The sequence below is a fragment of the Cupressus sempervirens genome, chromosome 9 (assembly GCF_028749045.1).
Source record: "Cupressus sempervirens isolate cs-2001-9-10 chromosome 9, ASM2874904v1, whole genome shotgun sequence".
Taxonomy (NCBI): domain Eukaryota; kingdom Viridiplantae; phylum Streptophyta; class Pinopsida; order Cupressales; family Cupressaceae; genus Cupressus; species Cupressus sempervirens.
In genome coordinates, this window is record NC_143126.1 from 661,016,643 (window position 1) to 661,088,731 (window position 72,089).

The following is a 72,089-nucleotide window of genomic DNA, read 5'->3' on the forward strand; positions in this document are numbered from 1 at the left end:
GATAAGTAGGTATGGCTAATAGAATGACTTTGATTTGTGTTGCTCTCCCGGCCTTCGTTAGCCATTTCCCTTTCTAGGCTTCTATTTGGTTGTCTATTTTCCCAATGTTTGTTCCTATCCTTGACTATTTTTATTTCCTTTTTCCAAATATATTCCCAGAAATTTAAATGGAAAGGTGCCCTTTTTGAATACTAGTTTATTGCATATATATTCTTCTCTATCTATTGTTGTGTTTAAGAACAAAAAAATTAGATTTTTTTGCATTGATTTTTTGACCTAAGGTTTTCATATAATTGCTTAGAATTTTTTTGAAATAGTATGTCTATTTCTTAGTGCTTGCTCCAACTAGTATCATATCATCAGTGAATTGTTGATGTATGGTGTTATCCACATTTTTGGTGACCTTTATCCTTTTAATTTTATTTTGAAGTTGTGTTGTTTTAATTGCTCTTCCAAAGGATTCTACCACGATGATGAAAAGAAAGAGGGAGATAGGGTCGCCTTGTCAAAGCCCCCAAGATATACTCAAAAATCCTTCTAGAGTTCCATTAACAAGGAGTGTGATTTTTGGGGTAGAGATGCATTAAAAAATGATGTTTAGCCATTGTTTTGAGAATCTGAAAGCTTCAAGTGTTTTACATAGGAATCTCTAGTCTACTTTATCATAAGCTTTTTGTATAGCTAGTTTTAATAACATGCATGCTTTTTTATTTTTTGATGTTGAATGTATTGTTTCTTGAATGATAAAATGCCATCTAGAATAGATCTCCTAGGTACAAATCATATTTTTTCTTTTGATATTAATTTAGGGAGAAATTTTTTGAGACGGTTGGCTAAAGCTTTTGAGAGAATTTCATAGATAGCATTGCATAGTGAAATAGGTCTAAAATCTCCTGGTTCTTTAGTCCTATTTTTCTTGGGGATAAGAGTAAGGAAGGTGTGATTGATTTTCGCTAAAATACTTCCTCTGTTCCTAGATGCTTCTATTGCTTTCGATAAGTCTACACCTATTATTTCCCAACAATTTTGGAAGAAGAATGCTTGGAATCCATTAGGTCTTGGTGATTTGTCTATGTTAATATTAAAGAGAGTCATTTTGATTTCTTGCAATGTGAATGGTTTATTGAGGGATTTATTATCGTCTATTGAAATAACCTTGGGTATTGTTTTCAACATTTCTTTTTGTTCTATTCTGTTAGAAGTGTCATAATTATTAAGGATATCTTTAAAATACTCTACAAAAATTCCTACTATTTTATCTGGATTATCCATTGATTCCCTTGTATATTTTTTATTTTTGTTATATTATTACATGCTCTATGATGTAGGGTGCTATTGTGAAAGAATTTCGTGTTGCGATCTCCTTCTGCCAACCATTTCTCCCTGGATTTTTGCTTCCAGTACACATCTTCTTTAGCTAAAATTTCTTATCGTTTTAGTAGATACTCTTTTTCTAGTTTATAAGTTTCATTATTCATTCTTTTTTTGATAACTTCTTTGTTTAATTTTTCCAGTTTCTCTTCTATGTCTAACTTTTCTTTAAATATGTTTTTAAATTGTGCTTTATTCTATTTCAATATATTTTCTTTTATGTTTTTTAGTTTGGATACAAAGCAAAACATTTTTGAACCCTAGACTTGCTCTTCTTGCCACCAATTTTTTATATTATTCATAAAGTTTTTGTCTATAAACCACATTTTTTCACATTTAAATGAATTTCTACTAGGCTTGTATTGTTCCTTGATTTCAATTTTAACCAGAAAGTGATGTGATCCTGCCATTGGTAGAATTTCTACAATGATTTCTCTTTCCAGATTACTTAGCTCTCCTTTAAAGAAAAATCAATCCAATCTTCCTGTTATGTAGCTAAAGTCTTTTCTTCTATTATTCCATGTGTACACTCCATTTTTTGTTGGAATATCTATGAGAGAATTTTTTTTTGTCCATTCTTTGAAATCTTCTATAGCTCTAGATATTGTTCGGATCCCACCGTATTTTTCATCTCTTTTTAATATTGCATTTAAAATCTCCTCCAATAATAATATTCTCATTCTATAGTGTGTTAAGAAATATGTTGATCTCATTCCATATTGCTAATTTGTTAGCTGCTTGTGTAGGCCCATAGACATTTATTACTATTATCTGGAGATTAGTTTTTGTGCTGGAAACTCTACTTCCCATCCAATTAGAATTAGAGGTTCTACTTTCTAGATTTAATTTTCTTGTATTCCATATTATTCTCAATCCTCCTAAGGCTCTCTGTGATGATTTAAATTCTAATTTCCAAGTTCCTAGTTTTTGTCCTAACTTTTAGTCTTCTTCTTTGTTTAATTTTGTTTCTTGAATTAATAGGATCTTTGTGTCAAATAGTGTTAGATTATGCTTCAATAAACATTTCTTTCTAGGGGCATTTAGGCCCCTAGCATTCCATGTGGTGATTCTCATTGATCCTTGGGAAGGTTTTTCCCCTTCCCACCTTGTAGAATTTCTATTATCTTAGTTTGTTCCTTTATTTGTCTTGCTACCTCCCTAAGCTCTTTTAATGATTTTCGTCCTCATTTTTTTTTCCCCCACAATTGGGTGTCTTTAACCCTTCCTGATTAACGTATATACCCAATTTTTCCAAATTTAGTTAATTTTTTACTCTTTCTGATTCTTCTATTTCCTGGTCATCCTCTACTAAAACTTCTTTAATTAGTTGGTTGTTCATTTGATAATCTTCTGGTTCTAGATTTTTGCCTTATTCCTCCATTCTTTCTTTCTCTGTACCTTCTTCCCTGTTGGAGCTTTCCATCATAGTTCCAAAATCTTCCCATATCGAGTATTCTTCTCTCTGATTTTCCTGTACTTCTCCTTGCATGCTTATTTGTTTAATGATCTATTCTATTTATGAGGATATTTTTTCTATATCTACTGGTGTCAATATCTCTATCTCTCCTCTGTCTTCAACCCTTCTTATTTCTTCCTTGTCCTGATCAAACATATCCTTTCCATTGCTCGGTGTCTGCCAAAATTTGTAACTCTTCTTTTTTGCTTTTTTCCTAATGGTGACATTACTCCATTGGGCTGATTTTGTTAGCGGGATATTAGGGCTCTAATTATTCTTCACCAATGTTTGATTTTGTTCTTGATTCATTTCTTCCTCTAGTTCCATTTCTATGCAGGTCCCTATTTCTATCTAATTGTTGCAATTTTTTCCTTCTTGTTCCATTTTTGTCTCTTCTTCTAATGATTTGAACTTTGTATTACCTCTTTTTTCTGATTCCTTCTTTGAATTTGACTTCAAAACAACCTTACCTTTATGTTTTGTATGATTGGCTTTTGTTACGATAAATTGGTCTTTCAGATCATTCTGTAGGAGTAGTATCTCATGGGAAAGCATATTTAATTTTTTAACATTGATCTCTATCTCTTCTATTGTATCCTTCTCCATTATGCAATCTTTATAGTTTCTGTATTTTTGTAAAGAATGTTGATAATCTATATTTGTCATCCATCTATATTCTGCCTCTTCTTTTCTTCCTGAATTTTCCTCTTTGAGCCTCTTGAACTATCTTTGTTTTCTCCATGTCTTGATTTCATTTCTTTTTAGATGTTATTTCTCCCTATTTTCTTCCCTTTTCCTGCTTTCCCTTAGTATTTTCTTTAAGTTATTCTTGATGTTTATGCTTATACAGTCTATCACTATAATTTTATTTATTTCTCCTGTATATCCAATAAAGATTAATTTATATATTGATTAATTTGTTATAACTTTCCTATTTATAGATTTGTTTTGTTCTGTTTTTACTAAGAATCTTATCTTACTTGTTTTGGATTTATTAACTTCAAATCCTACTAGAGTTCCTAGAGATTGTCCTATTCTTCTTATGATGTGGATATCATTTAATTTTGATGGTATGTTCGCACATTCCATCCATTTAATTGCCTATTTTTGTTTATTATAGTTTTCATTGAAATTGGGTTGCCATGCTAAAAAAATTATATGATGCCCTTTGTAAAAACAATTTGAGAATTCTAATAGTTCATTTCTAAATTTAATATCTTGACATTGCAGAAACCAATATTGATTTGCACAAGGAGTTATGTTACTTACCTTTGGTCCACTGATTTTCGCCATATTCTGTTCCAGATTGTTTCTATATTTTGCTGGACCATTCCAATATGCATGAATGCCTATCTCAGAGCATTCTTGTCATTTTGCTTCACTGTATTTGTTGCTAATGATTATAGTGTCGATGTTGTCTACTTTGGCTGAGTTGCTTTGATTGGGGTTTGTGCCTTCACTTTGTTTATTTAATACATATTGCTTTTTCTGATGTGGAGGAATATATACAGGTGGTGAGGATGTCTTTGTTCCCTTATGAGTTTGTTTTTCTATATGGTTTTTCAATATAAATACATATGATTCATGCTTTTTTGTTGGGACCCATGATTGAGATGGAGAAAATCCTAAAGGTATGTTGTTGGGTTTAGAGATCTGGGTGGGTTGAGATATTTTCTTTTTGTATTTTCTTTGCATCGACGAAGACTTTTTATCTTCTCTGCTAGTGTATTTGGTTTTTTTGAAAAAGACCTCTTGATTCTTTAGTCGCTGATCTAGACCTTCAATCCTGGTGTATGGTTTTGGAATCTGCTTTTTGCCATATTGCTTATACTTCTTTCCAATCTTCCATCCGTTTTCATTATTGCTATTCCAATTTCTATGAATGACAACATTTCATTTTACATGAAGCTTGATTAGGGTTTCAAAGCCTTCTAACTTTTCTGGTTGTTTGCAAATTTGTTGTTCTTCCTACATTGTGGAGAGTACTTCGAATTGGTTTTTAAAATGAAGAGTGCTTCCCTCGTCGTCTGATATTGGTTCGCTTTGTGGTTTGAGGCAGGCTCGCGTTTAGGAGCAATCGTGTTTCCTGCTTTCTTCAAATTTTTCGTCATGTTCATCATTTTGGCTAAGCAGAGTAGTAAATAGATTAACATCATTATATTTTATAGAAATGAAAAATATATTTTTATATTAGTCTTTTAATGAAATAGTTAAAAATTATTTCAAACTTGATTATCTAGTCCAATAAACTATTATTTTTATTTAAGTATTATAAAAAGGTGATTGATTATTTATTGTAATTTTGAAATCTAAATTTTATTCAAATTGTGGTAAGTAGTTCAATGAAGATAGTTCTTAATTTTAAGCTATGAGATAAATAATGCTTTAAAATATAGATTTAGAAATGTAGATGTCGTAATTTAATTTTCAATTCACACTGTTATATTTTATAATTATTTAAATAGAATAACATTGTTAAATTTTATAATCATTTAAATAGGTACGAAATAACAAATAGTGGAATGGTTGGAGAACTGAAAAATATATTTTAATATTCAGTTTTTGAATGAATTATTTAAAAAATGTTTAAAAATTGATTATTCAGTCACATAATATATATATATTTTTATTAAAGTATTATTTTATTTTAAGTGTGATAATTTTTTATTCAAATTGTAGTAAGCTTAATCTATGCGATAATTAATTTTTAAAATATTTATTTAGAAATGTAGATGTTGTTAATATAATTAATTTTTCATAACGATTAAAATTCTTTATTTGTTTGTATGTTCCTATAACACAAAATTAAATCACCTAATTATATAATTTGTAAAATATATAAAATTAATAAATATATAAAAGTAATTGGTAAAAATTAATTAGTAACTGGACAATGTGAATAATTGATTATAGTTAGAATAATTAATATATTTATAATTAAAATATTCATTATAACTATTTTATAATATTCAATTACACATAATTTAATTATATTAAATTTATTAATCAAACTTTAAAATAAACTAAATTATTAATTATTAAGTTAAGTGTAAATGATAATTTTTTTTATAATACTAGAAAATTATATATATTTTAAAATTATTTATTTTAAATTATAAAAATAGTATAAAAAAGTTGTTTTTTAATAATTTTAATGTATATGTTGGTTTATTTACATAAAAATCTCATCTTAATATTAAAATATTGAATTTGAAAATCTCAACAATAAAGTTTTATATTAATTGATTGATAATATCAAATCAATTAATGACTTATAATATTTCTATACTTTTCTTCAGTGAGAAGTAGTGGAATCTATATTTCTATAGATTTCACTAAAAACATTTCTATAATATTTTTAGTGAAATCTGTTTATAAGATCTCAAATCAATTATCCAATAAGAGTGAAGATAAATCAATTTCATCATTTTATTATTTAAAATTTGTACATGTTACTTAAGAAAATATTTCAAAACTTTTGAAAACTAAAAACTAATAAGTTTTAATTGGTTGAAATCGATTTTATTAATAACTAGTTAAAGCAAACCGATTACAACAGTATCAAATATAATAATGTCATTGGTGTGATCCTAATTAAGAGGTGACATGAATCTTGTATATTGGTTATGCCACCAATTGACATATAACTAAATGCATTTTCACGTATAACATTATGTTCTCATGTTGTTGCTTAGTGTTTTCTACTTAAAATTAAGCAGTTACATGTTCTCATGTGACATTAAAATTGTTCAAAAAAAGGATAATAGAAAATATTCTCCTTTTTAAGTAGAGCAACTATTTTTCAACAAATGAAGTAAGTTGGGGAAAAATGTGGAGACAACCATTGCTTATTAGAAAAATTGTCGTGTGTCTCTATAAAATTATTTCCTCCCTTTTTAACCATCAACATAATTAGCCTAAAATTTTATTTTTTAAAATCAATGAAAATCCCTAAGCACTAAAATGAGCAACTGCATGAGGCCCCTACCCAAGTTCACAAATTTCTCCTATAAAAATTGACTAGCCATTGCTAGCTAAAATAAGCTAAGCAGTGACATGAGATAATACTATAAGCATCCAACTTCATCAATATGAAAAATCAAAATGAATATGTGTTTGAAGAAGCATGCCATTGTTTCTTACTTGAAGATGAAGATAGATGGCAAATATTAGTTGGTACAATATTTTATATTAATTCTATTTAATATATATTTATTTTGTGCAAACACAAATGACTTTGAATTTCAGTACTGTTATAATCAAATTTTGAATTTTGTGAATTATACACGTGCATCTTTTGTGACTTTTACACCTACCATTGCCAAACCATTGCACTTTTTTGATACAAGTACCAATATTGAAATCTTGAATTTAAAAGAATATCTCTAAAAATATTTTAGACAAATTTGTCATAAACATTTTTTACTACAATACCTATCTTTATTATAAAGGCAATATACTAACATTAAAATATACTAATTTCCCTTATATTAATCCAATTAATCAAATTAAGATTTTATGAATGCACTAATAACATTTTCAAATTAAAAAAATTAAATTCAAGCATCAAATATTGGAAGACCTTTAATTGGAAAAACAATGACAGTTGATGGTCCATGGTTTGCGTGTATCCACTACACGCCAAATGTAACCACACGGACCCCACAAAAATTAACTAAATTAAAACCAACCCAACACTTCTCTACAACTCCATCATAACTGAATAACTAATAATTATTTTTTTATACGTAAAATTAATTATTTTTAAGCCAGCAATAATATTACGGCAAAATCGCTGTACGTATTCGTATTATACGAAAAAAAATCAAAGAAGCACACGGAATTTAAATGCCGGGAAAACATTAGGAGGGTCATGTGACATGCAAATCCGACCATTGCAAGCCCACGTAGAGATAAATTACACGAAGAAAAGGCCATTCTGGTCTCTTCCATTCATTTTAAAATACGTCATTTGCAGAGGGTTTCAATTTCATGGATCCATTGAACATCGGCAAAGGCCGACCTTGTGCCTTCTGAGCCGTCCCTTGTTTCTTTCGGTTTGGAAAGTTTGCAGTTTATGCCATTTTTCCTTGTCCAAAACGACCCAGGAAATCTGTCAGACGGAAAATTTGTCCAGCTTTGATAAAATGTAAGAATCCGTGAAAATTAGTCTGATTTGGTGAGTTTGTAGTTAGAAATTTTTGTTGGATTGGTCGGATTTTGCGCCTTGGCGTCTTTGTTGTGTGGTTGATCTTAAATCTTTGGTGTCTTATTTGTGCGGTCGATTTTTAAGCTTTGGAAAACCTTTTTTATTCTTGTCTCTGTTTGTCATGGTGTTCTTTGATGCGGGTTTGTATATATATAGTTCTGTGTGAATGTGAGTCATACGTTTTATGTGCATGTTAGGATTCATTTATTTCACGTGTATACGTCACTGGATCTAGTGGTGCAAAGAGCTTTGCAGGGGATGGCTTAGAGTCGATTCATGCATTGTCCTAGTATGTAGTAATTTGTTGCCCCTATCATGAAATGTTATTTTTATGCGTTAGATTGTTTTTTGAGTTATTTGGCTTTGCGGTTTGGAATGATTGATCAGATAGAATGGAATGATTTAAGAAGGTATTGGGGACAATTTTCTTTTATATTGATCACCTAGCTGCCGATTTTGGTAATACTCTGTTCGTTTTCCAGGATATGTGGTTTTTAAAATTTTGTTGAAGGAGTACAATATAGGGTTTGCTTGGTTGATTATTTTTTTCCAGACCAATAATATCGGGTTTCGTGTTTGAAGGATTCTCGGACAGCCTGCAGAAGAAATAAGGAACTGTATTCTTTATGTATTTACGGTTGCGAATAGCATACTGCCTTGATTTTCTTCAGAAGCCATTGTAGTCCTGAATAGAATGTTATAGGCCTTAGATGTTTGAGGTTGCTGCACGGCGTGCCTATTTGTTGATATTCTTTTTTATGAAATGCTCTTGCATTTTTAGTTACCGACATGTGGAAGCAAACTTCTCGATCCTTCTTCTGGATAATTTTCTCTGTTTTTAAGAGTAGTTTGAATAATTTAAAACTATGGATATCAAGATGCTTACTCTACCTAAGAAATTTGCACTATTGGGGTTTTCTTGATTTTGTTTCTTTTGAACCATTAACTGATAAATACCTTGCTGATTGATTACTCTTTCTGGCTTGTCATTATGAAGAGTTAGATCAGGATCCTCTGCACCGTCCATTATCATGAACCACTTTTGTGCCTATTGGTGCTGGAATGCACTTAATTTTTGTGGAATATTTATAGGCAGGAAATTGGGTTTGGGAGTACTATATTCTATAAACAGAAGCAATGCCAGGGGATGCCGCAGCGGGGGAGATTCTGAAACAGTGGGTATACAGTGTGGTATGTAGCATTTGGGGAGAATTGCTGGATGCTGGTTAACGAAGAATTGTACGACTTCTTAAGCAATCTGTTTGTTTGATGCGGGCGAAAAAGCCTTACCTTAGATGGGTGTTTGTAATATTCCCTCAATGTTGTCATGAAGGAAGAGCTTCAGAGTTGATCGATTGATTTCTAAGATTGGTACCTAATAACAGCAGTTTCTTCTATTTTAATTTGAAGAGAAGAAAATTGAAATCCCTTTTGACTATTTCAATTCGAAGAAAAGAAAGTTGAAGTTCCTATCATAATAACCTATAGAAGAAGTGCTATAAATGCCCTAAGCAGCAATGGGTTTGCCTAGATTGTATGGTGATCAAACTTCTGAGGAGGCTGCAATGCTACCAAATAGCTCATCCGGAACTTCAGCACAATTCTCCAGGACAAGCAGCTCTATCTACGATGGATCACCTGAAAGCCAAAGTAATGATTTGGAGAAGGTCAAGATAATTGGTTTTGTATCAGCCAATGCTAGAGGTATGTCAAGCGCTGTAACTGGAGATTTAGAAATGAAAACCGGTTTTGAGTTCCCTAAATCCCTGAACACCCATAATCCATCAAGACTTGATCTGGATACTGCTTCAACCATTAATGCTAGGAGAAATGTAGTTGACGAAAAGCAGAGTTCACAAGGAATTACCAACCCAGCATCCAGAGTAGTAGGCTTTAAGTCTCCTAGTGATTTGCCTCCGAGCAATGTACAAACTGTGATGTCTGAAGGCTTCCAAAACCATTCACCATGCTACACATTTGAAGACAACTCTGATTTACCTTCACAGCACATCAGAAAAAGAACACTTTCCCCGCTTAGTGGCATGCTTTCATCTGGACACGGCGGGATTCTCAGTGGATATATTGAAAATGAAAGAAAAGCTTTGCTGGGGTTTTCTGAAAGTAATGGTAATGAAATAAAAGGGGAACACTACAATGCTGACAGGCATGATTTCAAGAAAGCAAATTGTGCTGATTGCTCACCAAGCATGCCATTGCCCATACCGAGCTCTCATAAATGGGAGCATTATCCAAGTGTAGATCGCAATTGCTCTATTATTACAACAGATGGTCCTTTGCTCGATGGTGTAAAGATCTCAACTCCAAATTGTCATTTTTTGGGTGATTTCCAGCAGCAACCCCACAATGTTTCAAAGAAAATTCCAGGCAGAGCAGTAGGTAGTAAATGTTCCAAATCCCCGCCTCTTCTTTCCTTGTCTCCTCTTGGGCCCAGATGGCATGATAGGATGAGATTAAACTACCCTGCGATGCTTGGAAATGGCGAAGCTGCAGATGCCAATTCTCCACCATCACGGAATCTAAATATTATACATGAAGAGTACCAGGCAGATAACACATCAGTTTTGGAGGATGAAATTGTAATTGCAAGAAAGTCATTTCAGGAATTTGGAATATTCTATAAGGACTTATCGCCCTTGACACCTCATGAGTATGCAGGTGATGGAACACTATGTGGTCGGGAATCCACCTCAGCACCTCAGACTGGGATTAAGACACATAGAAGCTTAAGTGGGCTGCCAACGAGAAGGTCTCTTGTTGGGTCATTTGAAGAATCTCTTCTCTCAGGCAGGTTTTCATCTGGAAAAGCTAATCAGGTTAGTTATTTAGTTTGTTTCGGAAGTTTGGGCTGTTTTCAACTTTGTTTTTCGATTTATGGATGGTAGTCCTAACCAATGTTCGCAATTGCCAACTGTGTAGTCTCAATTTTCTAGGTATAGATAGGAAGTGTGCTGATCTTTTTCCCTGTATTTTTTTTTTAGTAAAACCATTATGCATTCAATGTTTTTATTATTGCTAGACGATGTATCTGTTGTTTCTCTCATACTGCTTTATGTAAGAGGTTGCTACTTTCCTCAGTAGTGCTTGGATGATAGCTTTTTGTCTATTTCTTTGTTAGGCTTTGATTTCTTTGGGGGCATTGCCTTTGAGCTCTAGGTTACTATTTCTACAATCTGCCTAGCTCTATGTTGTGACTGGGGAAAGTTTTCTGTCAACTTTGTGGCTGACAGTTGAATCTTGTATGTATCTACCATAAACAGCAGAAATTAACATCATCTGCTTTTCATCTGTTGTTTTGCAGAAGATTGATGGATTTCTTGCAGTACTAAATGTTACTGGAGGGAACTTTTCTCCACCATCACGGAAGCTTCCATTCTCAGTTACTTGTATAGACGGAAATAGTTCCTTACTTTACTATGCATCTGTTGATCTGGCTGGAAATTTACCTCAAAACAAATCAAGAGGGGGCAGATCAAAGAAAAATGGCAACTATGAAGATTCTCGAGCTGCCAGGAGTCGTTTTCGGATTCCTGTCAAAGGTCGCATACAACTGGTATTGAGCTATCATTCAAACTCTTATTAAGTAGTAAGAAACTTTTTACAATGGTACTGATAAATAGTTCTCATATGAACAGATTTTACCTATTATATGCTCTGGCTGATTTAGGATTATTTTCATCATTGATTATTTTTCTCAGTAGGACCTGTCTCGTTTTTCTCTTTGGTTTGTTATATTATGGATTCAGGATCATTTTCATCATTGATTCCTTTCTCAAATAAAATAAGGCATTTATTTTTATTTGTACATATACTTCTTCTATCAATAGCCTTTTGATTTCTTTTTATCAATTTGAATTCTTCCATATCCTCTTCCAACATTTGAAATCCATCACAGGCATTTAATTATGAAATGCAAGTTGCAACATTAGAAACCTTATGATGTTTCTTCTAAAGAAATTGACTGAGCAGATATGCATTGGTATGACAGGCAGACTAGTGTTTGATGACCGAGGATGCCAACCAAAATTGGATAAGTCAATTTTACTAGTCAGTGTGCATGCCTTAGGAAGCAAGATTATCTCAAAAAACAAAGCTATAACTGCAGTTATCTTAGCTCTTTCAAACTCCAAATCCATGTATCATTGCATGAATTGAAATTCAACATCTGTGGCAAGTATTTTGGTTTATTGGAACAAACTAGGTGGTGATTAGGATCTTATGATGTCTGGATACCTTAACATTATGTGCAGGCTAGGAGATAGTATATTGTGACTGTACAGATGAAAATAACTGGAGATAAGCTAGCCAGTGGTGAACCATTTCTGAAATAATGCAATGTCTAGTTCCAATGACAAGGAGTTTTGGTTACAGAATATTTTCACTTCACTTAGCAAGTACTATTTTGATTTCTGAACCTAGTAGAGCTGGGTATAAGCAGATTGATGAGACACCAGTGCCTGCCAGTAATCTGATTCTGTATGCAATTGAAACTGTAAAAATAATGGTTATCCTTTTTGCATAAACTCTATGGTAGAGTTCATTTAAGTTTCCATGCTCAGCATTAAACCAACTGATGTGAGACAAGAAGTAAATACTAAACATTTACAACACTGTTACTGACCCCTGCATAGCACATACCAAATTCAATATATGTAGTTATCAATATGCAATAAACTGCTTTATATATTTATATATTATATAGTTTGCCTGGGAGTTCTATGTGCATAGCTTATATGTTATTTATCTTACGAAAGGTATGCAGGATTTTGTATTTATATATTTATCGTTATCCTATAAAATTTAAAGATTACATTCAAACACACCTAGTAAATCTTGCTTGAAACCTACAATTAATGGTCAATTGCATTAAAGAAGATCCAAATTGTATATTGAATTTTGTCAAGTAAGTATTAAAGTTTATAACTTGTTTATTTAATTTCCAAATGGGAATTAAAGGTGAGATTTATTTTAATGTTTTTGATAAAAATGGTAAACTGTGTACTATCTGCATGCAAATGTTACTTATCTAAAGCTTGTTGTGAGTTCATTTTGTATGCCATAAATTTGTTCTCTTGAATTGGGAGTACAGTCAAAGATTGAATCTGTGAACATATAGCATAAAGTGTTCACTCTATAAACAATGATATATGGAGGTGATTTGATATGCTTCCTCATCAATGCCTAAGGAAAATCCCTTTAGTGAGCCGAATATTTCAGCATCAACAATCACTAGCTTCCTTCCCTAATCTAGTTGGAAGAGTTAATCAACACAAGCATAATCTTAGAATTTAGTTCCGTGTGCAGCTATTTAATGCTAGAATGCATTACATAGTATATGGTGTTTCAATATTTGCTTCCATCCAGAATTCAAACCCTGTTAAAGGTTGATAAGAACAAGTAGACCCGCTGTGCAAATGCTTTGACAAAAGTGAAAGATGGAATTTCAGGATAACATATCCAATATGTATGAACTGACTGATTGTAACTAACTTGCCAAAATAGTTCTTGTGAAGTCCACTTAACATCTAAACAACATCTCTGCTTTGCTCAGCATCAAGGATTGCATCATAATCCAGAAATACCATACATCCCATGCATCTTTCCCAACAAGGAAAACATCTTTCCTTTATACCTTTTACTCAAAGAATTGATTAGATCGGCCTGTTAGATCTTCCCCAATGTACAATTAATTGCATAGGACCATGCTAAGGCATACACTCCTCCATAAGCATCCATACAACTATTACATTAAGTTTCCCACACATTACAATGAAAATATAACATTTGCCAATGACAATTCACACTCTACAACAACACGGTTACCAGTAAAATGTATCGCATGTTACACACCAGTGACCTTTTCAGAATAAGCCTAATGACTCACAAATCCGAACATGCACACATTAACAAGTCTTCTACCATCTTCCATGCTCGCCAACATTGATTCCTGCTCGCCATTAAGAGATAGCAAAAATTCTCCAACTGTCTCTATCATATTTTTCTGCACACTGGTTTGTTACCAGTCTTTACAGAACAATCTGTAACTAATCCTGAACATCATGTAAAGTACAACGAACATAGACATGATGTCTACATTCAGTCTTCTACACAAATGTAAGCTTGCATACTCAAATATTTCAATTACCGTCTGCACTGATATGTTCAGTTGCTTGCAATATACAAAATCCAAGTTTCTCATGAAACAAATAATATATGTTGACATCAGTGACAAAACCTACCATTAATACAACATCTCTGCAACACTCCCAAGTGCCAACAATATTCCCAATTCCTAACAAAAACAAAATGATATTCCAAGGAAACAATAACAATATCCTCAGGAAAATCTATAGTCTACTCAACTATATTATGGTCTATCTTATTTCATGACCTCCAAATTGCACCTGGAACCATGTAAACCTTAAATCTCCATTCTCACTGCTAGAAGACAGGTTACGCTGCTTTGAACAGCCACTTCTGTAGCAAACTTCAAGAATGCAATTCCCTGCATTGCCAGATGAAGATGCTGACCATTTTTACCACCAACAGCAGGGATGACAAAATGATTGCAATCAAAATTACCTTAAAAATTTGGTCATGTTCCACAGTCCAGTGAAAAACCAAACCCAAGAACAGTTAAAAAAAAGAGCCACAGTCACTCTCCAGTGAGGCTCTACTATGCCTTTAGAAACCATCCTAACCCCCTTGATTGGCTGTCCACTTTCCAGTAAAACCCCAACAGAAATTGCAGAGATACCTATATTCCCATTATAAGGATGACTAGTAAACAGCTCACCTAAAATTAAGTGAATAGTGTGCACCCTAACAAAGCATTCACCCTGAACATATTCTTTATCCTTTCATTTGATACCTCACTCAAGAAAGATGTCTCTTATTGACATAAAGATTCACATTTGTTTTATTACAATGAAGCATTAATTGTTTTTGTGAAAATTGAAAATTGTATCCTCTGAATGGCTCCATGTGCAAAGTTACTACCCATGATAACATGGCTGCCAAAGCCCTTGAGAGGACTTCAGAGACAGCTATCAATGCAGATTAAATATTATTTGTTACCATTGCATGAGTTGTCAGTTGATGGGAGGGGCTGGATATGCACTAGAGTTGGGTACTGAGGCAACTGCAACTGAAGCTAGTCCCAAATACATGTTCTTTAAAATGGTAAATACTAAAGTTAGCAAGTTCATCAGTATGCTTGTTCTCCTCTCAAATCATGTTTAACATAGAGTTTCTCAAGGGTCAAATTTATTCAATAATGGCTAGACTTGATTTAGAATTCTACGTAATTTCCAATTTGTGTCCCATTCTTCCTATGAGCACTGACGATAATTTGTGACTTGCCTTTGATTTTCACATCCAAGATTGTGAATTGTTTTGGAGACCTAGAAGAAGTGCTAAAGCCTTTGTGTTATTGTTTGTGCCATGCTCCAGACCTTTTAGACACAGCACCAACCAGGCAACCTTCATGATACCTTACAATATGGTCCCATTCTATAGATGCACAGATTACCCATAGAGCCACTGCCGAAATTCAATTTGTGTTGCTAATGGGTAGAGGATTCCATTTGATATCCTTTCTGCATATTTTAGGTGGGTTAATCTGTCCAATGCCTTAAATAGAGGGGAGTTTCAAACTTGAGAAACTTTTGATCCACTTATTATCCCAATCAAATGCCTCAACTCCCATTACTATTCATCAAATCTTCAATAGCTCTTTCCAACTTGATAATGAAGTTATCTTAAGGCTTATATTCTTGAAAAATCCTTTTACTGCTTTCATTCCATGTTTCCCAAATAACTATTGAAGGAGAAGCCTTGCAAATGTTGCAAAAGCTGATTTGCTATACGATGAAGGCCATGATATTGAAGTGATTAAAAACGTCCTCCTTTCTAGGACTTTGCCAGCTGAGTTTTTCCTTGTAATTAATAAGAGCATACTATCCATAGATTCATCACCAATTTTGTGTAAAACTCGTCTCAATGGGCCCGAGATTCCCTTTTTTGTAAGCTATCAGCTGTCAGAGTTTTTTTTATGAAATACTTCCCATGCAAAGGTATTGGTTATGGTAAGGCCATTCTTGTTCCAACAAAGATTAAATGGTCAATCTACTAACTTTTCTGGATCTTCTAAGAGCTCATTACTCAACATACCAGAATTTGAACACTCCATCTTAAGCAATCTGTTGTGGTAAATTAATGTTGTATTTAACAGAGGAGATGAAAGCTCCTTTTATAAATTCACAAAGACTATGTTTCTAAAAGAAACAATTGTGAACAAATAATGAAAATAGTAACTACGTAATAAACTAAGATGACCATAAAGTAACATTACAGTAGTCTAACTACCCTGCAGAAGGCTACATGTCTGGTGGTCATGAATTTTTCAGAACAATTTGATATGGTTGAGACCCTCCCTAGATTTGCCGAATGTCAATGTCCGAGAGTAGCCTAAATCCATCTAGAAAAAACTAGAGAAGGTCACCTCCTTCTTCAGAATGCTTTACAAAAATAGGCAATAGTTTGCCACTAATTTTGCCATTGAGATGAGTCACCCATTTAGTTTGCCACCGAGATGAGTCCACCACTAACCCTCCCAGAATCTGCAAAACTTCTAATTAGAAATCATCTCAAAAAGTCCAACTTGATGTTGGATAAGAAAGCTGCCCCCTCTTGTAGCTAGAGACATACTAAGAATTAACTACCACAGATTTGAGGAAAAATTGGCAGACCCTCCAAATTTTGTAGAAGAACATGATGCCCTAAAACAGAATGCAAAAAGTCGCAATTTTTTAGAAAAATATTACCAAATCCAAGATTACAAATCATTGTTGTTTTACGGAAAAAGTATAAAAGCCTGCAAAGGAATCCCACACAACTTTGCAAATTTTAGAACCATAAATTTTTTAAGGTAAAAAATGATGAAAACCTATCAAAGAAACCTTCATGCAACAAAAATGAGACGTGTGGTAAACAACATATGCGAGCAACTCGCAAAAAAAATGCAACCTTTGAAAATTAGAGACTTTTTCTCAAGACAGGAAATTGCGGGATCAAAACCCTGACCAGGTTCGTGATTTTTAGCATTCATAAAATACTTCCAATGAATTATATTATAACAAATTGAAAAACAAATATCTAAAAAAAATTCCAGATCAAAAGAGGCTTAGAATTCCTCAAAAAGAAATGCCAAATTTTATGAAATCCCACCCCATGGTGATATTATATTATGGTAAATGGATGTATTAAATTAAAGAAATTTAATCTCTTTATATAGATTCACAAAGATGATGTTTCTAAAAGAAACAATCGTGATCTAAAGATAAAAAAAGATACTACCTAATAAACTAAAGACTAACTAAGATGATCATTAAAGAAACATTGCAATATGCAAATACAATCTGTGTCTTCATTGGTGAAGACTTTCCATTTCACTTAAGTTACATGTAGAATCTTTTGAATATGCAAGTCTTGAAGACTAATCTAACTCCATTCGCTATATCCCTCCAAATCCACTTTTGTAATGTAGTCTCTGACCTGGTTTCTGAATTCCTTATTTTTGGTCATATTGGGTAGGTTTTTTTGAGCATCCAAGCTTGGAATAATCCCGAAAGTGAGTCTTCCATACATCCTCTGTATCCAAGTGTAATACATTATTTCTTTATTCAGGAAAGATTTTTATGGATTATAAAAATTTTGACTTTGAGAATACATTGGGAAATTGAATTGAGAGAAAGTTGTGGGTACATGTGTTTGTAAAAATGAAATCAAACCCTCGATTGTTCTGACAGAATCTGTGAATTGAACCAGCAAACATGAGCCTTAGCTGAAATCAGGATTGGTAACTTAGGCCTAGTGCTATATTTATCTCGTTTCACTTTACTTAGTATGTTTGTATAGCAAATATCATTTTATACTTTCTAATTACATATGCTTTGGTAGATGAACTGCTGTTCTACTTAACTAATGCTACAAATTCAACCAGGTGGATCTCACAAACATCTTTTGTTGTCTGACTCAACAACTTCAAGAACCATATGTCAACTGTATTTTAATAATTGGTACATACATGGACAAAATGTTCTAGATTTCTTTGCTATAGGATGCTTTCAAAATAAAATTGTTGTCAGCTTTACAAGAGTTCTGTTAATTATAATATTATAAAAAGGTGAGCTACAGATTAAGGGTATGCATTTGTTATGGTTATGGTTTGCTGGATAAGAATTATGGGTTGATTTTCTACTGCTGAAATGATGTTCTACTCCATTAAATGACAACTGCCAAATAAAATTTGATAAGCTCCAATAATTCATTATATCTATGCATTTCTTTGGGAATCCCAGTTTTGCAGTTTTTGTTGCTTTACACAAAAATATAATTGTAAAAAATTCATTTGGCTACGAATTACTTCCTTTAATGCCCATAAATATTGTTTTTTAAAATGTACTGTTCACACGTCCGATTTAAAGATTCAATTGAAATTATATTGATTTGTGCAGGTCCTAAGCAATCCTGAGATGACACCTGTACATACATTTATGTGTAACTATGATTTAAGTGACATGCCTCCTGGCACAAAGGTGTGTTTGACATTATGATTTTCATATTCATTACTGGTTGTGACATCTCCTTTCTATATCTACCTGATTTTTTTTTACTGCAGTAAAAATATATGGCCCAAAATGAGATGGAAAATAATGAATATGATTTATATTGTAGATTGCATTTGACATAATGAAATTGGGAGCTTGTCTAATTGAATACACTTTCGTTCAGTTAGATCAGAAAGAAATTAAAACATGTAAAGAATTCATTAAGATGCCAAACAAATTGTAGGGTTATTGTTTTCTTTTAGTAGAGCAAAGCATTTTTAGAGTTTAACTGGGACATCTCTGGTTAGATTAGTAGGGGCCAAGGGCCTGATAAGAAATCATGGTAAAATGAAAAATTTATTTGCTCTGCAATGGGTTTATGGTGTCATCATGTATGCTTTATTATGGGAAAATGCTGAATAGGCCAATTTAATGTTTTATTTTGCATGCTCTTTTGTTGTTTGATTTTGAAGATGATGAATTTATTTCTTAGAAATCTGTGTTATATTTTCTACATTTGAATGGCTGCTTTTAGATTCATTTTTTTTTCTTTGCCAAGCATCACGTGTTGAGAAGTTGATACTAATCGTACTGAAATTGATCTGGTTAGTATGTTTTATTTTTATTACAGTTGAAAGAAATTGAGAAATATAAGTGTTGAATTGTTTTACTTCACTTAGAGTCATAACCCAAATGCATTGAATCTATTATAGATCTAATGCAGCTTTTGATTTTATTAAGCAGAATCATTAATGTATTTTCCATATTGTGAAACAAGCAAGGAGCTGTCAAACTGAATCGTTATTTTTCTTAAGAGGGAGGAGGAAATTTCTGATACTTGTACTGCATAGTTAGGTCTGAATCCTTTTTCAACCAGACCGCACTCAATAGCAAGATTTTAAATCGTCAATGTTTACACTGATTTCTTTAGAGCTTTCCCTTTAGAATTCAGTAGTATTGTTTCATTCCTAATTTGTAAATGTGAATGTGGTATGTCCTCAAAATTATATTTGGGCTTAGTTTGCTACTATTTTTGGATCCTTGTCAAAATTTCTTGTAGAAGGCATTATTTTATACTTTCACGCTGACTATGTTTGTTGCAATCATAGTTTGCTTGCTTAGAATATAGACCAATTTTTTTGATGAACATAAATTTTATCCGAAGTGTTCTCTATTAGATTTGAATACAAATAAGTTATCAGATCACATCACAATTTGGATATGATAGCTAATTGATAATTTTTGAATTTAGGAGGATTGTTTTGAAAATCATCATCATAAATTGTTTTTGATAAGATGTGCTTTTAGCTCTACCTTGTGGCCACATCCCCTAAAGTCTGTCTCTTGAAAATAAGCAAATTTCAGACTCTATAAAGAAGAAGAGGTCCTCATTTCCATGGTCCAATCAATATAGGGATTAATCTCCAAATCAAGAAGCTGCTCATGAATTATTTGGGAAATTTCTTTTCTGAATCTAAAGGCTTAATTAGACAAAAACTAGGTCATTGAGGTGATGTTGAATTAATCTATTTTGCTTTATCATGTTAATGGCGTGAAGAAACTCCAATCAATGATATCCTAGATGGGACTAATAACTAATCTACTTGTATCCTTCGTAATATTTAATGGCTTCTTTGGCCCTATCCACATTTAATCTATTTTGCTTTATCATGTTAATGGCGTGAAGAAACTCCAATCAATGATATTTTATATGGGACTAGTGACTAATCTATTTGTATCCCTTTGTAATAGCTAATGGCTTCTTTGGCCCTATCCACAGCCTGAGAAATATATTGGCCTCATAATCATATTTCATTTGTTTTTCTTTTCATGTACTATGCACAAAGCCCTCAACAAAGGCTTTGACACGTATAAAACATAAACTAATTAAATTGACAGTCTTAAAACTAGAATTAAAATAAATGTTTTGAAAATAAAATAAAGAATTTAATTGGAAATTTGCAGTTACTTTAACAATCCTTATTGCTCTCTCAATAGAGGCATTGTAAAAAATTGTGTCTGTTCTCCTTCATCAACTTTAATTCAAAATGTTGAGTCTAGCCATGTTTGACTCACAAATATCTGCTCTAAAGACATCAATGAATTAGAAATGCTTTTGTATCACTTAGAAAGTGAGTTGCGAACCTTGTCACATAGTTGCATGATCTATCATCAAGTTGAGAACCTAAGGGTGATTATAAATATATTTTGTGATGTTTCTTGCATTTTCTATAACCGCTTCAGCTACTCAATTTGGTTTGTTCCCTCCAAACGAAGATTAAATGGGCTACACAAGTGATCAAAAGTATGATGGATGCTTCTCTTGAAACAATCTTCTAGATTTCACATCTGTTGTTGCATTGCTAGTGACAATTTGCACTAGCCACATCTTAAATAATCTCCTTCAACATCGAGTTCAAAGTTTCTGCATTCTTTATTTTTTGGAGGCATTAACTGACTTTAGGGAATTAGCTCATCATTTGAAGTCACCAAAACATTGATGGGCTTGTGGATTTTTTCCAACTCTCCACTCATCTGAAAGAATGGTGCGTACAAACATTCTTTGTTGCTTATTTTGATCTTCAATAATTGTCTTCACATTTGCAATTAGATCTTGGAGCAACCAACTTTAGGAAATTTGCTCATCAAGTTCGAATTTTCTGCATTCTTTATTTCATTGGAGGCATCAACAAACTTTATAAAATTAGCTTATAATTTGAAGCCGAACTTGTGGATTTTTTCAATTTTTCCACTGATTTGAAAGAATGACACATACAAATGTTCTTTGTTGCTTCTTTTGATCTTCAATAATCATCCTTGCATTTGCGATAGCTTCTTGAGCAACCTACCATTCAACCCTTTGGGAGAGGACGTTTTGTACATTATGTCGAACATTGGTATTCTTGGTTTTCTTATTATTACATATTGAGGGCATTATTGTATAGTTATTAAATAATTTTCTACTTGTGATCTTTTGACTTTTTGAAGGGTATCATTGGGGTCAAAAAAGGGTTTCCTATCATTCACCCTCTTCGGTGTTTACATTGATGAATCAAAGGAGTTTCTTGAGTAGCATGCAGTCATATGGATGATGATGTTGAGAAACAAGGTGAATAAGGCTTGCAATGTTAACTTTCTTATGTGATTACAAAATTGAAAATAAATATTTAATAAATAGATGATTACTCCATTCAACAAAAATGCTAAATCACTCCACCAAAAGAAGACGCTTGTTGTATGTGGACGAAGGGAAAGTATATTATGAATCTTCACAAGAGAAATTGCAACAATAATACACGTCTCATGTTAGAAAGTAGAGTCTACCAAGATAACTGGTGGGTGGTGAATCAGTTATCCAACTATTAAAACATTTATCAACTTTATTTATCTTAACTAGGGAAACACTTGATCAGAGGGAAAACCTTGGTGGGGATGGTACCCACAAAATGATGTACTAATATCAAAGTTCCTTGTTAGAGGATAGACTTTGTTAGGAGCCAATGAAATATATTTAGTACATATCAGTCCTTGTTAGGAGACTTTGAATCCCTGTTAGGAGATTCCCACCCTGTTAGGAGTTGTAGAAGGCAAATGAACCCACTGTTCAAACAACTTCAGGGGTAAGACCATTGAACTCATTGATCTCTGTATTATTCCTTGCAGAATAATAGAAATGTATAGCTGCTTCTCTGTCCTTTGACCACTTCGATACTAGATCGGCAACTTCGCATCCATAATCCCTTGGATCGCTTACTTGCATTTACTAAATACTTTGCATATCACACTTCAATTGCATACATCACAACAAGGAAAATATCCTTCCTTTTTCGATATCTTCAAAATAATTCCTTGAGTTGGCCTTGAGGCTTTCCCAATTAATTATAATAGGACCTTATTAAGATTTTATATCTTTTCGTAAATATAAATAATTGTCGGTTCATAGTCTTTACAACCTCTCAGAGGTGTGACCTTAGACCTTGTGCACTTGTTAACATTATCATCAGGCTGTCTATTGTCACTGTCTAACTGTGCTTATCATGATTTTGTCTCAGTAAAGAGATACAAATCAATCATAAGAAACCACTTATCAGGTACTTTGGCTGCTTACTGTCTTTTGTAAATCAGGCATATCTTTTGCATGTCTTTGACTCAATCTATGCACACATATCCACGTCATCAGGATATAGTGTAGAACACACCCTTAATTGTGCGTGACCTGATCATCAACACACAATACATACAACCTTGTTCTCTATCTGTTATTTTGCCAGTCTTCATAGAAACAATGCTATGTTGACATCAATGACAAACACACTCATGAATGCAACATGTCAATCATGCTAGCAATCTCCTAGGTGTTTTAGCATTGCTTAGGATACTCTCCCAAAGGAATATCATCAGCATTCATGCTAACATCTCCAACTAAATACTTGGAAACCACAAAGAAGCTATGACAAAACAACTATTCTTTGGCTCCAATTTATAGCCAAACGGGAGAAGAAAAAGTACAACCGTTGTCCCAAAACTAGGAGCTAAAATCACTTGCAAAAGTGCATGCCTTTGATAAAATATTAAAACTCTTCAGATGCCTCCTCTTTGGGTGCCAAACCAAATGCCACTTAGTCGTTAGACATTTCGAGTGCTCCATAAATCTTGGTGAATATTTAGATTTCCAAATGGACACCTTTTTTCTTCCCAAATTTTGGCACCCAACATTCTCAATATGGACATGTGCAAGAGTGTATTCTGTTTATTTTAATATATCTTTATCTTTATAAGCACTCCATATTCACCATTTGAAAATGCAATTACAAAGCCATAAAGTACAAATATTTAATATTTTCCATTGTGTCCAAGGGAACACTTTCAAGGAACATGGAGACGTGTGAATTGCTTGAGATTGATGTCATCTTATCCTAACATTCTCCCACTTGACTTTATACATTGCAAATACATTTAAGAGATGCATAAAATAAAGTCAAGTACAATGATAGCCTTCCTCCACCAAGAGATCTTTTTTGCGGTCACTAGCTTCATAAGATAATCTACAACATTATCTAAAGTGTCAACTTTCTCTATCAAGACCTTACCATTCTAAACCATCTCTTGCACAAAGTGACACTAAACATCAACATGCTTATTACTAGAATGATACGTGGGATAACATCTACATGCATAGTACTACAATGATACGTGGGATTTTTGGCCAAATATATTGCACTTGGACTCTCACATCCAATTCTCACAACCCTCAATCAAAGCCAATGCCAATACCGAGTCACTCATACCCTCTCCTTAGAGGCATGAGTAACAGCTATATACTTTGTTTTGGTGGTGTACAAAGCAATTGTGTGATGCTTCTTACCCATCCAATTCAGTGCTTCTCCAACCAAAGTGAATATATAGCTATATCATAATAATGTACTGTCCTTGTCTTCTCCTTTGCAATATCATAATCCTTTAGCTATCTCCAAACTCCTTGTTACCAATGTGCAACCAGACTTGTCAAATGCCACATGCATGTGCTAAGTTTTACCCAGGAAATCAATATAAATATAAACATAAACAGCAATAAGGAAGAGGTGAAATACATACAAGAGGCACTAGATTATCCTGGGAAAACCCTTCCAGATGAAGGGAAAAACCCAGCCACACAACCAAAAATATCACTTTTATTGATCATAAAATATTCAAGTGTACAATGCTTTTCGCTTGATACAATATATAAAGAAAGGAGAAACTCTTCAACACATAACTGAAGGTCTCTTCAATTTCCACAATTCTTCATATTTGCATATGCATGCCTCGATGCATGTCATAAGACACGTCTCTGTATTTAATATTATCTCAATTATAATCACAATTATTATCACAAATGTCCTCTTCAGCTGAGGTGTTCATAATGGAACAGAGCTAAAGATCTCTATTACAGCTACAACCTTCAACACATTGAACTCGGATACAAAAAGAAGGTTTCTTGCTAGTCTCAGTATATGCAAAATATTTTCAATGGTTTTTGGCCTTCCATCATTGAAACATGACTATAACTTTTCTTTCCAATAATTTTCTTTGTACTGTTGTCAGCAAGGAAAACATTTCTCCCATCATATGCTTCCTAGGAGGACAACCACTCCTTGTGAGGAGTTGCAAAGTAGGAGACACTTGAATCAATAAGCCAAGCATCATCACTAATGGTGTTAACAAAAATAATCAAAGCCTCAGGTCCTTCCTCTTTAGACGTTCCTCACACATTCTAGGCATCTTGGGAGCGAATTTTCATTGACTTTTTTCTCACCTATTTTGAAAGGAGTATGGCAATCAAGTTGTCCATTTTTTGATCTGTATTATCACTGCCAATTGCAACAATCAGATTTTACCAAGATAAGAGCAAACAAACAAGGTACATTTATCTTCATCCTCTAATTTAACATCTATTGCGAGCTGACTTATAATCAGATTAAAACCATTATAGATTTGTCCTCCATTTTTGAAGGATATAACCTCCTCTTGAGATGCAACGTACTGGATAATCTTTTAGATTGATAATCATCACCTGTCTTCTTCCAAAATTTGTATATGGAGTTTTCTTTGGAGACAAATAAGAGGATAGAGTCAACATGACAACCGAATAGTATGCCTTCTTCTCCAGTTTTTCAAGCATTTCAAGCATCATCTGTCATAATAGAGTTATCTGGTTTCTTTACATATGAAATTGGTATCCACTGATCTCTTTCTTCCATAAGATCTTCTATCTTCAGTTTCCACATCTCATAGCTAGTGTGATTGAATTTCTCAATAGCTTTGTAAGGAATAGAAGCCACAACTTTCAATGCTTTTCTCAAATGTGCAAAATCCAAACAACAAATGCTCCCACTGCAGCAAAAAAACCTTCAACACTTACATAGAAAGGTGAACCCCACTCAACAAAATTAGTAGCTTTGATATGAAATGTCAAGAAACAAGGTGAAGGAAGCTTTCAGTATTAAGTTTCTCACATGATTATAAATCTGAAAAGATTACCAAATTTGAAAAGAAATTATAAATAAATGTGATTGTACTACTCAACATAAATACAGAGTCACCATACCAAAAGAGGTACCAGATTCAAGTGAAGACCGTTTTGGGAAAGAACTCCACCAGAAAATGAGGGCAAGTATTTAGTAATTTTCAGAAGAAAGACTACTAATCCCACAACTACTTGGAATTTTCAACTAAACTATGACAAAAGAACCATGCCTTGTCTCTATTTTATCGCGAATTGGAAGAGGAAAAACCACCATCATCTTCTCAAAACAAGGTGTCAAAGTCACTTGCGAAAACCAGTGCCTTGGAGCATGAATAGTCAACAGACAATTGTCAATAACATAATAGAACTCTTAAAGTGACACCTCCTTGCGTACCAATGGCTGTTCAAATCTTTGTTAGTTTGTGATCAACAGCAAAACTAAGGTCACAATTTTACAACAACTTCAAACACTTTCTAGATTCCAATTCTTCTACAGGGGCCAACTGTGGAGATTGCAATGACCTGTACACATTTTGAGTCCATTTTCTGGTCCGTTCAACATCAAGCCTGCCTCCCAATCATGTCTTTGCAAATAATTTGTTGATTGTGCTTGATTGTGTTGCAATGCACAATTCATTGTCATTGTTCCTCAAAACATCCTCTAGGATGAGTTGTTGCCCACCTGTTATGTCTTCAGACTTTATCAGCTTACTTTTTGACCACAACGTGATTAATGGAAGATTTAGCTTATGGTTCTGAGTTATTCATACTTATCTCTTTTTAAGTTTCTTCTTTTGAGTGGAATGTTTGAATGAGCTGGCATTCTTAGATGTGAACATTGTTGGTACTCAGAGATTAGCATGCTCCTTTCATTCTATTAACATATAGACTATCTCCTTTCATGGATTCCTTAGATGCTACTTCTCAATTCCATCCTTTGAAGGAGACTCTGTTTAGGTAGTAGCTTGAAGCCTATACCTTTTCAAGAGCAAAAACTTTGTTTGTGTAGGAATTGGAAACATTATTTCTGTAAATCCTTTGCATATATTTCCCATTCAAGTCGATATAATGAGATTCAAAATGTATCTATTATGGTGTTATAGGATTGTAGCATCTCATTTATTTGTTTTTATATTAACTTTTTCTTGGATTCATAGATTTTCATTAAAGTTTTTCATGAGCTTGTAATAAGATCAGCCATTTTATTGATTCATTATTCATAACAATCGAGTTTTCTGATTTGTGGTGTCCTTTTTGCTCAAATAATTTCCCTGCTACAAATTCTCAGAAAATTATGTTGCTGTCGTGTACAAACTACAAAGTTTTAATTGCAGATTACTGTATAGAGGAGTTAATATTTTTTTCCATTTCCTCACCTTCAGTGGAATTTTTATTTATATTTTAATGCGGCTTAGGGGAGCCCTTCACAATTGCAGAAACTAGAATTTTACATATGAACCCGGGAATTGTTCTTTAACTTATTCCCAAGATAATAAATGGCAATACTATAGGTCATTAGCAGAATGCATAAACAAGGGACTCACGGAGTCTTGTAAAGTAGGAAAGAGGTAAAAAAGATGTCTGCAACTGATAGGGAAGGATGCCAAGTTTGCAAGTGATAGTTTGACAGGAGTGATCGGATACTGTTTTATGTTTTATGATGAGATTGACTTACAATTTACTGTTTTATTGACCATCAAAAATCAATACTGCTGTGGTAGTCATGCAAGTTTAGTTGTTTGAAAGCATATATATTTACTTTTAAGTAGATGCAGAAGGATGAGTTTTTTATTTGTTAGACTGAATAAATTGTTCTAGATATCAATGCAAAATCACTTATCAATGATAAATATAGCTCAGGCATGAAGTTCCTCATACAGTGGTATAAAAGGGTCTTGATTGGAGATTACTAGTAGATGCATGGATAGCTGTACCAAGTAAGGAGAGTTCAATCTTAGAACCCTTGTTGAGTGGCTTTTGTTAATTATCTGTCTTGTGAGAATAATGTCAAGTTAGGTATGACATCTTTCATATCCCCATTTGAAACACTAATTACACCATCATTAAAAAAATAGTTTTACTAATAAAAAGATAATTAAGTAATAAAAAGATTTGGCAATTTTTCAAAAATAGGAGACGGGCGGCAATTTTTTTTAATCATTTAAAGAGTGTAATACTAAATAGAAAAATAGTAATACTGTATAACTAAAAGACTAAAGTAAATAATAATAGTAATTTCACATTAATATAGAGTCAAATATTTCAAAACTGACATAATCACATTATTGCATCTCATTGTCTTATTTGTTTTCCGAATATTGCATATGATCATCATCATATCAGATTTTCAAAAAAGTATGGTTTGATGCTAAATTGCTGATATGCAAACGAAAATGGACAAATTTAGTACAGTAAACAAAAACTAGAAATCTATCTAGCACTAGTATGTTGACGGTACTATCATCTACTCCACAAGGTTGTGATCATCCATCTCAAGGTCTTTCAGCTATCATGCTCACAAAATCATTTAAATTGTCATTGGTCTTAATTTTTTCATTAAAAAACATTAAAATGAGGGCTAAAATGCATAAATAATTTAATATTATGTTTTACATTTATTTTTTATTAGGAGACTCCGAGGAGACTTCACTTTTTGGATTAGGAGACTTGGGAGACTTCGTCATGAAGTCTCCAACCTTTTTTGTGGTCTTTGGGGGGGGGAGACGGGTCTCTAGGCAACCATGAGTAATAATAATCAAGATATATAGATATTTAATAAATAATATATTAGATGAAAATATTTCATTTATAATATATGTATACAAATATAAAATGCAATATAGCGTGCAAAGTCTCTAGGAGTGAGGTGCAATGGGAAGCGTTGGACAATGGATGGATCAAGGTAAACTTTGATGGGGTATTGAAAGGTAACTCAAGGCCATGAGGTGTAGGGTGTGTGGCGCAAGATTTAGAGGGTAACATTCTAGCCATAGAGAAAGACAAATAATGAGGTAGAAGTCAAGCTGATTTTGGTAGCAGTAGAGATGGCCAGAAGATTGAAGGTCAAACAATTGCATTTGGAGGGGAACTTGCAAATCATAATTAATGTCGCTAGGGAAGGAAAGTCTCATGTATGGAAAATTGGTAAAGATAATATCTATACTTTGAAAAAAACTGGAGGTCTCTCATAACTTCAGAAGGCAATGTAGTGGTAGACTTCCTATCCAAGCTAGCAATCAACAAAGTAAACTAGGTGATGAATGTGGAGCAATAGCACCTAGGGAAAGGTGGAGTGATTCCTCGGAGACGGACACTGAAGATTATAAAACCATTGACAAAATGCTAACTAGGGAAGGGAGGACATGGTGGATAAAATCCTTGGTGACAAACACCAAGGTGGGGAATGCCAATAAACCAAAGCTGAGGAGAGTATATTTCTTGGCGACAAACATCAAGGTTGTGAGAAATCTCGGAGAAGTGGCACCTAAGGAAGAGAGGATATGGTAGACAAAATACCTTGAGGCGGATAACAAAGGTGGAAATGCCCATAAACCAATGATGAGTTGGATATAATCTCTGATGGTGGACACAATTAAGGATTGAGTACATGATGCAACATGCATTAATTGGTGAAGGACATTGAAAGTCGAAACAACTTAATACGCATGCCCATGAAGAAAGTGCTTGGAGGGTTGAAAAAATGGTGTTGCACACAAAACGAGAGGATGTTTACAATTCACTTTGCACTCTGATAAAGAAGGATAAGTGTGGATGAAATCCTTAGAGATAAATGTTGAAGTTCAGAAAAGCCCTAAGAGGAGGCACTTAGGAAAGGGAGGACATGGTGGATAAAATGCCCAAAAGATGGACACTAAAGACGGGAATGCCTAGAGGTGGACACCAAAGAGGTGACAAATCTTGGCTGCAAAAACAAAAGTTGACAAAGCACATAAAGGACAAGTAGCAAATGCAAGAGTAAATGGTTAAGGATGTTGATACAACTCAACACATAAGTGAAGTAAATTGGCTGGTCGCTCGAGAAAAAAATTGGTGTACGAATGGTAAGCGAATGATTTCAATTTTCATTACATTCAATTAGGGCAAAGGGAAGGAAAATGATGGTCTACTATCATGGAAGCCAACTTTAGCTTGCGATCACCCATGTAGTAGATTCTTTTCTGGGGCTAGGTTATTATGGAGTGACTCAAACATGTTTTTACTATAGATGATCCATGGTTCCTACTCATGTTGAGCGGTTTTTTGGGCTATAACTTTCTGTTGGTAGACTACAAATTGAGAGCCAACATGAACATTTCATCATTCTTCTGTGCATGGGGGTTGGAGTTTAATGCAAAGTTGAAGGTGTATCAAGTGGTAACCAAATGTGTCAGAGTTGAACAAAGGGTGGGACTCAAGACCTTCCTGCAAATAGCAAAATACGGGAGGTTTTTGAATTGTGGCAAGGGACTGGATATGGGTTTCAGGTCGCCTAATACATTTGCATCATTTCATCCTCTACAAGGCGAGGTCTTGTGTGATTATATAGAGAACTGGGAAAAAGTCATCTACTATGGGTAAAGCCGGGTAGAATTTGATGTCACTAGACTCAAATTCAAATTGGTGAACTATTGGAGAGCCTCAAACCATAATGTGTTTGATTAGAACCAAGGAGCCTGCAGGAGGAAAAGGAGCAGGGGTATAGGTAGGTGCCAAAGTGAGGACAACTCAGAGCTGAGCCAGAGTGAGGACAAAGGGGGTGACCGCACATGAGAACTTGGAGAGTGGCTGCAAAAGGTTAGTTCACAGGGGAATTGATGTGGGGGTGAATGTCATGAACTTTGGACTGTCAAATCCCCGCGTGTAGAAACTGGAGGTGGTGGTGTGTTTTTGGTGGTAATTTGTCGAGTAGGCTACACACATATAGCATAGTTTATTCCTTTGCTTGTAATGATAATGCTGATTAAGTGCACTGGAGGGTGCACTACATGTGTAAAATAGTGCTGATGTGGAGGTATGTGGAGGGATAGTTTTTTTTTAATGTGTTGAAAACATGATGTGGCATGTAAGGTATATGAATGACATGGGGAAGGGTATAATATATTCTAAAAATATGATGTAACTACTCTTAACAACATTATTAATATAATAACAAACTTTAACAATAAAAATAATGATGCAATATATAATAATAATATAATGTGTGTATATATATATAATATTATTATATATATGTTAAACAAATATATCAAATAGAACTGAGTGTATAAATCTAAAATATACTAAACATATATTATTTTAGTATAAAATTGAAATATATATCACTGTCGATATGAAATATAATCAAAATATTAATATAGTAATAAGGAGGCATTAATTGGTGTCATGGTATCTAACTAGGAGGAGGCATGTCCTTGAAAGGTTGACATTCCTTCTCCCCCGTCAGTATAAGTTTGAAGAGGAACAAACACAGAGAGGATAAGAATTAGCCTTCCTTCTTTGATCTGGTCAGTGGTTTGGAGGGTCATATACGGACAAGGGGGGTCTCAGAGCTGTTTTCATATTCAGTGCTTGGAGTATGAGACGGCAGTACTAGCCTAATAAATATGTGTAGGTTGAAGACAGTATCTTAGATGAAATTACCATAGAGTATAGCAGAAGCAACCCTTAAATCCAATCAGCAGCAAACTTATACACATCAGCAGTCCAGGCCCACATCCAGTGGTCAAAGATGGAGTATGCACTCTGCTATCAGGAAAGGGGAAAAAATGTATATACTCCAGAAACTAAGGAAGAGTAGTAGATGTTATATCGGATTTGCATATTGGAAGAGATAATATAAATATTGAAGGGATGTTAATACAAATATGCTGAATTATAAGACAGCTGTATAGATAGCAGCACTCAATTGCTGACGGCCAGCGATTATAATATAAAGGACCACCATTCAAAGGATGATCAAGTTCGCTTAAGATCAATCATCAACAACAGCGATTATGTACATAAACTAATCATTTGTATAAACTGATGGGGTTGTTTTATGAATAGGAACAAAGTTGAAAAGACATGTCTCTCCAATTATGCCCACTGCACAAGTATAAGTTGGAACAAATCTCATTCTAGGAAGGCAGGGAATAAGAGATTATAAAATTTATTTGGTATAGATCACCTCAAAGGAGACTGCAAGCTTTTTGGGAAGCAGTAATTGAGCAGGTTCAAAGGATGGGGATTGAGGAACCTGTCATATATATTAGGATACAAATTGCTGAAAATTGCAGAAAAGGCATTTTAAGTTATCTCTATCCATCTTACAGTTCTTGTTCTAATGGAATTTGTGATTCTAGGACAATTCCAAAAGGGGACATCACAACATCCTAAGCAGACGTTGTTGACAAGAGTTTTGAGACTTTGTATAACATGTTCATGATGATCTTTATTGACCATAAAAAACCAATTATGTTTTGGTAGTTGGAGGAAATATAGTTTTTGGAATACAGACCTTTTACTTTCGAGTTGATAGAGGACATGAGTTCTAAATTTATTATTTTCAACAAATTGTTCTATATATCAATGCAAGTTCACCTATTATAGATAAATATGGTACATCTTAAACTTTAGAAGTTTAGAAGGAGACGAAGGCTCTACCTAGTAAGGAGGAGAAAGTTCTAAGCACACTGTGCTATTCTCACATATCTAATAAGTCATTTGTTTCCCACAAACGTGTAATCCACTCACACAATAAACAACTAACAAAAGATGGCAACATGACTAAATGCCAAAAAAATTTCTGGGAATGATTTTGTAAATAATTTTGGACCATCATTATTTCGGACCATACTCCATGATCCATCATCAGGATGAAAGAGTGTATCAGAATGCAAAAAATATATTTGTTCTTTGTCTGATACATGTGGTAGATGACAACATGACATGGCGCATGCAAGTGGCCAAAGATGTATAAGCATATTAAAATGTGTCATGTAACCTTGAACAAAATGTTGAGGGCCCTTTTGAATTGGGGGAAGGGAAATTCTGAACAATATTTTAATGGTTTGTATGAGACCAGCCTTTATTTAATGTGTAGTCCCATGAAAACCTTTTGTGGGTGGCTGGTGCAAATATGCTAATGAGAGAGAGAATGGTCTTTATGAGCATCATATGCATGGGCTTCATTAACATTGTACAGTGCTTATTTGAATTGTTACAATTTGTACTACATTACTTGGAAGGTTGTTCTATCGACTGGGGGAAGCTGACTTGGAAGAAGAGTTTGATGGTGTGGGAGAGGGGATTAGGTGTTCTACCTAGGGGCCATTAGTTGGTTGCAAATTATCTTAGATGCCTATTTGAGGGCCATAGCAAATTGAGGAAAGCTGAGATTGGTACGAGAGATGCATCATATAGTTGAATGGTGCTAGGTGGATTGCTGAGAGATTTTGGAAAATTTAGGAGATAATAAATGATTCTTGATTTAATTCAAGAGTAATATTTTTCCTTGATATTGAACCATAGCCATAAAATTGTTTGGGCAAACCAAGAGTTTTTTGTTTTTTTGGAAAAAAGGGGGAGAAATCAGATTTAAAGAAATCATAATAATATCCAAGAAAAGGGACAAAAACATATTGTTTTTGAATTTTGATGGCATTTACATAGCATAGAAACATAGAGAGGAAATAAAATTGACAGTTTTGATATATACCATTTTTAATGAATAAAAACTTTCCTGGACCACAGGCATCATTTGCAAATTGCAAATGAAAGTAGTGAACCATATGGCTTTTCAATCCAATGTTTGCTATTGATTCGAGAGTTGTAATGCACATACAAATTGTAAAAATGCACCACTCATTAGATTTTGCAAACCAATGTGAAAATATACTAACACTGCAAATAAAATGGTAACTATGCCTTGAAAAAACTTGTATACTGCAAATCATGGGCTAAACCCTAAGTTCAAGTTTGCATTGCTCAGTCACTTAACTTTAAAGGCCAAGCCAGTCTTGGAAAGCAACTTAAAACATTAGAACCTTGACTTAAATAGCGATTTCTTAAAAATTAACATTAATTTAATTTTTGGAAAAATATAATCAAATTTGTTTTAGATAAGTTAAAAAAAACTATATAAATAATAAATTCAAAAAATAGTGTTAAATTTTATTACACTATAATATAAATAAGTTAAAAAAATTAAATTTTCTACACAGATATTATTTAATGTTTATTTATTAAATTTTATAGTTAAAAAAATAAAATTCAAAGAAGATCTCAAAAATTCAATATATTATAATAAAAAATGTAATTCAAATATTTGAAATATTGAATAAAAAACAAAAGTTAGAAGGCAAATTTTTATTGTTTAAAGTCAAAAGATAAAGATAATAGATTTCATTGAAATAATTATTTTGATTACTGATTCAAATTTTTATGAAAGTTCACCAGAACATGATATTGATGTATCCATTCTTTTAAAACCTAGTGACATGCCCTAGCAGTTCTATCCTTGCCTTTTGCAGGTAAAAAACTCATTGAAAACTGCATGAATACTCAGGCAACTCCTGTCCCAATTTTCTGCTTTTTCCCCAACTTGACAGATTTATACATTGATTGGGCCATTGAGTTGAGAGTGGGTAAAATGTGACAATATGGGTACAAATGCATAGTCAATCACATCATCATCTGTTTGCATTGTTATCTTGAGATCATATAGTTGGGGTTCCCACTCAGAAATATAGTAGAGAGATTATGATATGATGTGTACAGGCACAATAAGCATTAAATGACATTATATAGTATTTACTAACTGCAAAGTTTTTTTTTTCTTCAAAACATATAACTTGGTAAAAACCTTATGCAGAAACCCATCTTAGGGGCCTTAATACTAATGATGTGCACAAAACTACTAATGACAAAAAATGTAGGAACTCAAAAACTATGTCCCAACCCCCTCCTCAGGATGTAGATTCTCTCCAATCTACCACTTCAACTGAGAAATTTGTTTACTTGTCCAGAGGAATCAGCGAATTAGATGCTCATCTGGAAATATGTTTGTATGCTTCTTGGTTCCATTGATGTGTTACCACAGAAAGTGGTGATTTTGTGATCACTTGAGAACTCAATCCCTCTGTTTCATTGTGTTACCATTAGCCTGTGCAGCACCGAGCAGATATTTTGATAGGAAGCAACTCTTGATCCAATGGATAAACTCTATCCGCGATAGTGTCTTGATTCCTTGCACCCAGCTTATTAGAAAACTTCTTTTCACCTCCTCATCTCGAGGGGTGAGTAGCACAAGAAAACACCTTTGAACCCAGAACAAGAGCAGCATGAATACTAAAGATAAAGATAATAAAAAAGCTACACCTTAGCAAAAACCATACGTAGCCACTATACGAGCCCTAATGCAAACAACATGCAACAAACTAGTACCAGAAAGAACAAGCAGGAACCTGAAAAAACAGGCTGCTACTGCCAACAGATCTTACCTTTAACGAACATCGTGTGTCACCCTCCCAAGGATGAAGCACCTTCCCTTTGTACCACTTTTTAACTGAGAAATTTGGAGGCTTTCCGATAGAATTATGGCCATTCAGATGCAAGCCTCAAAATATTTTCGAATGCTTCTTGGTTACATAAATAGTGTTACAGAAAAAGTGGGGATTGTGTGTGATCACTTGACACCTCAAGCCTCCCATTATTGTGACCAGTAGCTCGTGCAACAGCTAGCAGATGTTATGGTAGAAAGCATGAAGTCACACCTCTTGCTCCAACAGACAAATCCTATCTGCCTTACACTTTTACACTCACCTGCAATAGGATTTTTATGCCTTCCTTTGATCCTTTTTGTATTTGACATCTTCACTGTTGAATGGGGAACTGACAGTCTTGCAGAATATGAGTTTCGATGAGCAAAATGAAAGATCATGATCTGATTTTCTATATGATAATCTTTTGCAGCTGAGTAAATTTTTCAATTGGGTTTGTTTCTGTTTTTTAACTACCAATCTTACTGAACATGTACATGGGATACAGCATAAATACTGGCTCTTTCCAGGATAGGTTGGTTATTTTTGGTCCTGGAAAATACCATTTAAGTTTTAATTAGGGGTATTTAAGTATGTTGGGTTTCGTGTCTGAAAATAAATGCTGGTTTGCTAACTTTGCTGGTTAGTTTTGGTCTTGGAAAATACCTTTTAATTAGGGGGTATTTAAGAATGTTGGGTATAGTGTCTGAAAATAAATGCTGGTTAGCTAACTAGTTATGTCTGTGTTCAAGAGTCAAGATTACATTTACTTATTGATCACATCCTGTAGGCTTTCATTAAATTACTATGTAAAGCTTGGTTTGCAGTGCAATGCAAGAATTGCTGTTTGGTTGGTCTTATTTTATTAGCTTCCTGCATCAAACAGCCTTGAAATAGAGAAAAAAGGTATTATACAAGGAGTTAGTTGAAGTGAAAGATGCTCAAGCATGCTTTGTCCAAACCAGTCAAGTAAAGACATACATCAGCTTGATTGGATAATAGCAAAACCTCTCCCTGTCAACTAGCGTACACCCCTATTCGATCCACATATCACCCCTAAAAAATCTGTGCATTTCAATCAGTTCTTTTTTTATTTTTGCAGCAAGAATTATTCAGCTTTGTGCACACAGAATCATGCTATTGATGGGTTTCTGGTGCAATTGAATGGAAGCAGACATTTATGCGGCATAAGGTCACCTTAGCTTCAAGTGGATTGACAGCAACCTCACATAGAGAGATTTCTCCAAGGAGTCGAGATATGGCAGCTAATTCCATGGCTACTTCATCAGCAATTGTACATGGTAGGAGTTTACAGTCCAGTGAGAGGGCAATTGATGCAAGTGTGAAGAAAGTTTGTAGCATCAGATCTGGAAATTTAAATGAGTCATTGAAAGATAAAACTTCTGAGGATAGGAATTGTACATATGCAGAAAATTCTGTGAATAATGATATTTATAAAGGGGCTGTTGAGTCTGTCAAAGTAAATTCAACTACACTAGCACCTAACAACATTATGGATAGAAATGCTACTACGAATTTCTCTGTGAGTGAAAAAGAAATTCCTGACGTTTTGAAACTTCAAGACCAGGGTTTCCACAAGGAGGATGACAGCCTGATGGATATTTGTGATAAACCTGGCAATAAATCTGTCCATAATTCTTTGAAGGTAAATGAAAACATGTCAGGTGGAGGTGTTCTTCGATATGCACTGCATCTCTTTTTTCTTTGTCCTCCACTCAAAAAGGGCTCAAATCCATCACTAAAATGCAACTCAGATTCTCTGCTACCCTCTGCAGTTTCAGACAATTTTATGCAAGTTGAAGATGAAAGGCGTTTCTACTTGTACAATGACTTGCGAGTTGTTTTCCCACAACGGCATTCAGATGCAGATGAGGGCAAGGTACGAAGCTTGTTATATTATATTTCTTGAGTCAAATTGAAGTTAATCTGTGACATTATGTTATATTTCTTGAATCAAATCATATTCAAATATGATTTGACATTATGTTCTATGAAGCATGCAGCAGCTTAGGGGGGAACAAGTAGAAACAGTGTTTGGCAAAATAATGCAGAGACTAAAACACATATTTTGGTGGCAAATAATACGGGGGATAAAAAAGGCATTATTAAAGAAATATAATGTGGAATCTATCAAAAATTCAATATGTAGGTTATGTCTGCTAGGCTGTGATCTGGTGGTAAGGTGGACCACTTAATCACCCAAATTGCGTGGTTGAAAACAGTTGGGTTAGTTAACAGTGATAATGCAGAGGTTGAAAGAATTACTCCGATCACAAATAAATATTAAAAGGCAGTATTAAGTTTGTTTTTTAAATCAAGCTGAAAAATTTATTTAAATTGTGGAAAATTATTAAAATTTCAATACAAATGTAGGCATAGAAATCAATTCTAGAAGATAGGAGGGATTAGTCCTTGTTGAAACTTGAAATAAGCGGCTGTTTCTATCATTTCAACTCCATAAAATTTCATTTTTTGATTTGCTTATAATGGATGTCATATCAATACAGCCCTTATATGGCTATTCTAATTATAGGTTTCAAATTGCAAAGGATGATTTTTAACTTGTGAAGTCATTTGTTTGTATGAGGCTGTTCTTTTTCTTCTTAAATGACATGAAAAATATAGGAAATCTTCAAATGCAGTTAGTCTGTTTCATGTTTCAGTTTCATTATAACAGGCATCCTCTATAAGATTCTCTTCAAATGATTGCTGAACATACGTTCCTGCCTAGTTCCAACTTGCACATGATATGTTCTAATCTGCTCAAGAATCACATCATGTGTTCTGCCTGACACCAAGACATATTACACAAAACTTAAAGCATCCTATGAAGATGGACATAAAACACAACATTGTTTATTCCGACTTAATGGAATAAAATCTTACCACCTAGCCTGCCACCAGACATAAGTGGACATTGCTCATAATCCATAATACGTGGGCATATTTGGTCTATCTGGACCTGGACAAATGCCATTTGTGGATGGGACACGCACTAGGAAAGTTTCTGCAATCTTTGAAGGCTGTGCTGCAGGGGCTTTTTAGTCCATGCTATTTTCTAGTATGTTGGTCCTTTTGTGATGATTGCCGAGGATGCATACTCTCTGTGTCAAGCTGTGATAGAGATCAGGGCATTGATGTCCATCAGCCCCCCTTCCTTTCTGCTATATTGTCTACGAGTGTGCCTTCTATATGATTATAATACAGAATTGTCTATTCTGACATGCTGCATGTCAGGTTCTTTTGCTTCCCTAGTATTTGTTTAAGCTGTCCTCTTAAGTCCTTTTGAACCAAGGATTCATATTTTTTTAAATCTTTTTCTTTAAATCAGGGATCATCATCTACTACATCTGGAAACTTCTCAACAGGAAGTCTGATATGCACATGTAGTGAGCACGAAAAATCTTTTTTGTGATAAGACTTAGGTAAATTGTTATCCGAACCTTAAGCTGGGACATCCATTAAATGAGTACAAACACCAGCCATATCATGTGTTAAAATTTAAAGCAATGTTGTCTTCCATAAGATTCCTTAACATGATGGAAACATTATATTAGCAATTCCATGCCTATGACCATATGTAAGCCATCTCTTTCAGCCTTTTAACCATTTAAACATACCACTACTGTCAGCATTTGCAACCAAGAATTCGTGACAGGCTTAAATCAGACGGGGTATACAATCAAAAGCACCTTTTGAGAAAATAATTTGACAGAAAATAAATGAAGTCTCTAATTATCATCAGCAAATAACCATTCCCCAGCTGTGGTCTTTTGCCTTAGTTATACATTCTGTTACCAATGCTCTAACCAAATTTATGTTTTATCATAAGCTCATCCGGAAGAGTCATATTGCCAGTGTATAAAACGGACTAAAATGAAATGTATAAGCATGCCAGTGGGTAAATTGTAATGCCAAGGTAGAACTGTGGAGAAATTTACATCATGAATAAGACTGGCATTTAAATGAGAATGATATGATTTTAATCAGTTTAGGGGAACAGTTAAATAGTTCACTCCCAATACATTAATCCCTAGGAAGGATTGGAATTGTGGATGCAAATAACTGATTGTATATGGATTAGGTAGATATGAAGGGTGTTTATTGTCATAATTTGTTTTTATACACTTCTTGTTATCCTGATGCATTGTATATTGTGTTTGTTGATCTGTGGCAGTTGCAAGTGGAGTGCCATTTTCCAGCAAATCCGAAGTACTTTGAGTACAGTAACTGAAGAATTCCTTGTTCAATATTGGGGGTGCCAAGCTAACTGTAAATACCCCATGGTAGTCTATTTATCGACATACCTTGTACAGAATTCAATTCAAGCGATTGCTGTTATGTGAAAATTAGCTTCTCAACAATAATGTAAATATCAATTTCAAATGCCAACAGAATTTAGGTTGTAATTGTATATTGACTTCTTCCAATTCATTGATTTGATGCTCATATTGGGCTCATTATCATTGAGATGATATATTTCGCATTTGGGCTTGCTGGTGGATGTTTAATCTAGAGAGTTTTTAACGGCAACCTGTTAACTAAATTTCCCTCAAAGTATGATCAATGCAATCGAGATTCCAAGAAACGAGGAGAGTAGAATTTAAATAGAGTGGAAAGCCTGCAGAGCAATTCTATTATGTGAATATTGATTTCTTCCAATAATTTTGTTATCAATGAAGTCCTTGTTTATATTTTAATTATACTATCAGTTTAATAAAAAAATACATTAATGTAAATTTGAGCAGTATATATAAATAATAAATCTATGACTGAAGATGAGGTGGTGATGCCAATCAGGCAGGCGAAAAAATGTTTGTATAGCTATATAGATTAAACAGAGCGAGATTGCACACGAAAATATTCAGAGCTCGTAATAAATCAGAATATTAACAAGAACAAGGTGCTGAAGGGTTTTATAAAACGATGGTTCGCAATAAATTGAACGTAATTAGTCTCCAATTGTAGGTTATAAATAAATAAAATAATAGTTTCCATCAAACACAATTCCGAAATTTGTCTCACTATATTGAAATTCCTTTCAAAATGTTCGAAAACTTCAATCTCTCTCTAAGACGATGTCTTAACAATCTTCTAAAAAGAATAAATTCCAAATTTTTATTGATCTCAATTGCTAATGATGTAGAAAGTTGTGGATCTTGCAATATAAGTGTGGCTTTCAGGGAAAGCAGCTATATAACGAAAGAGTGAAGAGAATGAAGATTATAATCATCAAGAGAGCTAGATGTTGACCCAGATTTTTTTAATGATAAACAGACAAAGTTGGACTTCAAAAAAATAGATTTTTGAAGAAATAGATTGTTTTTATCGGGATATTTGTTTTAAAGATTGAAAACAGCATCCGAGAAGCATGACTGGGCAAAACAAGATCAAGATCAAAATGGCTAAACTAAGATAGTAGTTGGAAATAAGCGCGGAAAGAGCTGTGGAAAATAATCTATAATGAGCTCCCAAATGTGACTTGGGCGAGATAAGTCTAATTTATAATTTATAATGAAAAATTTATAAACTTCGCTTGTAGGCGAATAGGTACATATCAAGAGTATTAGTCTTGCCCTAGTTTGTTTGTTTGTCGTGGGCGTTGGGTTGAGTCGTGGGGATCTAAGTAAAATTAAAAAGATCGTGGTAGAATTGTATAAGTTGTTAGTCCCAATTGATAATGAGAACGCTATGATTGTATGCAAAAGAGTCATAGTAGTTGTTATGTTGTCAATTGATGTCAACACTAAGTTGGTTATACATTATGTTAATTAAGTAGAGTACCATATCATTTGATTAATGAATGATAAGGTTGGTTTCATTGTTTTGCAATCATGAGATGTTGTGATTAAGTTCATAACTAGTGAGTTGGTGAAAGGAGGACTACAATATTAATTGAGTGATTATAGTTGTTACCGAGCGTTTGACAAAGCAAAGTTTAAGTTCAGTGTTAATCGAGTAATTCTAGTGTTAACTAAGTGATGTGTTGTTCCAAGTGAAGTTGCAATGATCATCGAGTGAAGAACAAAAGAAAAGATTAATAAACCTTTAACAAGGTTAATTCATAGCATAGCTCATTTTAGAAGAGTGAATTTTTTTAAAATATGAGTGTTAAAATGTGTGAATGCTTATGTGTTGCAAGTTGATTTTCATGATATTTACATATTGCTATAGTTAGGTATAAGCTAAGTTATTATTCTGGGTAAAGTAATGAACACTGTTGATTGAAAAAGGATTTGCCCAAATGTTTTGGAAAGAAGTTATTAGCACTGCAATTTACAATCTCAATCGAGTTCAATCGAAGAAATGAACAAACAAGACACCTAATGAACTCTAGTATGATCATACACCTAATGTGAGTTATTTCAAGCTATTTGGAAGTAGATGCTATATTCATAAAGATGAAAGGAGTGGTAAATTTGATTCAATAGGTGATGAAGTATTTTCCTTTGATATTCTTCTAAGAGCAAGGCATATAAATGTTTAAACAAGGCTCCCAAGAAAATTATTGTGATGTGGAGCCTAATAAGACTCAAAGGTTAATTTTCTCACTTTATTCGGTGCGATTTCCTCATAGATTAATAAGACTCAAAGGTTAATTTTCTCACTTTATTCGGTGTGGTTTCCTCGTAGATTATTACTATAGGAGGTTTGGGGGTAGCGCCCCTTGTGGGGTCCTAGGGCAGAGCTCCAAGTGTGCTCCCTATTGTAGTGAAGGGTGGGTCGAGGGGCAATGCCCCCGCAGGGGTTTTCAAGGGCAACACCCTCAAAGACTCAAATGACTTTATGATTGTAAAAGGTATCAACTGTTATTTTTATATTGGATGACTTATTCTAGCCCTAATTTTGTAAGCAACAAAAAACTTGTATAAAATGGCTTAGGGTTAGGGATTACATGATGTATGATGAGATTGTAGCTTCTTGCCATAGTATTGAGTTGTAAGAGCTTGCAGATTGTAATCACTAGATAATAAAAATATTGGACTTATTGTTGGTGGATGCAGCCTATGGTTTGGGTAAACCACATTAAATCTTTGTGTCTTGTTTTCTCTTATGTGTGATTTACTATTTTTCGATATTGGTTGTTGTGGTTTCACAACGCATGCCCAATTTTGCCTAGAAATGGGGACCCCCTCGTATAAATTTTTAGCTTTCCAGGTCCCTAGTCCAAGGGTAGAGCTTTTTTTAGGGTTTCATTTGGTGTTTTTGTTTAGTCTGGCTATTTTAACGAAAAACCCATTTTGCCAGGAACTAGAGATTTTTAAGAGTAAAATCAAAATTTTTATGTTTAGGGGTGCACTAGTGCACCTAGCCCACCTGTCAAGGTGTGCTAGTGCGCTAAGTCTCCAAGTGCTAAGCACTCCCCTTTGGAAGTGCCCATATGCGCATAGGCGCATGTGCGCACCCCTAAAGGGTGTGCTTCATCCCAGGCCTATAAAAGCCTGGGATGCTCCCCTCCACTTGATTCATTTTCTCTTCAGCTATCAACAGAGTGCACCTCCGCACTATCTGAGGTGAGCTGATCTCCATGTAACCGACACCTGCACACACATGCATAAAGTTAGAAGGTGCACACCTTGCACATCTATCCAAGGTGCGCACCTTTTTTCATAAAAACATAAACAAAAAAAAACTTAACAAAAAGAACCTAAGTTAAACAACACAATTACCTACTGAAAGGTGCCCATCTGCGCACCTATCCAAGGTATGCACATGCACACCTTTCAAAAGGAAAGCATGCCCTATGCAAATATAAAGAGTGTGTGCACATAGCGCACCCCCTTTCAACACTTAGTTTTCTTTGCACACTATAAGGGTGCACACCTAATGCACCCCACAAGGTGCGCTAGGTGCACACCCTTAGTGGTGTTTTTTGTTTTAGCAAAGGTACATCGAGCACACCCTTAAGGTGCACAAGGTGCACCAATTTTTTTTTGTCTTCTAGAGATAGAAAATATGTTTTTTAGTGTTTTTTTATAAGTTTTAGGGTTTCTGGGTCATAATTTTTTAGTAATAGGGTTTAGTTGAATTAATTTTTACTGCCTTTAGACTAATGGATATTGGTTTTGGGCAGATTAAATGGATTCATCTTTGTCTTCCCTCGCAGCAAAGATGGCTCCAAAACTAGTATTCTTCAAATTTCAAGGTGTTCCATCGAAGTCAAGCTTCAAGGATGCATATTCAGAGATAAGAGACACAGAGCTAGGCCATATTGACTGGAACACATTCCTAATCCTATACAACAAACCAACCTAGAGGTCTCCAATGGTATCTGCACTAATCAAATCAGGGCTAGTAAACACAACGTCACACTTGGTTTTAGTACAGTCATTTGAGTTGATCATGGCATTGGTGGAAAACTATGTTTCAGAGGAGAGAGTTGTAAAAATCATAATTGGAGAGATTGTCTTAGTTTTGAGGCTCAAGAACATTGAGAAAGTTTTCCATCTTCCTAAGGCATATTAGTATATAAGATTGACATATCATCAGGTAGAAATGTGGTACAGAGAGCATGAAGAGGAAGCATAAAAAAAATCCAATCCTCATATCTCATTCACAAGACTCCTCTTGGGAAAAACGTTGGCAGAGTAGATATGATGAGAGGTTATATGAAAGATGATATCAGACATTCTATAGTGCTCCTAAGTAGGAATCATGGGATTACCAGCAGCAGGACACTTGAATATATGGATGGTACTCTTCATTGAAACCATTGGAACGACGAAGATGCCAATTGATTGGGCCTCAATTCTCAATGAGAATTTAGATGAACAACTGGTGGTGGTAAAAAACAACCAAAGGTTCTATATGACATCTTATTTGGTGTATCTATTAGTTGCAAGAGCAATAGATTATCTGGGGTTGTTCAAAAGGGGCAACTTATAAGATGCTAATGCATGGACTTATGTGATATATCCCCAGTTGGTGAGGAAAAAGCTTTTAGATCATAGCAAGGAATACATAATAGTGAATGATGCCTTCATTTTTGCAATCATTCAGTTCATCATAGGAGATTATGCAAAAAGGATGTTAGAAGAGACAACATCAAAGATTGTAGAAATTGGAGCCTGTTACATCCAATTTAAGACATTCACTTATTTGAGGGTAGTAGGTACAACTGTAAATCCAAAGAAGCTCCCTAGGTATCCATTTGATAGACTTATATTGCTAGAGATTGCAAGACAACTCTCATTTGCATATGAGAGAGTAAGAAATCAACATAAGAAGACTTGGGTATGGCCCATCACTATAGGCCTGTTTGGTGTTAAAAAAAAGCAACATATTGCGACTTTTGAGTTAGAATGGTATCAATATCCCTTGGAGGAATATAATTCTCCTCATCCCTGCTTTGATAACATTGGCAGAGTTCAGTACTTGAAAGGAAGATAGTTCCAACATGAGGATGCCATAGAGGATCATTGGATGAATGCAGTAGATGACAATGAGATCTGAATAAGGGATTATTGTAGGATGACTCTCTATTTGATAGGCAGTGCCTTGAAAATGAAGGTCCCATTAAAGATCATTCAACAAGATATTGAAGAGGTCTTAAATCCCTTATACAACTGAGATAAGATAAATTATCGACCTATTATGAATGCAGAGATTGATAGAGAATACAACACAAATATTAATCATAGGGCAAGGGATGTCATTTAGTTAACCAAGGAATGGATCAAGAGACCATTCAAGATGGGTCCGATTCCACAAATTGTAGTATTCCAAGCTACAACCTACCTAATGAAAGGTAGAGGAGTGAAGGTGACAGTGCCAACATTCACAACTTAGTCTCTAGTAAGGCTGGAAATATTGCATCAACTTGATAGAGAAGTTGGATACTTCAGGGCACAAAAGGGTAAATGTAAAAGGAAAAAAAACTTCCCCTCAACAAGTTGAGCCCAAAGAAGAGGCAACTCAAGCACTAGAGTACCAAGGGGCAAAGAATGTACAAGGGGCAGAGAATGTAGAAGTCACTCAGACTCAGGATAATCTGCTAGTGCCACCACCAGAACAAGGGAAAGAAGCTGAAGGAGAAGCACATGAAGTGTCTCTGCCTACTCAAGAGGAAGAAGCCTCTCCATCGACTCCCAAGAAGAGAAGGATGAAAACTTGGGTTAGGAGGACAAGGAGACAAAAGGTGATAAGAAAGGTTATTCCTTTTCCATCAGTTTCAGAAGTTATTGCAGAGGAAGAAGAACATGATGATGAAGATGAAGAAGATAACCTTCCATTAAGTCAAAGGACTCATCTAGCTAGGGCTACAGAGGTAGAATGGAGAAGAAGCTCCACTATAACACCACCATCCATTCCTACACAACCTATTCAGGTTACAACTTTGGAGGATGAGTTACAATAATGGATTGATGAGCAAGAAGACCAAGGGGGTGATATCTTTAAGATGTCAAATTTTGATTTCATGCCTATAGGCACTGAGTTGGCAGGTGACAAGATAAGGGATACCCTGACAAATCAACCTCAACAAGAGGATTGGAGTCAGTTGTCACCTCATCCAAAAGGACCTTTATTGATCCACCATCACCAAATCAAGATTCATTTTGCATGGATAAAGGTTTAGTTACTCCCCTCCCTCTAGTTAATGAAGAATAGGTATAAGCTGAACGGGAAGAAGAGCCACAACAAAGGCTCGTCGATGAAGTATCAAAGGAGAGGAAAATATATGAGGAACCTCAACAGACTTCTTAAGATACAAAGGTGAGGACAATGGACTAAAAAAAAACAGAGATGCTTGATGTGGATCTCTCACAAAAGGAGAAGACTCTAGAGAGGAGTGATAAGGGAAAAAGCCTACGATACAACCTCCATCTTTATGTAAAGATAAATCTCCGATGGAAGATACTCCAAGATCATTGAGAAAAGAGGTGATGGTTAGACACAAAAGGCAGCTGTATGGTACTAAGGAAGAGGGAATAAGAGAATTAGTTGAAGCTCTCAAGAAACCTGAGCCACCCGTTGGTGATGCACAAACATTGGCCTTTGTTATGAGTGATCAAAATCAGGACTTGTTCACCCATGTTGCTATCCCTCCTCTACATGCAAATATTGAGGATTTGACTCCAAAAGATTATCAAGTCAAGGTCTTTCTTGAAAAACCCACTGTGGATATTGCCAAATTGATGGTTACTACAGGACTCAAAGAAGTGTTTAAGCACTTAGAACAGGACGAGTCTGAAGTGTTAAAGCTCCAAAAGAAGAATGAGATCCTAAGAGGTTATTTAAACAAACTAGTTGGTCCATTGGATCCTGAAAATCTTGAGGAGACTTTAAGTGCGACACTTGATCAAAGGGATAAGGATACTGTACAATTAGATCCATTTTTAAAGGCCTATCAGCAATGGTGAGAAATATTTGAAGGAAAAGGTGTGTAGATTATACAAGCAAATCTTAAATTGCTACACCACATGTAGAATAATGTAGATAAGCTGGTTGCTATATTGAATAGGGATTTTGGGTTAATGGACAAAGTACATACCTGGGGAAATGACCTTTGAGCATTGTTGTCAATAAAAGGTCAAAGGTATTGGATGCTGATGGATGTATATATGACAGATGAGTTAGATAAAATAGATGATTGGATAGAGAAGATTGCAGATGACAATAAAGTAATGCAAGCATTATATGCAGATATTCATAAGCTCAAGGATCAAACTCGAGAGCAAATTTTGGAAGTAGAGAGACATTATAGTGATGCTTGCTTTGACATTTTTGAAGACGAGTCAAGGGATAGACTTATGACTGTGCAAGCAATTGTAGAACAATTTCAGAAGACTTTTGAAGAAGCTTCCACTGATGAGGATATTAGACAAGCATTTAAGATCGAAGAGGCATTGCTAGAATTGGATGTGAAATTGGGAGATTTTGCAAAGACTCGCATAGAGGTGGGTAGTTATCGACAAAAGGTAAAGGATAAATATGAAGCTTTAAATTTTTCATATGCCACCCAAGTGATAAAGATTATAGAGAAATTCAAGAGCAAATACCTAGACATAGCTCTGGTATAAAGGGGAACAAAACCTAAAAGCTAGAATTTTAGTTTTGACACTCGGTTATATTTTTCTTTTTTTGAACTTGTCTCCAAAGGTGCACTTCTCCCAAGGTGCATTGGAAGTTTTTTGAAGAGTTCAGAGGTGCACTGACAGTTAACTGCTAATTCCAAATTTAAAGCTTTCCATGCATAAAAATGCATTCTGATAACAGTTTAACTCTTACAAATATCCAGAGGTGGAGCTTCTATTTTTGGCATCTTCAGAGACTCCTACATCATCTAATGGCTTTTGTCTTCTTATTTTCTCATGCTTTCTTTGTTTTAAGACATGTAAAGGCTCATGCACCCATTAAATGATATAAACAGGGGAGTCCTACTTAGCACCAATTAGAGAGTCAATTTATACATAAATAGATTTGTTTTATTAGTTTAGAAGCATATGTTTTAATAAAAAGATCTCTCACTCTCAACACAAATTAAGGATATAATTTCTTATAAATTCAAGAATGTAATATGTATTCCAAGCCGTTATTTTGATGCAATAATAAATGCTATTGGTGCTCTCATTTAGAGTGTAGTTATTCTTTCCTGAGTGTGTTATATTTTGTGAACGTATGTTCATGAAGTGTAATTCAACCAATAGTTTTATTGTGTTATTTTGATTGAGCAATCTTTTAATTTTGGTGTTTGCCACATGTTTACGAATTTTGCTGATGTACTTAGTTGGAGAAGAGATCACCATATTGTTCTTGCATAACTTTTTGTCTCGCATAAGTGCACTTTCCATGGCCTTGCAATCTGATGAAAATTGAAACATCTTACAGTTACTGAATTCCCATCGATGATTGCATCAATGGAATTGAGGAAGCGCTGCTCTTATTTTCATTGATTACCTACCAATCTTTTCAAAGGCTTAACTTGCAGATATGTTATTTCCGTGGCTTATGTCCATTAGGAATTCTCTTTTCAAGTCATTTGCTTAAACTTCTTGTTGTCTTCATTATTTTCTTTTACAAACACTTAGTTAATTTATGAATTCATATAGTTGTATAGTTAAAACTGCATTCATTATAAAACATAAAAAAATAAATAAATTTCTTTTTGTGTGGTTATTTGTTTTGAGATAACAAGCAGATTCAACATCTTATCCAAAATCGAACAGAACCAACAAAGGCCTCCCTGTGAACAAATGCATTTATCTTTTATTGAACAGATTCTAGTAGGTCGCAAGATCGCATGGAACCTTGGAGTTGATCCCATATCAACTTTTCAAGAGAGGAGTTCGAAAGGATTCTTGCCATTAAGCATTGTGCAAAATGACAACTCAACAGTTATATTTGCATGTAATTGTTATTTTTGTTTATGGTTAATCTTAACATTTTGCAGTTAAGAATAATGAGGAAAACAAAAGGAACCAGTTGATTACAATAAGTTTTTGTATGTCTATGAAGAATTCCTAGCATATTGCTCGAGCAACAACAGAGAGCCATTGAGCGTCAACCTGTCGTACCCGAGTTACAGAAAATAACTCGAGCAAGATGGTGAATTTACACTTAAAGTCTACACTAATGCAAATTGGGCTGGTCAGGTGGATGACAGAAAAAACAAAAGTGGTGGAGCTTTCTTCTTAGGAGAAAGATTGATAACATGGTTAAGCAAGAAACAAAGCTGTATTTCATAATCTACTACTGGAGTTTAGTATGTTGTTGTAATTAATTGTTCTAATATTGTGTGGATTGAGCAACTATTGGAAGGAATGGATGAGAAGGTAATTGATCATGTAACTATTTATTGTGACAATACTAGTGCAATAAATATATCAAAGAATCTAGTGATGCATGCAAAAATCAAGCATATATCTATCGAGCATTACTACTTGAGCAAGTAAGTACAAGAGAAGCAGGTGAGACTTGAATATGTGAAATCTAAAGAACAAATAGACATATTTTACGAATCCATTGCCAAAGGATGCTTTCAAGTATCTAAGAGGTAAACTAGGGGTGCTTCCCCTATCCACAATTCACAGAGTGAAGATGCATGTTGCATCAATTCATAGATGATAAGATATATCTTTGTGGAGTTGATGCAAGAGTTCACCCTTTAGGGACATTTCATGAAGATGTGTAAGTAATTGTAATGAAATTGATGTCAATAGTACATGCAAGCTATACAATATTACTACAAGGTTTTATAACTTTCATATTGAGACTTATATTTACCTTTGGCATTGTTGTCAAAGGGGGAGATAATGACTAAAGGAGAGAAGATGAATAAAGGGAGAGAATGATGGATTTGTTATTGAAGAATGAAGTATACCCTAAAGGGGAGAAATTGAGAAATTGAGAAATTAAGGAAATGAGAAGATAAAGCGGTTGAAGATATAGACCGAGTAAACCTGATGATTTAAATCTATTATAGAGAACCATAATAAAGCAAAGAGCTGAAAAGTTGTATTGTTTTCAATGCATACATTTTATTATCTTATGTGTAATGTTTTGTATGTAAAATCTTATGTTTAAATGTTGCGATCAATGCCCAAGGGGGAGATTGTTAGCCCCAACTGATAATGTAACCGACAATGCTATTATTGTATACAAAAGAGGTCATATCTGTTGTTATGTCATCATTGATGTCAAACCTTAGTTGGTTAGAAATTATGCTAAGTACCATATCATTTGATTGTTGAAGAGAATTTGAAGAAAGCATGATTGTGACAAAGTTGATAAGTATTGGTATTCATTAGGTACTTAAATGAGTTGAACTATGACAATATAATGTTGGTTTAATTTTTTTGCAATAATGACATGTGATTAAGTTCATAATTGGTAAGTTGGTGAAAGGACTACAATATTAATCAAGTACTTACACTTGTCATCGAGCGTCTCACAGAACAGGGTTTATGTTCAGTGTTAATTGAGTGATGTGTTGCCGGAGTGAAGTTGCAATGATCATGAAGTGAAGAACAAAATAAAAGATTAATATGAGGACAACAAATGATGAAAATTGAGAATGTTCGAGAAGCATAAAAGATAAGGATGAAGTTTGTTATGAGATCAATGAATGGAATAATGCAAAGATGATTGTATGGAGAAGATTTTCTATTTTAAGATTGAACACAAACTTTGAGGTGAACTAGTATTGAATGAATGACTAGATGCAATGAATCAAAGATATACGATTGTAATTAAGCGGCAAAATTTGGTAGGATTTGGAAGGAAAAAGCTAACTATTTAAGGGGATGATTGAGATCATTTTTGGTTGCTTTTTGTTTTTTGCTATTGTTGATAAAGTGTGAACTATTGAAGGAGACAGAAGAATAGGGTGAACCGAGCATAACAAAGGAATAAAGATCAAGCAGAGAAAGTGCAAGGTGAAATTAGAGAAAGATGGTGAATCAATCCAGAAAGAGATCAAAAGGTAGAAACTGAGCAAAGTAGAGATATGAACAAGCAAGATAGTGCTAAACCTAGCAGATTATTTGACTTGTACTTACCATTGTAGTAGATAAAATCTCTTAATTGAGGGGACCTAACAAGTTTGTGAAATCCTATATGGTAACATCAATTAGTGACATTTGTTAGTCCTTTAGAGAAGGACACTCTTTAGTTAATGACAAGGAGTGATAAGGTCTAGATGATCTTTGCTTAAAATCCTCTTACCATGTCACACTAAAAATGTATATGTAAACCTTTAACAAGGCTAACTCCTAGAGGAGCTCACTTCAAAAGAGTGATTTCTTTTTGGGTTGCGGTTCCCAGGTGGTTTTTCCCTTTATAGGGTTTCCAAGTTAAATATTTGTGTCAAAATGTGTGAATGCTTATGTGTTGCAAGTTGATTTTCATGTTATCTACATATTGTTGTAACTCGATATAAGCTAAATTATTATTCTAATACTCGGTAAAGTAAAGAACAATGAGTTAACAATTTGAAGTAAAAAAATTGTAAGTGTGAATTGAGATGTTGAATGTGATAATCAAGTTATTGTCGTAAAAGTTTATCAAGTTTAATTTAGTACTGAATTGTTTGAAAGGCATATAAGATAACTAGATATAAGTGATTCACCCCCTCCCCCTCTCAGACATCTAACATAAGTAGATTGCAAGAGTCTATAATAATACACCTTACATAACAAATATGTTGGTTGGAAATTATGTTGCAAATTAGTATAAGGACTTTAAATGAATATTTCTTTTTTTTCAACACCAATGAAAATCTTCATGTACAAGTGAAAAAAGAGAGGCAATACTATCAATAATGATGCAAACATATAAATAATAGTTTTTGATCTAAGGTTTTGAGGTGATGGTAAAAGTTAATTGTACAATTACTACAAGTTTGGAACAAGTTTAGAAATGAATCTTAGAAGAGTTATTTTTATGAATCGTATGCAAATCTCAATTTGTTTAGTTTTTTGATACTACATTAGGTTGTGAAATGTAAATGAGACATGATTGCCTAACAAATGGTAATGTTTGATTAGGTGAAAATGCGAATTTGACCATCAATTATCATGTTGAGTTTCAAAATCATTGTGCACTCATAAAATCATTACTCACTCCTAAAGGAATTAGTTCACTTCATCTTGAGTTTCAAAATCATTATTCACTCCTAAAAATCATTACTCAATCCTAAAGAAATTAGTCTCGTTAACATGATGTGAGTGATAAAAGGTCAATTATTGAGTAGCTATTCTTTCCTTTATAGAGATTAGTTAAACCCAAGGTGACATTCCTTAATGTATCCTTTGCAAATAAATATTGAAAAAAATATAAATCTTTATAATAGTTTCTAATGTACTCTCAATCCAAAAATCTATAAATATATTAATCTATTGTACACAAGTTGTATTAATGAATACATCATTAAATAAATATGAGGTGTAGGTATCTAGGATATGATTGTCTAAGATAAAACTTAAAAATTGGTATTAATATTTATTTAGACAACTTATTGAATTATGCAATACAAACAAACTATAATTCCTACTCCTATACTACTGGTGGAAATTATTGTCTTTTTAAAATTATAGTGGGTAATATATTTCTAAGATTAGAGCCTTAGTTTTAGGTTATATAGTTAAAATAATGCATCAAATTCATAGTAGATATATGACATTAAACAATTTATCATGCTTAATATACCTCTTCAAACATTAAAATTTCCCATGCAATAACAAAAAAGCCATTATAAATAGTATTTGTAATGAACTAAAGCACTACAATACTTGCAAATTTTTGTTACAATTATCTTTTCAATTTTGGTTAGAGAAAATCCTAAGCCATAATATTGTCACAATTGATCACTTACAAGATTTCTCAAAAATCTACAAACTGCTAAGGGAACATTCAATTGGAGACACATGTCACAAGAAAATCACCTCCCTAATATTCACAACTATACTACTAAACATGTGATTGTACTTGCAATAATTGAGTAGATTTTTCTTATAAATGTGTGAAAATGGAGAGAGTGGTTGACCATTTTTCTGGTAGATGAACTAATATTTTTGATACTTTATTTGGTCACTAAAATTTCCTATAGAATTTTAATGTGGCATTGAATGTTATAATATAAGCTAACATCTCATAAGATTTTTTCCATACATACCTTGGAATCAACATATGATCATTGTCATATGGAACTCCAATCACTAGATTCATAACAACATGGTGTTTTAGTCATTGCTTTTCTTTTTCATGAGGATATATGCCTCTAAATATAATATGATTTTTGTTGTTAGGAAAATACTTTTGGAGTAGTTGAAGGTCAAGTAAGGCATTTAACGACATATTGGAGGGTTAGAGTAGTTAGGGCAAAAAATAAAAATCATACAAAAAAGGTTGTGAGGTTAGAAAATAAATTTTAGGGATTCAGTAAAAATCTAGAGTTGGAAGAGAAATATTGCAATATAAGTTAGGAAGTGTATTAGAATCCATAAAAGAGGAAAAATGGGTAAAGTAATTGACATAGGGAGATATAGGAAACAATGTAGGAACTAGATAATGAAGTAGAATATTGGATGTCCCATGAAAGTTTACTAGAAAGGTACAAGGAAAATGTAGGGAAGAAATGGAAACCAAAGGTTTGGATGTTCAAAGGGAGTAAAAATTCCAAGAGGTAGAGTCGGGTGTGAGAAAATATTACAAAAAGGAAGGAAAGTGGATGAAGTGAAGACGGAAATTTGTGAGGCCCAATCATGCTTTTGATTTATTAGAAACATGTTATTTTGACTATTATTATGTTATTACTTATGATGATTTATACATTGAATTCAATCCTAAAACACGATTTATGATTAATTTTATAAGTTTAATAGTTATAGTTGTGCATTACAAAATATGAAATGATGAATTAAATGTGACAAGTTCACCAAATCATATATACATTGGGAAAAGGAGCCCCTAAAATATAACCCCTTGGAGGATTTAAAGCATATTAGCACAATCCATGTGGATGCAAGGGTGCTAATATAATATGAAGGCATTTTAGATGTTAAATATAAAGCCCCTTTTTTTGATTGAATGTTATAACGTGGGATGTTGGAGAGATGGAAATATGCAAGTAAAGAAAACAAGTATACAATGATAAACAACAATAAAACATATCTAGTGTATCAAATCAAGTGATATGAAATGCCAAAGAGAAAAATGTAGTCACCTTAATGGTTAGTAGAGGATGGGAGTTCGAATCTTTAAAAGCACTATTAAACCGTGTCAAAACTGGAAACAAGCTTGGTTCTAGAACCCAGAAGGCTGAATTTGTAATCTATGGAAATCTTAGATCTCTAGGAATAGGTAGACTTTCTAGGTACATGTCGAATATTGGACCTATACTTGAGAGGCTAAAAGTGAAGATCTTGTATTTGTGATTGAAATTACAACTCTAGATCTATAAATATGAATCCAAAATCTGTAGATCTACATCTACACATAAGAAAATGGAAGATTGTTGGTGGAAAGGGGATTGCCTTGGTCAAGCCCCTATTTAGGAATTAACCTTAATTTAACAAAAGTAAAGTATGTAAAACAAGATAAATTTTAGTATTCACCTTGTCAAATCTTCATGTATGGATCCAAGTTTGTTATATCCACAAAGTTGTATGAATGCTTGTATGTGTATGTGTATGTAGAATCTAGGATATCTTCACAAATGTAATGGATATACAATCACCAAATCATAGATCATGAATGCATGTATGTTTGGTAGTTGAGATGGAGGAGAGGGAAGAAGCATGTGTGGATCTTCTTGCTTAATTAGGTCTCCCTCTACTAAAAAGGTAGTTCACTCACTCAATATAAGATTTTTCTTGAATGAAGGGATGGACTTAGAGATATTGAATGGATGGAAGCCTTCAAATCTTACAGCCAGATCCTTGCTTTCTAGAAATCACAAAAAAGATCTTGGATGCACCTTAGAATTGACTGCTTTCTCTTGAGATAGATTGTAGAACTTTTGATGCCAAAATGAAGGGACGAAGCATCATTGAATACTAAGTGTGCTCTAAAATTATGACGGTTGACTGCACTAGGTGGGAAAATAAAAAATCTAAAATGGCCCCCAAAACTTAATGAAATTGAATCCCTAAGGTATAGGTCAAACATATTTGATCTATTCCTAGGTATAGGTTAAACATGTTTGTTTTGTGCCTAAGAGGCTCTAATCTTTAGGAGAAAATGCAAGGATTCATGGTCGATAAGTGGTTCAAATAAAACCAGAAGAAAATACAAGAAAATCAAGAAGAAATACATCCATATTCAAGGATATTGCAAAAATGGGGTCTAATAAGTCCTTGAGCTTCCAAATTAACTTGGGTTAACTTTTTAGAGCTATACATATAGCTCCCACTTTAGTGAGAGTATGAGTAAAACTCATGCTCATGGAAAAACAAATCAAATGCATATGATGATCTTATCAAAGTTAAGGAAACAAGGAAACATGAAGCTTCCAAGTGACTCAAGTCCTCCTCAAATAAAAAGAATAAGATAAGAGGGATATCACTATGAGAGAAGAAAGCAAGGGAGGGGGAGGAGGGGGGGGGGGGGGGGGGGTGGGGGGGGGTTACCTAATCCAAATATGATGGTGTGTCTATTGTGAACTACAAAAAGACAATGACACTAAGATGGAGTTGGAAGTTCTAGCAGGGTTTATGTGCCATGCTAGGCAACCCATCAAGGATGATGTTGGAAACTACAATTGAAACAATTTTTATGTTGTCATAGATGTCAAACCTTATTGGTAAGGAAATTTTCTATCTGATTTAAGTGTCATATCTAGATGATTGAAGGAGGGGACTTGAGAAGTTTTTCATAATAATAACACCTAGAGGAAATGTTGAGTTATGGAAAGGAAACTACTATGGACACTTGATTAGTTAGACTTTGAAAAGAAAAATTAATTGTTTAAATCATGCTACAAGTGAATAAGATTGTATTGAAGCCTTGATGAAGTGATCAAAGATTGATCAAATGCATAGACTCGATCGAGAAAAAGATCAAAAGATTACGAAACTTAAAGTATGTGTTGAGCAATGCTAGTGTTGATTGAGTGTTAGTATGTGTCAAATAGAAGTAGTGTCAAATGAGCATCAATATATGTGCCAAAGAGGAAGATAGTAGCGATTGAGTAACCTAGTGATGACCAAGTGTTAGAACACAGTGTTGGTTGAGGGACAACATTTTAACAGTTTATGAGAAAATTATGGTTTCCAGCTAACATAGTTGATTTCTTGGAATATGTAAAGCATGTAGAAGATAATGATGGATGACCTAGAAAATTTAATTCAAGGGAAATTGTGTTTGTGCATTCATATGCAAGGATGCAAGAAGAAGTTTTTAGAACAAAAAATAGGAAATAAAATGTTGGAAGGATTCGATGAATCTAACCTTAGCCTAAGATCTCTGGTAGTGTTTAAGTAGAAAAAGATCAGAATTACCTATTTAAAGAGGTACAAGGGCTAACCTAGTAAGGTTGGAGCATTTTTTGATGCTATTGATTGGAGAAATTGAGCATGAGGCTGAGAATAGTTATGAAGAAATGAAGAGTGATTTCTTGAAGGGCTACTAAGTGAATCAGAGACATTGATGACAATGAAGGCCAGTCAGTAGATCAACGTGTGAGCTGAAACTATGATCTGTATTTGCAAAGTGAGTTGTATTTATTAGATCAAACCCTATTGTTACTTTATAACCATTGTATTAGTATTGAAATCCTTTAAACAAGGTTGACCACACAGTCATATGTAAATCTTTTAATCAAGGTGACATTCTAATGGAATAATCTGAAGTTCTCTAACAAGGCCACTCCTAACAGGTTGATTAAATCCTTTAAAAAGGTCACATTTAGCAGCGTGCTTTTTAACCTTTAATAGGGTTGGCTCCTAACATAGATCACTTTAGAAGAGTAAAATATTGGTGACATGTTACTAGTGGTTTTTCCCAAATTGGGTTTCCACATTAAATCCTAGTGTCAAATTTATGTGGATGTTATTTGTGATGATAAATTATTAATGTTTTGCATTCTGCAAGTTTGTTATATTTAGGATAGTGCAGTGCTAGTTTATGTTAATGAAAGTTTTCTATAGAGGCTGAGCTTATGGATGTTCATATATAAAGTAGTTGAAGTGTTTATTTGTTGAATTGGGTACATTTGGACCTTGGATAACCAATTCACCCCCAGTTATTCTAAACATTTAATAATTGGCATCAGAGCTTTGGTGCTTACAGAGAAACATTTGAAGGTACTTGAAGCCAAAGATCAAGATGTACAAGAAGGAGGTGTCAAGGTTAAACAAAGAGAACTTCCCTACATGGCAAAGTTTGATGAGGCTACATCTAGCAAGAATTGGAGATGGTGAATACATTTTGTGGATAACGCATATGTAGATATAACAATTCTTCCTCTGGCAACTCAACAAATGAAGGAGAAGCAAGAACACAACCATGCTATGTTGGAAATTGCACCAGCCCTAAGCTACACCAATTTTGATGCCATAGAAGATTGCAAAACTGCTAAGGAAATGTGGGATACCTTGCAAACCATTTATGGAGGAGACAAAAATGTGTTGAGGGAAAAATCAGAAAGCTTGAGAGGTAAGTTTGAAGAAATGAGAATTATAGAAGGTGAGAATATTGTCTAGTGTTGTGGAAGAATCGAAGACATTAATTCTATAAGAGGAATAAATGGAACAATTGATGATGAGACTGTGATCAACAAGGTATTGAGAACTCTACTTTTTATATATGCTATTAAGGTTTGTGCAATAAAATAATTGAGATGTAGTCCTACTAATAGCCTAACTTTAGAAGGTGTGATTGGTAGACTTATTTATTTTGAGATGCCAAATTTTGATAACTTCACTCCTACCACTGTTGAATATGCTTTTAAATCACAACTAGTTCTTAGTAAGAAGGGAAAAGGAAAATATGTTAAAAGTGATAATGATGTTTTTGATGATGAACTTGATGAGCTTAAGCACTGATGGCTAGAAAACTTCCAAGAGAATATGGACAATACAAAGGTAAACTTCCTATAATTTGTTTTCATGTAACAAAAGTGATCATATTTCTATAAGATGTCTTGATAGAGAAGATAAGGATGGAATAAAGGAAATCAAGTGCAAAGGAAGAAGAGATGTTCGAGACAATAAGAAAAAGAAAAACTACAAAGATAGAGGTAAGAAATCATGTTACACTGTTGAAGAAGAAATTGATAATGAATCTAAAAGTAATGATGAAGAAGTTGTCTATGTTGCTATGAAAGAAGATTCCAACGAAGATGAGAAAATGACATTAGTCTCTTATATGAGTAAAGGTGATAGATGGATAATTGACAGTGGTTATTCACATCACATGATTGGTGATAAAAGTAATTTGAAACCATGGAACCATACAAGGGTAGTTGTGTCAAGTTTGGTAATGATGCACCATGTCTTGTGAAAGGTATAAGATCAATGCAATTGACTGATAAGATCATGTGTGACAATGTTTATTGGGTTGAAGGACTTAACTAGAACTTGTTGAGTGTTTCACAGTTGAACAAATCAAGATACATGGTTGAATTCCATCACAAGAAGGCCAAGATATTTGATGCTAATGGTGAATTGATTAAAAGTGGTGATCAGAAAAGAGTTAACTTGTTCTATCTAGATTTATCTGATGAAAGATGTTTGTTTGCATAGTATGAAGACATATGCTTATGGCATAAGAGTTTATGTCATGTGAACTTTGACAATTTGGTGAGCATTAACAAAATGAAAAGAGTAAGAGGTTTTCCAAAATTAAAGAAACCTAATAATGCTATGTGTAAACAATATCAATTGGAAAAAAATAATAAAGTCTAGTTTCAAGAGAAAGACATACACATCTCATGATATTTTGAAATTGGTTCATATTGACCTTTGTGGACCTATTGGTGTTCAAAGCTATTGTGGAGACAAATATTTTATTCTATTTGTTGATGACTATTCTAGGATGATGACAATAATATTTATTAAAGAAAAATAAGATGCCTTTCAATAAGTGGTAGTTGGCCAGAGTTGATAAGAAAATGTGTAAGAGCTTGAAGTGGTTGAGATTTGATAGAGGTGGAGAATTCATCTCTAATGAATTCAATATATTCTACAATGATAGAGGAATCAAAAGGCATATGTCAATACCTAGGACCCATCCCCAAAATGGAATGGATGAAAGGAGAAATATATCAATCATGGACTATGCTAGAACACAAATAATGGAGAAAAATGTATCACATAAGTATTGGAGAGAAGTTGTAAGTACAAAAATTTATACTCTGAACATAGTGCAAGTCAAGAATGGTATACATGTTACACCCTTTGAATTGTGGTATGAATATGCACCTAATGTGAAGTATTTTAAAGTTTTTGGAAGAAAATGTTATATGCTAAAGGATAATAGAAATGAAAGACTTGATGCTAAAAATGATGAAGGCATATTCCTAGGATATTCTACTAAGAGAAAATCTTATATGTGTTTGAATTCTAACACTAACAAAGTTGTGGAAAGTACAAATGTGAAAGTTGATGAATATGTAGAAAAGAATGAAAATGAATGCAAAAAGGAACCCGAAGACTATAGAACATTCATATATGTGAATGAAAGTGTTCCTACACTCCACTTAAACAAGAGAAAAAAAGTGTCAATCAACAAAAAAATGTGAATGTCGAGCTGCAATAGCCAGTTGCTGAGTTGTAGACTAAAGGAATCGAGAAACAACAAAATGATGTGGAGGAATATGCAAAAGATGTTGAATATCAGGAAGATAGTACTGAGAAATAAGAACCTAAACCAAAGAGACAAAATGAATTTGAAATTATTTTTTTGGATGAACCTATACAAGAAGAAAGAAGGAAAGAACCGGTACTAGCAAAATATGTTAGAAAACATCATGCACCTGAGATAATAACTGGTAAAAAATAATCTAGAGTTATGAAAAGGAAAAGAATTAGAAGTGAGACATGTTTACTTTGTGAGTTTGAGCCCAAATCAATAAAATATGCTTTGGAGAATGAAGACTGGATTCATGCGATGAATGAAAAAATTAAGTAGATAGAGAAAAAAATGGACATTGGTACCTAGACCTAAGGTCAAGAATGCTATTGGAACAAAGTGGGTATTCAAGAACAAGCTAAATGAAAAAAGGTGAAGGCATAAGGAACAAGAATAGATTTGTTTGCAAATGAAATGAACAAGAAGAAGGAATTGATTATGGGGAAATATTTGCCCTAGCTGCAAGATTAAAAGGATTTAAAACACTACTTGCATATTCTTCTCATAAAGGATTTAAGTTATAACATATGGATGTCAAATCTGAATCTGTGAATGGAATATTGGAAGAAGAAGTTTACATTGAACAACCTAAAAGATTTGTTGACCACAATAAGAAAATAGTATGTAAGTTACAAAAGGATCTATATGGTTTAAAACAAGCCCCTAGAGCATGGTATGAAAGACTACATAATTATCTGGTGAAACTACAATATGTTGTCCACAACAGACCTGGCATTGCATTAGCCATTGGGATAGTTGCAAGATATTTTGGAAGTCCTAAGGAGAATCACATGATGACAATGAAAAGGATACTGAGATATCTGAAAGAATAGAAGACTGAGGATTGTATTAGAAGAAGAATGACAAGTTTGAGCTGAAAGTGTAAACAGATGCCGATTAGGCAGGTAATGTTGATGATAGAAAGAGTACAAGTGGAGGAGCTCTCTTTCTAGGAAATAAGCTAGTTTCATGGACAAGTAAGAAGCAAAAATGTATTTCTCAATTAACTACTAAAGTTGAATATGTGGCAGCAATAGTGAATTGTTTAAATATTATGTGGATCAGGCAATTGTTGAAAGGAACAAAGGAAGAGATCACTGATCCATTTTTTATCTATTGTGATAACACTAGTATTATAAATATATCAAAGAATCATGTGAAGCACATGAAGACTAAGCATATTTCCATCAAGTATCATTACTTTAGAGAGCTAGTTCGAGACAAAGAAGTGAGATTGGAGTATGTGAACACTAAGGAGTAAATAAATGATATTTTTACTAAAGATTTACCTAAGGATGCACATGCATATCTAAGAATTATATTAGGGGTGATTCCCCTGGACAAGGCTACTTAAGCTAAAGATGGAGCTCTGCATCATATGCATTGATAAGAATATCTTACAAGTTGATGCAGAAAGTCCTACTTTAGGAGTTGTTTAAAGTAGTAAAGGAAGAAGAACAAAATATTGTATCTATCATGCACAGATGACATATGATGAATTCAATACTGACATGAGGATATCTACATAATCAAGATGTATAAGATAGATAAAATGTCTTTTGCATTTTTACCAAAGATGGATAATGTATGCAGTTACCATAGAGTAATAATAAGAAAGAGGGAGAGTTCATGTCAATCACCATATGAAGATAGAGAAATAGTATTTAGAAAGAGATGTTGCAAATAATGAGTATATATGAAAGGATGAGAATCAAAATGAAACTAAAAAAGAGAGATTGTTGGACATAGAGATGAGAATCAAAATAAAACTAAGGATGTTGACGGAGACATGATACTAAACATAGAGGGAGTTTTCTCAATGCAATAAATGTTTTGGATTGCATGGTAACTAGAAGTGTTGCCATCAATGGCAAAGCGAGAGATTGTTGGAAACTATAATTGGAACAATTGAAATGTTGTCATTGATGTCAAATCTTATTGGTAAGACAATTTTCTATCTAATTTAAGTGTTATTTCTAGATGATTGATGAAGATGATTTGAGAAGTTGGTCATAACAATATCACCTAGAGGAAATGTTGAGTTATGGAAAGGAACTACAATGGACACTTGATTAGTTAGACTTTGAAAAGATAAACTAATTATTTAAATCATGCTACAAGTGAAGAAGATACTTGTACTAAAGCCTTGAAGAAGTGATCAAAGATTTACCAAATGCATAGGCTTGAACAAGAAAAAGAGTAGGAGATTAAGGAACTTGAAGTATGTGTTGAGTGATGCTAGTGTCAACTAAGTGCTAGTATGTGCCAAGCAGAAGTAGTGTCGACCAAGCATCAATATTAACTAAGCATTAGTATATGTGGGACATAGAGAAGATAGTAGCAATAGAGTAACCCAATGATGACCGATAGTCAAAACACAATGTTGGCCAAGGGACATTATTTTAATAGTTTATGAGAAAATCGTGACTTTCAGTTGATACAGTTGATTTCTTGGAATATATAAATCGTGTGGAAGATAAGGATGGATGAACTAGAACATTTAATTCATGGTAAAATGTGTTTGTGCATTTCCATGCAAGGATTCAAGGAGAAGTTTGGAGAAATTTCTAGAACAAAAAAGAGGAAATGAAATGTTGGAAGAATTCAATGAATCTAACCTAACCCTAAGATCTATGGTGGTGTTTAACCGGTTAAAGATCATAATTACCTATCTAAGGAGGTACAAGGGATAACTTAGTAAGGTTAGAGCATTTTTTGATGCTACTGATTGGAAAACTTGAACATGAGGTTGAGAAGAGTTGTGAAGAAGTGAAGAGTGATTTCTTGAAGGATTGCCAAGTGAATTAGAGACATAAATGACAACGAAGGCTAGTTAGTGGATCAACATGTGAACTGAAATTATGATTTGTATTTGAAAAGTGAGTTGTATTTGTCAAATCAAACCCTATTGTTACTTTTTAACCATTGTATTAGTATTGAAATGTTTTAAACAAGGTTGACCTAGCTGTCATATGTAAATCCTTTAATCAAGGTGACATTCTAATGGAATGTTCTAAATTCCTTTAACAAGGCCACTCCTAACAGGGTGCTTAAATCCTTTAACAAGGTTACATTTAACAGTGTGTTTTGTAACCTTTAACAAGGTTGGCTCCTAACAAAGCTCACTTCAAAAAAAGTGAAAGATTGATGACATGTTATAGGTAGTTTTTCCCAAATTGGGTTTCCACATTAAATCCTAGTGTCAAATTTGTGTGGATATTATTTGTGATAATTTATTGTTAATATTTTACATTCTGTGAATTTGTTATATTTAGGACAATGGACTGCTAGTTTATGTTACATAAATTTTGTTATAGAGGTTGAGCTTATGTGTGTTCACATCTGAAGTAGTTGAAGTGTTTATTTATTGAATTTGTATATATGGACCTTGGATAATTGATTCACCCTCTCCCTCCTATCTCAATCATTATAAACTTTCTAACAAGTCAACCCATCAAGGATGTGGCCTTAAGGATTGTGTGTCAAGTAAGGGATTTGACAAAGATAAATTTGACATTGAGGATTGTATGTCCATAAGGCATTCAAGTATAAAGTAGCATAAAAAAATAGTAATTCTGTGAAACATGTGAGTAGAGTGTATGCCCCTATGTTAAATCTATTGAAAATTCCTTAATGAGAGAAATGTCTTTAATAAAATGTACATGCATTCAAAATAGATGTTTCAAGTACAAAATTATCCCAAGAAAAGACAAATAAGGGGAAATAAGAACATAAAAAATGAAAGCACAAGAGGGATGTACTAATGTTGGGGTCTATATGATCATATGATAATGTGAAATATTGTTGTCAAAATAAAATATCATCATTCATTAAAGGAAGTATAACTAAAACAAAATGAAAGAAAGACACATACAAATTATGATGAAGAGTCTTTTTGGGTTGACATCACAAAGACCAAAAATAATAAGAAAATACTATTTTGCATAATCCCAAGAAGATAAAAAAATGGTACGACTGCAAACAATGGAACATATACTACAACATAACATGTAATAAAATATAGAAGAAGTGAGATACAAATAGAAAAATGAATACGACTTTTGTAATTCCTTTATGACCTTGCACAAGTAGAGCAATTAGGGTCATTACAGAAATATAGAGAATTATGTAACAAGAAACACATCATGCAGTAGGAACATTATGATAAGAAAACATACAAAGGCCACCACACAAGAAGAGATAATAAAGAATATTGTCTATCCCCCATCTTATTCTTTAATGTTAAGGAAAGATGAGAAACCCACAAGAGGAGTAATTTCAAGTACGATAGATGGAACAATATCTAGTTCCAAATAAGGGATCATGCTGTGAAGATAGGTCACCATGTTCGTTACTACAAGAGATATATAACTATTGTGAAAGCACAATTGGTAAATCATGATCGCTATTGATATTAGAAGACATGTCATCAAAATCAATAGCATGAATATCATTTTTAGTATCATGAACATCATTAAGAGAATAATATTCATCAAGACGAATTGTGATAGAACCTAAGATAGGAAATGCATTTTAATGTTTGTTCACTTCCTCCATAGGTTCATTCATGGGCTGGTCAAAGGAAAGTGAAGTATGATAAGGTGTATAAGATAAATAAATGTTTTAAGTATGTGCATGAGCTCTAGCTTGATGATCAAAAGCTTTAAAATTACATTTGATTTTGTTAGATATTTGGGTTGGGATAGGATAAATCAACATTAGGTCCTTTTACTCTTTAAGAGGAATAAATAAAGGAACCACAATAGGTTGATAGATAATATGAGGTGAAACATAAGCATATAAAGGAGTAATAAGTGTTGTAGGAAAGAGTCCATGTCTAGGATAATCCCTAGGTTTGCTAAGATACAAAATCATTTAGATATTGAAGGCTTGGTATGATCAAAAGAGATAATTAGGATGAAATTTAGTTGGTTGAGGTATGGAAAGCCAAATTAAATCAAGGTCAATAAAGTCACAAGGCACAAAAGGATGATAAAAACTATGGTTAACGATCTTGATCTCTCAATTATGCAAAAAATTAAGATATTTATGAATATAAGAAGCTACAAATTTAATGGAGGTTATCCAAGGAAGATATATTTTGACTTGGAACTAATTAGAAGTGGTAATGAAAGCAAAACTAGTATCCAAATTTTTACCACAAATCTTCACAAGAAATCAAATGGAACCACAGTAAGGATAAATGAAACCTTTGAAAGTTTGAATCAACACATCAAATGTAACATTTTTTTTTTTTTTTTACAATTGTTTACTAAAAGGATGTTCTTCTATTATCATATTCACCATAGAAGTGGGATCGATAAGGGTACCATGGGAAGGAATTGTATTAAGCCTAGTGATAATTTAAAGAGGACCACTAGGAGCCTTAGTTTCTTCAACATGTTCAAAGGTAATAGAAGGTTGAGGAGGAGGTTAAAATTTAGATTAAGGTAAATGGAATTCTCAACATGATTAATAACATGGTTGGATTCATTGCCTTTATCATTGTAATTAATGGTTGTATAAGAGGAGGATTGCACAAAGTATTGATTGAATGAGATGAAAAAGGATTGATATATATATATATATATGAAAATTCTTATTGGGTGGTGCAATTGATTTGTTTCCATCATTAATATCAACATATATAGATATAACATTAGAATCAATAAGGTCTTGAACCACATTTTTCAAGGTAAGGATTTTATTATTATCATGACTAGGTTAATGATAAAATTAATAGAAATATTTAGGATCAAAGAATCTAGATAGTGGTTTGAATGGGTCAATAGGTTTAATAGGAAGAAGTTCAATCGTATTTGTATCCATTATTCACATTATGAAAAGATTCAAAAAGTAAAATAAAAAAAATGAGAAAGTCTAAAAATAGAGGACAAATGATACATACCTTTGGATGCTCGACCACTTGTTCATAAAAAAATATTGGATGGCTTGTTGATTTTAATGTAGTTGTTAGGCTTATGATACTTGTTAAAAATGGATGTGACATCACTCTTATCAACAAGAACATGATCCATTGGAGTGTTGCTCCCAAAGTGACTCACTTTTAGTTGATAATAATGAAGCACTGCACACAATTGTTAAAATGAAGAGAACTCAATACATATCTTATCTCTATTTTCTTTTTATAAATTAGAAACAAAAATACATTATATATCAAAATTAGACACAAGATAAAAAATATGAGCACGTAGATGCTTAAATCTACCAATGAAGTCACTAACTTTTTCTTTAATCCCTCATTTATAATGCATCAAATCAATCAAATAAATTTGAGCAACAATGTTCTTTTGAAATTTTTGAATAAAAGCATTACAAATTTTGTAGAAGGAATTAGTTAAGCAAGGAGGAAAATAACAATACCATTGCAAATATTTGTCTCAAAAAGTCCTAGTGAATTATTTAGTCATGAACCTATACTTGTGAGAGAAATCACTACACAAGGTTTGCAAAGTTTTAACATGAGTAATGAGATAACCCTTACCATTTTAAGTCTCAAGATGTGATGTAACAACTAGTTTTGTTTTCACCCTAGTTTCATCTAGGGTTTCCTTAGGTCCTTCTCTTGACCTATTAGGTTTTCTAGTTACCCTACTCTCCTTAGGATCCTAACTATGAGGTCCTAGTCCATTCAACTAGTGCACACCAACTAGGTAGAACAAAATTCCTTTACTAATTCCTAGGCCTACTCTGGCCTTATTGATTCCTCTTCATTAACTACACAATGAGCCCAACTTTATAACTAACACCCCAAATGAAGATATGAGAATCTCAGAAGACACTAGGATATTATTCAAGACTTACTACCACAATTGGAATTGAAACCCTAATTGAGTTCCAAGAAACACATAAGATTGCACAAAATTGCTTGCAAAAAGGCTACAAGCAATTAGCCCTCTATTTGATTAAAAGCTAGAATAACTTGAAAAAGTCCTTAATAAGGGGTTAAACCAATCATGGATTCAAACACCCTTTTTAGATTACTAAATTATTCTTGAGTTCTTAGGCTCCCAAGACATCCATACAATACAACTTACTTTCATGCCTAAAAATCAAGGTTTGCAAAGATATTGAACCTGTCTGCCAAGAAATAAGTTTTACCCTCCTTAGAAATTTCACCAATGCCTCACCTTATAGTTGGGGCTTTAGTACACATTATTATATCACACTCAAGATTTGATTGAAGCATTCAAGCATTCAATCCCTCCTAACACCTCTACATTCAACTATGGTCCCTAGCCATGCATCTCTGGCTCACCTAGGGCATCACCAAGAAAATGTCTCACTTGCTTCCTAGGGCCCATCCTTCACTATAAAATATGTAAAAGGAGTCATTGTACTAATCCCAAGAGCCTGTACAAATCCTATGGTGGGAAGAGGAACTATGACTCCATTTTTCTCAGTGGCCTAATTCAAAACAACAAGCAGACAAGAAACAAAAATAATTATGTAACCAACTAAAAACCTAAAAAAATACAAAATAATGTTCTAAATAATCTTAAATTTAAGTCCTCTAATACTTCCAAACATTGCACATCCAATTTCAATCCATGAAAATGCCAAAAACCTCAGAAAACATAAACTATAACTGTATTCTTGCTATCAGTCCGTACACATCAAAATGACTAAAACTTCCAACCCTTTCAAAAGGTAGAGGATGAACTTAAATACACATCCCAAGTTCAATCCTAACCATTTCAGATAGTCACCAAGTCCCAACTACAAAGTTGTTTGAATACAACAAAAAGTTGTCAATGTTGTCAATGACAACATTGACAAATTTTGAGCAACTTTTACATCTTTTAGAGTTTGACCCTCAAAATTGTTCCAAAGGTTACCAAACTTCACCAAAAGCCTTAAATTGAATTAATACATGTAAAAAAGACCTTAAAACACACAATTTTCCATTCTACCCTCCAAAACACAAAAATCCCTATTTGACCTAATCATGCAACTAGGAACAACTAAGGCCTCATAAGGCTTCCTAAAATGAACAAACCTCAACTTAGGACTAGGTTAGTCCCATTATTATCCTAGTGGTGTTTCTAGCACCACTAAAAGTCAAAATAAAATAGGAACCCTAGCTCTTCAATGAGCTTACTTAGGTGTCCCTACACTATACTCCCCTGCAAAATAAAATTATGTCACTCTTGTGGAAAATAGGTCTTGGGAAATGCCTACTTTGTTGAAGTATTCCTCAACAACCTAAGTTGCTTTTGAATCTGGCTTGTGTCTCCACTTGATGAAGTGCTCAATGTACACCTTGTGTTTGGTGGCCTTCTTGACTCTTGAGTCCAACACCTTTTTAGCTTCCAATTTGCTTGATGAAGGTACCATTGTAGGTTTTAGATCAACACTAACTCCCTAGCTATTGTGAGTACTCTGAGGTAATGTACCTTTGAATTCAACCAAATCTTGTGCACTAAAGACAAGAGAGATGCCTAAATCTGATGGTAAATCAATCTTATAAGAATTGGCTCCATATTTGTGCATGATTTTGTAAGACCCCACTCTCTTCATTTATAGCTTAGTTGGCACACCCTTCTACAACCTGGACTTGATCAAATGCACCATGACATAATCATGAATAGAGAACTATATGTATTTTTTCCTTTCATCCACCTTAGCCTTTAAATTTTATGTGCTATCTTGGATAGTTTTCTTGACTTTCTCTTGGATTTATTTCATGGTTTGGGAAAAATTCTCAACATGTTGACTTCTATATCCCATTCCTCTAAGATCCCTCAACTCACACACACCCCTTGGATGCATCCATACACAATTTCAAAAGGATTTCTAACCCATGACTCTATTCTTACTATCATTGTAAGCATACTCCACTTGGGGAATGATGACATCCCTTTTTTACCCATACTCCTTAGTTAGGTACCTCAAGAGATTACGTAACACCTTGTTAACCATCTTAGTCTAGCCACCAGTTTGAGGATGGTATGATTAACCAAATGAAAGGTTTGTACCAAGTCTACTCTACAAAGTCCTCCAAAAGTGGCTCATGAACTTTACATCTCTATCTAAAATAATTCTTAATGGAAGTCCATGAATCCTCACAACCTCCTTAAAGAATAGGTGTGCAATATGACTAGCATCATTGGTACTTTTGCATGGAATGAAGTGTCCCATCTTACTGAATTTATCAATCACCACATAAATACTATCATAACCTTGTTTTGTCTTAGGCAGACCTACTATAAAGTCCATGCTCACACACTCCCGAGGCCTATTTGGGACTGGTAAGGGCTGATATAGACCTGCATTACTCATTCCACCCTTAGCTTTCATAATACCATGCATTTCTCAACATACTTAGTCACATCACTGACTAGTTTAGGCCAATAGTAGAACCTTTGAACTAGTTCTTGAGTTTTGCTCACACTGAAGTGTCCACTTAGACTCCTATTAAGATTTTCCTGAATTAGGTTCTCCTTTATTGTAAGAATTTGCCTAAGGGAAAAATTCACCTAGGAACTAAGAACTCAAACACAAGCACACAGTAGACCAAAAGAGAGAGTATGATCAAAATGAAAATATATTCAATATGCCATGATTAAGAGTACACTAGGAGTCCCTGTATATAAAGGCCTCTTAGGAAGCACCTAGAATGTCTCTAGAAACAACCAGGAGATAAGACAACTAAGCACCTTATCCAACATTCTAAATGAATGGATAAGAATGACAAAGTGTCATATGTGTGTAGAAGATTCCTGTGTTGTAGACAACATGTGCTTAAAAGAGGTGCGAACCCTTGTGATGTCATCATGACAACTCACAAGAGTGCACAAACTCCTAAGTGTCTCACAAATAAAATAATGCAAAATAATTAAATAATGCATTAATCTTGGTAAACTTAAGTAAGTGTAAATAGTGAATACTAACACCAACCACCACCCCCCCCCCCCCCCCCCCCCTCTTAAGTGCAACTTAGGGGAATGCCCTTAAGCTTACGAAACTAGGATGAAGATGCATAATGGTTCCCGACTACTAGGCCATGTTAGGTGCCCATGTACATAATGAATATGTAATCTCTCATAAAGTGGGGAAAGAGGGAAAACCTCATGGGAAAAACCCTCCCCCAAAAAGAGAGATAAATAAGGATGCATCAATGGATGGAGTAATCAAGACCCCCCCATTATGACATACATCCAATATATACATAAGAGAATGAAAGAAGGAAGAGAGACAAAATAGACCCCCCCCCCCCCCAAAAGAAGAATGCTAACAAGTGAAAGCTACTCCAATGAAGAAGCTGGTCCAATAATGCAGAATGATGTTCCTCCCCTTAGGAAGAAACAAAGGCAAAAGTACACTCTTGAAGATGTATGTTGGCCCTAGAACTTGCTCAAGTATCCCTGTACTGATGCTGATGTTCACCCCTTCCAACTGTACTTAAAAGAATGAATGCAAATCTATCAAGGATGTCTATTGAACCTATTTCGCTGAACCATCTATCTCCTCAACTGACAAAGAGACCTCCACTAATTGCTATTCATAAAGATCCACAATCATGCCAACCTATTCAAATTGATCATGTAGAAAATAGACATGAGGGTCAGAGTGAGCCCTGACAAAAACTATAGAAGGATCAACTTCATCAATGAGAAGATGTATGTCCTCAAGTTTGTCTTCCAAGTCAGCTAAAATTGGAGCTGGAAGACATATGTACCATGCTGTGGTGGACCTTTCACTGTGGCAATGTAAGCATGTGGACTAGACTGATGTGACCTCTCACTGTAATTGTTGATAGAACCCCACATGTCTAAACATATTGAGGAACCATTGCTAATGTCACTATCAATTTCCACTGTGTATGATGTGGAGAGAGGAGTAGAGGATAAGCTGGGTGAACTTTCCTCAAAGTGAACATCCTTCTCCACAAATATCTCATAAGTCTCAGGATCCATAAGTCTGTAAGCCTTTGCTTTGTCTTCATAACTGATGAAGTTACAAGGCCTAGGTACCAGTGCCTTGCAACTCTTGGAAGATAGGTTAGCTCATGCTGGACAACCGAAGACTCTAAGGTGACCCACAATTGGTTTTTTTCCGCACCATGCCTCAAAAGGAGTCTTACCATCTAAGGCTGGATGAGGAGATCTGTTAAGTATGTGGGTAGCACTGCTAATGGCTTCAACTTCTAGTGTAGGATCAAGAGACTTGGCCTTTATCATAAAACTTGCCATGGTCTTGAGAGTCATAATCATCATAGCTGCAACATTAGTATTGTGCAGACTAAATGCTAGTGAGTTCTGAAGATCAATCCCCTCAATTTTGCAAAATTTATTAAGTCTCTTATTGACATATATGTTCTCATTGTCCACCCTTAGTACCTTGATGGATTTCCTTGACTTGTGTTCAACATGAGTCTTGAAATCTTGAAGCTTATGAACCACTTCATTCTTGTGATGAAGGAAGTAGACCCAAGTGAATCTCAAAAAGTCATCAACAAATGTGAGTATGTAGCGACCTTGGCTAATTGAAGTCACTACAAAGGGTCCTGCTAATACCATGTGAACTAACTGAAGAACAACTGGAGCTTGAGAAGATTTCCCTTTATCATACTTATCCTTGAGATTCATATCCACTAAACAAGATGAACATTCTCCCTTAGAAAAGCTAATATTAGGTAGACCTTTGACCATATGTTTAGAGCAAAGTTGTTGAAGAGAGCGGAAGTCAAGGTGACCAAACCGCTCATGCCATAAGTTGATTTGTGAAGTAGAGTGAGTCAACAAGGCTTGAGAAGGAGACTTAGGCACAAAATGGGAGAAGGAATAAAGCCTCTTGTCATTGTTGACTTTCCCAACTACAACCAATGAATCATCTTTGAGACTTTGCACCATCACTGAATTTGGAAGGAATTCAACTTTATGACCATCTCCAAGGTGAGTGATTTGGTAAATTGATAGGAGATTGGAGCTAAGATTTGGAACATAGAGAACATATTTGAATTCCCCATTTTCTATTTCCACATGTCCTTTCCCTTCAATTTCCATTTTAGTATCATCTCCCACAAAAATGTGTGGTACCTTTGACTACTTCAATGAACAAAAGTCTTCCTTTGAAGAACCCATATGGTAGGAGGCACCTGAGTCAAGTATCTATTCCAAAGAAGAACTTGTGTTTTCCATAAGTGCTTGACCTTTACCCTTCAAAGAGGTTGGAGTTGAATCCTTGGAAGTACTTGGCACTTGAATCTTGTTCTTCTTGAGTAGATTTTCTAGCTCATCGATTCTTTTTGTCTTGCAATGATGCTCATCATGATTTGGTTTTTTGTAGTATGCACAAAAGAGTTTGTCCTTCTTGTCATTACTTCCCTTCTTATTGGAAGAAGAATTGCCTTGTTGAGAGGAGGATTGTTGTGTCTCAAATTGTGTTTTATGCTTCCACTACTTCTTGTTGTTGTTGCTTTTCCGTCCTTGACTTGATTTGTGCTCATCAATAGCCACCAAGGCTTTGGTCTTTGATGACTTGAGAAGTCCAAAATCAATCAAGTGAGATTATTCAACAATCAACATCTCAGCAAATGCATCAAAGGAAGGCTTGTGGTAAGCAGATC

The 72,089-nt window shown here is 34.1% G+C and overlaps 1 protein-coding gene across 1 annotated transcript; it reads left to right on the forward strand.

Annotated features, from left to right (window-relative positions):
* The first annotated feature begins 7,700 nt into the window (after positions 1 to 7,700).
* LOC149540483 (uncharacterized) lies at positions 7,701 to 39,686 on the forward strand. The gene is made up of 6 exons (XM_089801583.1): positions 7,701 to 7,976; positions 9,034 to 10,870; positions 11,356 to 11,607; positions 18,572 to 18,652; positions 36,363 to 37,088; positions 39,387 to 39,686. Exons 2-6 carry the CDS (start codon positions 9,554 to 9,556, stop codon positions 39,441 to 39,443), a joined length of 2,433 nt encoding a protein of 810 aa, XP_089657709.1. The 5' UTR covers positions 7,701 to 7,976; positions 9,034 to 9,553; the 3' UTR covers positions 39,444 to 39,686.
* The last annotated feature ends 32,403 nt before the right edge of the window (positions 39,687 to 72,089 follow it).

Bases quoted from the DNA above. Each gene is read 5' to 3' on its own strand.
- LOC149540483 (XM_089801583.1), top strand. From the start codon at position 9,554: ATGGGTTTGCCTAGATTGTATGGTGATCAAACTTCTGAGGAGGCTGCA. The intron at 11,608-18,571 runs GTATTGAGCTAT...TGATTTGTGCAG, and splicing joins TCAAAGGTCGCATACAACTG to GTCCTAAGCAATCCTGAGAT. The intron at 37,089-39,386 runs GTACGAAGCTTG...GATCTGTGGCAG, and splicing joins CAGATGCAGATGAGGGCAAG to TTGCAAGTGGAGTGCCATTT.